This window comes from Ammospiza nelsoni, chromosome 3 (assembly GCF_027579445.1).
Source record: "Ammospiza nelsoni isolate bAmmNel1 chromosome 3, bAmmNel1.pri, whole genome shotgun sequence".
Taxonomy (NCBI): Eukaryota; Metazoa; Chordata; class Aves; order Passeriformes; family Passerellidae; genus Ammospiza; species Ammospiza nelsoni.
The window spans coordinates 330,098-402,186 of record NC_080635.1 but is presented as its reverse complement, the minus strand read 5'-3'; the positions used below and the strand labels follow the sequence as shown (position 1 = coordinate 402,186).

The following is a 72,089-nucleotide window of genomic DNA, read 5'->3' as shown; positions in this document are numbered from 1 at the left end:
AGATTTCCCCCCTCTCTTTTGACTTCTTAGAAACTTTTCCTTCTTAACACTTGGGATTTGGACTGACTGCAGATTTTCCTAGAGATGTACATGGATACAGTAGTGAAGGATTTCAGGGATGTTAGCCTTCCTTGCAAGGCAGATTTCTGCATTATATGAATACCCCACATACAGAGCCTACACTGATTTAACCTGTTCTTTTGCTCAAAACTAGTCTTCTAAATTAAAGCAAACACTCCATCACCCTTTGTTGCATTTGTGTGCACACCCTGACAATCACTGCTTCCCCAGTGGCTTTTTTTTCTCAGTGAGAAACCAAATGACCTGGAGGGACAGCACTTTGATTTGTGTGCCAGTCCATTATACCTCCATGGAGCTCCTGTTTGTAGCTTGAGTTACAGCGCTGTAAACTCTGATACCCACTTCTTGGAGGTAATGAGGGAGTGCCATAAGCACCTGACAGAAACATTTGTGTGACCTTCACTTCAAGAGGGTATCAAGAATGGAGATGCTCTATGGACTCTGAGATTTAGGTTAAACTATGTCTGATTAGTTTTCTGCAGGAATTTTTAACTGTTATAGTCTTGCAGGTTGTATGAAAACAGGCACTGTATTTTTAGATTTAACAGTGCATCACTTCACACTGGTATAAATTTAGGAATTAGTGGAAATGACTACCCAAACCTTTCACAGAGTGAACAGGCAGAGCTTCAGGCCAGCTTTGCATGACCTACCAAAAAAAAGTCTAATTGCTTATTTACTGAATGTGTGTTTCAAAATATGACACAAAAGCATGTAAGTGCCAGGCTAGCAGTTGCTTCAGTTCATGAAATGAATAATGATTGCATTAATGGGGGACTCATGCACTTGAAGGTGAGCATATGTTAAAGTACCTTGCCAAATCAGAAACAGTCATTAATTTTAGCTGCCAAACTATTTTTGCAGTTTTGGACTGCAAATTGGAATACCCAAGGAGATCAGATATCAGTATCCCATGGGAACAAATGAATACATAGGAATATCGATGTCTTCTTGGACCTAACACATGGGAAAAATATGGGCTGTGGATCCAACATCTTAGGTCACTGTAAAGGCTTTGGAATAAAAAACATGCAGGAGACATGCCTTGCCTGTAATGGTGTGAAGCTGACACCATCCTTAACACTTCTGCAACCAATCCAGTCCAATTAGTGTGGACTAATGTGGAATTTTAATATGGGGCTTGTCCCTGGAAGTGTCCAAGGCCAGCTTGGAGGGGGCATTGAGCAGCCTGGTGTGGTGGGAGGTGTCCCTGCCCACGGCAGGTGGGATGGATTGAGATGAGCTTGAAGGTCCCTTCTGCCCCAAAACACTCCCCAGGTCTGAGGTGACTCAGTTAATACTCATTTTCCTCCTGATGCATTTTCTTAGTAGTGATTAAGTCATTTGATAAAGCCTTCAGGATTGACCATCAGGTCAGGAGGGGCAGGTTTTTGCTGGAGAGGACTGGAGTGTCTGGTTTGTGCAGTTGCCTCCTGGCAGTCCATGGACTGCAGTGCCCACAGCCATTATTCACCTGGCCAACCCTAATGAATTCAGTGGATTTCCTGATGGTGAGAAATGCTCTGCACCCTCTGGAAATGTCCTGTGGCTGTGTGGGTGTGGATCTTTGGGTGCTCTTTCAGAGGCACCAGGTCAGTGATGCAGCTGACTACCTGTGGCCGGCACTTGTGTCCCTGAGAAGCCATTCTTTGGACGTTAACGCCAATATTTGTATCCAAAGTGTGCAATTTCATGTATAAACCTAGTTTCTAAGTGTGTGGTGCCACTTCCAGACTGCAGCACAAGTTTATTCAGTGTAGCTTGGCTTTGAGCTGTAATTTGATTTTTGTAAGGGTGGTTTCCAGTTGCAGTGTACAGCATTAAAGGACCACAGCATTATTCCTGAGCTGCTCAGGAACTATTTTAATATCTGCATTAGGAGGTAAAATAGCAATGTAAAGGACAACTTTAATTGGGAGGTCAAAACTCGTGGATGTTTCTTCAGTTTGCAGCAAGTAAATGCATTTTTGGGTGAGAAATGCAAAAACCTGTAAAAGTTTGGAGGAAAAACACTTGAAGCAAAAGAGAAACATAACAATAGCAAATGCTTTTAAACAAAAGATTAATGATTTCTTTGGGAGACAATCGGTCTCTTTCTGCAACGCACAGCAAAAGAAAATAAAAATACCAGTTTGAAAGCCCAATTTTCCGGCACATGGAAGTTTAGTTTTTCTAAGCAGCTGAGCAACAACTGCAAGTGCTGCTAACCCCCAGACCCTCCCAAGGCAGTTTGGGCTGGATGGCAAGTGGAGTAATTAAGGAGCAGCTACACGGGCATCCCAGCTTTGTGCAGCTGCCAAGGTGCATTGGCAGGGAGACAAACCTCTCTCCCACCCTGTTTGTGATCTCTCATCCCTTTTTCCTCAGTGATGGAGAGGTAGGGCCTGAACATCTTCCTCAGTCTTCTGTTTCAGGCCTTTTCCACCAAATCAGGCTTTTATTAGCACTTACTGTGATAGGAGAGGAGTGGTTTACCCCTAAAATGGTACCCAGGAAGGTCCTGTGCTTCTTTCTGACAGCTTTGCTGAAAATACAATCAGAATAAGAATAATGATGGTAAATTCTACTGAAAATCTAGCATTTTGATGGCAAATCAGTGTTTCCTGCAAGATTGCTTCTCCTTTACAGAGCATAATGGAGTTTATGGGCTTGGAGTGGGATTCTCAAGGTTGTTTCTCAGTACTCCTGGTGAAACTGGTTTGTAGGTAGATCTCATGTAGAATATCTTAGGGTCGGATGGCAGCTTTCCCCTGGAGCTGTGTGATAGAGTGCTGAGCAAACCCAGCACCAGGGCAGGGGCGCACAGGGACCCCGCTGCTGCCTCCCTGGTGATCCACACCAGCCAGGGGATGTGCAGAGCGCTCTGCCAGTGTTTCCCTGCAGCTCTGGGTGTGGGCACCCAGAGAGGTGGCAGGGAGCTGTGAGGGACTGCACTGATGCACACCCATGGGCAGGCACGGATCTGTGTGCTTTGTCTGACACAGGGATGAGGTGGAGCATTTGTCTGATGTAGCTGAGTTATAAGGAACACGTGAATGTAAATAGGAACGTTATTCTTCTTTCATGCCATTATTTTAATGTATAGCTAGCTAAATATGTAATAGAATACCCAATTTTGAAAGCTGTTTGTTTTCCTTTCCCCTTCATTTTTGGCTTCATCTGCTTGTGCAGCTAATTCTTTGGGAAGGATTCTCCCCCACAATAAATTTTATAGGTCATTTGATGCAGACTTGCTACATCAGAGACACATAACATGAAAAAACTTGGTGTTTTTAAACTGTTTTCTTAGAGATTTTTTTTTTTTTTTTTGCTTTGTTCTCATACAGCAGATTACAAACAGAGGTTTTATTCCTTTATATTCCAAACAGTGGCAGATCTATATTGGCATGGTCTCCATACCAATTTTCTGTCTGCTGAGCTCATCTAACTTTTCTAAATTGCCCATCAAACAATTTATCCCAAGACCAGAATATTCAATATATGCAACATTGCTTAAGATCTTTGATGCCTAATCAGCACAAGTAGCTCTAAACCATTTCTCTGATATTGCCCCCTAAGTTCCTGGTTTGTTGCAGCAATGGTTCCAATTAATCTGCAGTTATCCATTAACATGTCATGTGTCTCTGATTAAATGTGGGCTTGGCTTTTTCCCCTAAGGACTGCAGTTCATTGTCCCCTCGGTACCCTTGGTGTCATGTGGGCTGTGCAGGGGGAGCAGGAGCTGGAATGGGCTGCATTGCCAGAACCTGCCCTGGAATTCAGGGCATCAGATCAGCATTTGGTTGGGTTTTCCCCATCTCATGGACACCCAGAATCAGTGCTGGTGCCAGCTGCTGGCACAGCTGGGAGCAGAGGGACCGTCACCTGTGTCCTGCTGTCCCTCTGCTCTGTGGCACTGGTGCAAGCCACAGCACTCAGGGGCTGGAGGTGCTCCCTGGCTTCCCTCAGCCCCACGTCTGCAGCAATAAATGAGGACCAGCCTTCCCTCAGCCACTGGGGAGGAAAAATCCTCACACCAGGTCAGCCCACTGCTCCACGCGAGTCATGGCAGTGTGGATTTCCACGTGCCTTCAGCTGCTGGGACTTGGGAGTGTTCCTTTTGCAGCAAAGGTATCTTTAGTTAATTCAGATTTTCTGTCTGAGCCCTCTTCAAATACTTGGAAACAACCTTGGAATGAAACAGCAAAGTTTCTCACATCTCTACTGAACCTGCAGGTGACATGTTTGGAAGCTCATGTGGCTTTTTGGTATAACATTTCAAGTGTACTGCTCTGGATTCAGGTTTCGTGAGGATTTCCATTAATGATTTTCAGGCACTTTTTTTTTAGGATGTATTACAGAGATTCATGCTCTTCCACAGAAGCACAGAGCTACTTTAATAATTAGAGTAATAATAGCACTGTATTTCCTCCTTGCACAGAATGCCATTCAATAAAGGAAATGGCTCTCTTGCTCTGCTGGCATCAGCACTGGTCCTTTCCTCTCTTTTACTCCAGAACATCACTGTTTTTACACAAGACTTATTCTGTTGGAGCCTGACCTAAAACCTGTTACTGAACAGTGATATCTCTTTGGACAGAGGGGTTTCCAGAGAGATGGAAGTTGTTATTTGAATATTTATATTAAATGCTAGCTCCATTGCACATTACTAGATTTAGGAAAAAGGAATTCCCTTGATTCGAGTGATTCTTGGGGATTGCCCTGTAACCTTTGTGCTCCAGGCTGCTGTGATCACTGCTTTGCACTGCTCTGCCCCTGCAGCCTCTTGGGAATGCTTCAGTCCATCTTGTCTCAGCTGGGTCACCCCCAAAACATCACAGCCACCAAACTCCCCTTCCTGCAATCCCTATAGCTCTCCCTGTTCTGTGTTGTCAGGATCTTTGAGCTTCACACTTGGCATGCTGCTCTGTAGGTCTGACATCATCTCAGTTTACATTCCAGCCGTTGCCAGTTAGACAGGTGTCGTGATGGGGGCAGTTCTTCCTAGCAGGGGCACAGAGAGCAGGAGTGTGCCTCTGTGGGTGCCTGCTCTAGAGCAAAGAGGGTCCGGAGACTGAAATGCCACAGGACACTCGCAGGAGGGATGTCCAATCAATCATTACATCACATCCTGCTCCTCACACCAGCGATAATTCCTGTCTCACACCAGTGGAAATTGGAGAAGATTGAATGAGCCTTCCCAAACCATTCTGGGCACAGGTATCACACTGAATGTTCTGCTTTAAGGGTGCAAAGTTCTGCCAGAGGACCAGGCTTTGGAAGTTTGTGCTGATTTATTCCACTTCTCCTGCTATCCACTTTGCTGTAGTCAGTGCCAGGCTTTAGATTCATTGAGTCTCTCTCATACCAATGGTGGCCAACACCAAGAGAGCTCAGGTCCTTTGGATGAATAGTCTACCTAAAATAAAATTCAGATTTAATTCTCTAATAAGTGGCATCCTCTCTCAGAACAGTAGCTGGACCAAGAAACAGAGAATTATGATTTGAGTTGCTGTCTGCTTTCCAGGATCTTGCTTCATAAAAGAGGCAGTAAATGGGTTTCAATAAATGGAGGTGAACCATAAATTTCTAAACGTGATCTTCAGGGTAGCCATGTGTGTTTTATGTGAAACACAAGTGTTGTGGTAGAAAGTCCCAATGGACAGGCCATACACATAATATCCATTTGGAAGGGCATACCTGGGAACAGTACCTTGATATGTACCCTGCTGCACAGCAGCTGATTTTTGTTTGAAAGTGACTTTTTATACTGACTGGGGGTCTTTAGCTGCCTAGAAGAGTAAAACTGGTTCTTGGCTAGTTGTTTTGACATGTGGCAAAAAGGAAGACTAATGCTTTATATTCTCCCTGGAATTTGAAATCTGGTTAACTGGAAGCCCTCAGTGTTTTCAGGTCCTTGGACGGCAGCCACTGCAGTTACATAAATGCAAAATATTATTGGAATAGGTAGTAGGTGTCCTTCCTTCCTTAGGAATTGCCCCACTTAAAACCTCAGTTCCTGTCCAGTCCCAAAAGTTCTTTTTAATCTTGTTTTTTTAAGCTATGACTCAGTTCCCTTGCCTTCTCCTCTTCTAGGTTGAACCCAAGGTTGTCCAATTCTTTTCCCTACATGGTCTGGAGCGGTGGATATGATGTATTCTTGTTTACAGTATGCTAAAGCAGAATATTTCTGAGATGTTTACAGGTCCTTCCTGCCCCAGAGGAAGAATATAGGATTTCCATCCTCCCCAGCAGCAGCGCCTTGGCCTTACTGGAGCCAGGGAACTCAAGCTGTGATCTCTCCCTTCCTGTTTCTCTGACTTGACGCAACGTGGTGGAGTTGTTTGATGTCTAGAGTGAAGGATACAGAAACTCCAGCCTGCTACACTCACCACTTATTTCCTTTATGATGTTCCCTTCTAGGAAGCTGTGAGGATTAACCTTTTTTCTTTGCAACTTAAGTGAGGTCCAAGATACACTTGAGATACTTAGCAGCTTTTCTCTTTCCTATCAGGAAAGCTGGACTCTTAAGGCTGCCTGTCTTCACTTTAGGCAAGTTTAGGGGGTAGCTGAACATTTTCAAGCACTCTTGAGTATCTTCCTTCAGGGGTTTTTTTTTTTAACTCTCACAGGAGACTTGTAGGTGGAAATGGCAGCCTAAATACTTCAATACTCAGTTTGGGATTTCACCTCATATTTATTTTATGCTTAACTTCTTTGCAGAAGGAGGTTTCTGTGTCCATTATTTGTAGGAAGCTTTTTGGGCCCTTCTCAGGCTCTAAATTATTGTCTACTGTTGCTGTGTGGTGCTCTGGGTCCCTCTCTCTCTGTAGAGTTCCCCATGCTGGTAGATGTGGCACTTGAGTGATCCTGCCCCACCCATCAAATCCTGCCTCTCAGCCAAAGAGCCCAAGGATGCAAACAGCAGGATGTGGCTGTGTAAATACTGAGGCTCTGTGTCAAATTGTTCCATGCCAATGGCAAGTATTTTTGTTATCGCTGCTGTAATCACTTGCCACCTGTGGCCATCGTCATCCTTGTGGCAGCCCAGCACCACTCCTGCCTTAAAAGGAAGGTTCAACCTTCAGCTCTGAGAAGAGGATGGGTATATGGAACTGAGGACTTACTGTGGGAGTTGGCTTTTGCATTTTTAATCCCATCCTGCAGCAGTGAAGGGATCAGTCCCTGAAGTCCAAACCCATTGTTTTCCTGGTGTTTGGCATTCCTGTGCAGGTTACAGAGACCAGCACAAAGCTCCAGATTTACCCCCATGCCCCTCCCCTTGGAGCTGCAGTGCTGGTGCCTTCAGGGGCAGTACAGGGTTAATTCCTGATACAGGGGAGCATCCTGAGCAGCACCCTATTGAACCTGGCAGTACCAAATGGATCCCTGTCCCAGCCAGGTCGCAGTCTGTGGTTTTGTGTCCATTCCTACATCAGCTTTAGGAATGGGATGCCTGGACCAGCACTGCCACAACAAATACTGCAGCTCCATGGGTTGTGGCTGTGTGGTACAGAAACAGTGTATGTAACTCCACTCTCTGGAGGAAGGGCTGGTTTGCTGCCCCCCTGCAAGGTGGTGCTTGCATGACACATCAACTTATTTTATTGCAAGAATAATACATTAAACTGACTTGTTCCTTTGAGTGACTGCCTTAGCCATGTGGCGAATTTGGGTCAAATCTTTGATAGTGTTTCCATTGTAGTTAAGGAGTCCAAATAGGGCCCGAAACCTTGTTCTGCTTGTTTTCTGATTGTTTTTTTCTTATCTCAAGTGTAAAATAGATTGCTTTGACATTTCCAGCAACTCTTTCTAAAGCCAGACAGAAAAATAATAGAGAATATTTGATTCTGGTTTTTTGGACAGAGATCTAAATGTGTGAGCTTCAATACTTATATGGATGTGATTTTGGTTCAGATTCTTTTGGCACTTATGCTGAAATATTTGGATTGTTCTAGTTAGAACATTCTAAAGGATGCATCCTTTTCTTCAAGTCTGAGTGCTTAATGCCTTGTTTTGTTTTCACGGATCTGGCCTTCTATCCAAGCTAGCTCATGTTCCTTCTGGATACTGAAGGAGGCATTTGAGCACATTTGGAGGCTACTAGGAAGCACTTGATGGTGATTCTATCTGATGTAAAGAAAATAGCAAGGCCTTTAGCTTGCTGCCTGTAGCCCTGTATTGGTTTTCCTTTACTGCATGGCTCTGGACTCCATACTGTAGGTTGTTCAACCCGCTTCCAGATTTTATTTCCTTCAACTTTCCCAATGGCTTGCCTGGTGTTTGCATAGGGGTGTCAGGATGATGGATAACTTGGAAGCTTTTTTTTCTGACTGAGCCTTAAATCAGGACGTAACAAAACATCCTGGTAGGCACGGGCTGAGGTCCTGAGAGTTTGCTGCTGTTGGAGAAGGGTCTGTCAGCAAACTCCTCAGTGCTTCAGTTGGTAGAATTCAGCTGAATTGTGCAACAGCACTTCAGTGAATCCTGGTGTTCTGTTTGGACTTACCTGTGACACGTTTTCCATTCTGGAAACCTGGAGGAAAATACACTATTGACAGAGTAGAAGCCTTGGCATGGGTCATGCATTGTAAGAGGGGAAGGATCCAAAGGAAATCCCACTTGAGGGGGCTTTCCAGTGAAAGGAAAAGGAAGGTCTATTTCAGAGTCTAAGGGGAACTGCAGGATCCTTTCTGAGTGTTTCAGTGTAGTGTAGGTGGGATGGCCCTCAGAGCAGCATGGTGTCTTGTACAAATGCACAGAGAGCCTCAAATGCTCCTAAGTCTTCTGGGTCTGTGCTGAGGGCCTGCGGGCAAGAATTTTGGTGTTTCTGCTGAAAACAGAGTCAGCCCAGCTTAGGTGAAGAGCCATAGCCACAATGAGAGAGCTTTACGTGTTAGCAGAAAATGCTGGCTTTTCTGGCTTTGCTCCTCATCACCACTGGGATGGTTTGGCTCAGGGACACTCAGCACCACTGCAGCAGAGCTGGTCCATGGCTGGAGATGTCTGAGACAGGAGAGGAGGAGGAGGCAGTGCAAACAGCCTCTGTGCAGGGGGGGCTTGGGATGCAATGAGACAGGACAGGTTTCTGTAATAGGCAAATTAAACGTGATCTAAATAACCAAATGCCTGCAACAGTGTTTGCTTGATACAACAGCAACAAATGTATTATCTCCCTTACCTGGTAGATATTATCTCTGTTTTCACATCCTTTGTGGTTAGAAAGCACTTCAGGATGGCTTCTGTGGCAAGATTTCATTGCTGCAGCAATGGCCAAAAAGTTAGCTTTCCATCACTTAATTGCAAAATACATCACAAAAATCTTTAGTTCTTCAATTAAAATTGGAGACTTTTTATGCTGTTGTTCCCATTAGTTCTCTGCAAAGGGGGTGAAGTCTTGGCAATGTAATTCTCCATCTGTTTCTTACATGTGAATGCAGTGGTTTCAAAGTCCATAACATGTGGGACCTGCTTTACATTCTGCTCACAAATGCCTGAGTAGTGCTATAAAAATGATGTGGAAAAAACAAGCTTCTTTTCATGCTGATGCACTGTAAGTCAAACATTTGGATAGATTCTGAGGTCAGAAAGGATCATTATGGTTATGCTGCCAGACCTACAGGCCACAGCATTTCACCTAGTGATTTCCATATGGAGCCAAAGAACAAGGAAATACTTATTTAAAGGAAAATTCACCCCAGTCTGGAGATGTACCAATGCAGTTCCTCTCAGAGGGATTTCTTGAGTGCGTTTTTATAAAAAACGTACAAACTGGGAGCTTTTCATGTGAATCTAACAATATCAAATTTAATAAATCACTGTTAGGTGTATTTCATGCTATGTAATAAGATGGTGACAAAAAAACAGGACAGAAAAATAAGCTTTAAAATCAGAAAGCTCCAAGCATCAAAATATTGATATAAATCCACATCACAACCAACTTGAAATAAGGATTAAGGGTGACTGGGAGTGATCAGCACCTCCTTTGTCAAGGTAGAAATGGCTCTGAGGTAATGAGAGAGCTGACATAGGATTAAAAATTGAGAGAGATTCAAGCCCTTTTAAAGTAACATAATCAGGATTCAGATGGGTGTATATTTTCAGAAACGTTATCTCCTGTCCAGTGCCAATACTCTCAAGTGTGATCAGTGATTTTCAAGCATGATTTTTCAAGACTTTCAGATTCTATGGCTCATAAATGTAAAGATGAATTCCCAATCTGTTAAAATTCACCAGCAGCTTTGTCCTGAAGTGAGGCTCTTATCACAGTTAGCTGTATTTGAAGACTAAGGCTCAAATTTTGTACTGCCTGGAGGGATTTCTGTGGTTCCCTGGCTTGATGGCTGATACTGAACATGGAAAGACACAAATGCAGTTGCAATGTGTCACAGATGTCCAGATTTTTTTTTTTTTTTTCACATGTTTGAGACCTTCTGGAATAATAGGTCTGTCATTTAGAATTTATTTAATTAACAAAGAGTGGATTGGAAATTAGTGTTAGTAGAAGCTCAGAGCAAGAGGTATATTCTAATCCAAAATGCTAATGATGATAGAGCTCCATGTTTCCTACAAAATTCAGCTGAAGAGGTGACAAAGTACAAATTGCTTCCTAATGACACCCCCTAAAAACATCCAGCTTTTCTCCCTTGGATGATGTACACATTTCAGAAGAAACTTGGGCAGAGTTCGACTTTGTACAATCTCTCCTGATCCATGAAAGGTGCAATGAGGCTTTTGGATGGAGGAGCACTCCAACTTCTGTTTGGATTTCTGTGTGGCAGATGATGTTGTCTCCACTGAAGTGACTCCAGAGTTACTCTGCAAGCACTTTACCTCGAAGTTCTATGGCCAAATGTACCCAGGTTCTACCTTTCTGCAATCTGGCACTCCTGGGAAAGCTCGGAGAGCCCAGGTGGGATAACTCCTGCTGCCTTGGGCAGAGCAATCTGAGTACAGGTCATGGCTCTTCTCTGTTTATTCCATCCTTACCCATCTGGGACAAAAGCAGGGACCGGCCTTTCCCTGGGCTACTTCTGACTAACAGAACCTCTGAAAGAGGTGCCAGGAGACCGCACCATGCCAGTGGTTTTATTGGTGTGCAACATTTGGGAGAGGCTTTTTGGGCTGTTGTCACTCAGCCACACAGGGCTGGTCACTGCACGGGGTGACACTGAATGAGTCCTGCAGGAACTTTCCATCTTCTCTGGCTTCTGCCAAACAAATTGTCCCTCTTCTGCCCTGGAGGACATGGCCCTCTCTTTGGGGACAGCTATGAATCTTATTAAGCTCGTTGCTGTAATCATTTCTGGTGGAGCCCACAGGCTAAATATAAGGTGCCTAAATATATGTTGTGTAATTACACCTTGTGATAAGAAAGACAGAAAGGAATAAGACTTGTTTTCTCCCCTTCCTGTTTTAAATGCTTAAACGTGAAATGTTGTGATGTCTCTTTGGATTTCCTAAGAATTTGTTGGATTGGGGTTTTTTCCCCTCTTTGCTTAGAGAGCTCCCTTATGTCCTAGGGCAGGTTTTGGAGTCTAGATGTCTTTTTATTAATAAAGAGGCTTCCCCCTCTTAGGCTTCCTGGGAATTGCAAGGCATTTTCTCATGAATTTTTGTGCCATGACATCTGACAACATTTTAAAAAATATGCATATATATAAAAAACAGCTATGTGTTCCTTGGCTTCACCCACCATGGCTGGTTGCCATATTTGTTTGTTGGCCTGAAGAGCTGCTTGAAGAACATGACAAGATCATAGAAATCCCCTTTCTGTCATGCTTCCTCTGGGAACAAGTTCTTTCCAGGCTAAAGCCCTCAGAATAATCCAGGAGGAATAATTAATAATAATTAATTAGAATTAATTATAATAATAACAATTAATAATAATTCCAGAGGAATTCTTTTAGAGATCTACCCTTTTAATGGAGCTCACTGTCTTTTCTTGGGAAGGACAAGTGACAGTCCCCCACTATCTCCATCATTGCCAATACCTGTGACACAAGCCTTTTCTCATAGCTGGACTAACCCTGTCACTGCTTTATACTCTCCCTCCTCTACTTGCCAGGAGCCCTTTCACAGCTCTGCTCGAGTCAAGCACTGGGGTTTTCCCAAGCAGAGCTGTGCCAAGGCATTCAGACCCTGATTCCCCCCACGTTACGCAAGTGTTAATTGGGAAAGATCAGCAGCAGGCAGCTCGCTGTGGGACATTCAATCCCCGCTTGTAGCAGCACGTATAAGCTTGGGGAGATGGTTCAGGGGCTCTCTGCTCACGAGGCTTGGCAGCTGCTGGGCTGGGAAGAAGTCTTGCTGATTGTCAACCTCAAGGGTTTAAGCAAATATGCCTGAAACATCTATTTGTGGAAAGAAAAACTCCCGGCATTCCCGCAGCACCCAGTCCTGGGAACGAGCAGGAGTTCAGAGATCTCTACCAGCAGGACCTTGTGCATCACAGGGTGTTTCTGCAGCTTGTGTCAGGCAGAAACGCTGAATCTGTGGCTTTTGTGTACTACAGGCACCCAGGCACCAAAATGTCCTTGTGGGGGTCACTGTGGCTGTAGGAGTGAAAGAGCCAGAAGGATAATCTGAGAGAAACAGAGAGCTGAGAGGGGATCTCCTCAGTGCCTGTCAGTGTCTGCAGGGAGGGCCGGGGGATGGAGCCAGGCTCTGCCCCGAGCTGCCAGGCTGCAGGACAAGGGCAGCGGGCCCATACTGAGGCACAGGGGGGAAAAACCGCTTTAGTGTGCAGAGACACGTCACCCAGAGTGGAGGGGACTTCCCTCTCTGGGGACATTCCTGAGCCCTCTGCACACCCATGTGCCCTGGCGTGACCCAGCTTGAGCAGGGGGCTGGGACCAGAGCACCCACCCTGTGATTCCCTCCAAACTGACCTTCTCTGTGCCAGAGAATTCCTGACTGGAAGCTGCAGGGACAGCAGGTTATGCTGGTGCTACAGATGTAGGGGAAAAGGAAACAGAACAAGTCCAGCAAAGCCAATGTTCCCAGTGAATCAGGTTTGATAGGTCTCTGTTTGATCTAGGCTAGTGTAAAATGAAGCTTGGTCATTCTGCAGCCAAGTGACCCCACAGTGTCCTCAGATAGATCCTGGCTCCAGGTGTCCCTCTGTGACTCAGAGTAATCTTCAGCTTTGTGGATGGCTGGATCAGTAGGTTACTGGAATAATGGGGAATGTGTGAAATGATAAATCTTCCAGAAAATGTGCATGTGTTTGGGGATGAATTCTCTCCCAGTTTTGCTTCAACTCTCCAGGTTAACAGGTCTATCAGCACCCATTCCTACATTCCCTTCTGTGACGGTCCTTTCAGAGTTTTTGCAGTATTGCTTTCAGAGTCTTTGCAGTATTGTCACAGCAGCTGGTAGTAATAGTAGTGTGAAACCTCCTCAGAGCAACCCCTGCACAGCCCTCATGCTCCTGTTCTCACTGTGGGGATCATCTACATGATTCCATCCATGGCAGAGTGGAACCAGGCTCCTTAATGTGCATGCAGTCCTAAATATCTTTATTTTACTTTCCCTTTATTTACCAGTGATGTAAAATATAAATGGGAATCAGGTCTGTGGTAACCACCTGAAAGTTAGGAAAAAAGTTATTTTTCTGAATTGTGGTCTTATGTCTTGCTGCAAAAGGAAGTCTTTGAGGGCTGGTTAATGTCTATTTAATTACTTGCCTCCAAGATTCAAATAACTAAGTGGAGTCAACCAAAAAAAGAAGGAAAATTAATAATAATAAAAAAAAAAAATCTTTCCATGTCTTGCTAACTGAAAAGAAAAAAAGCCCCAAGGAGTGGTGGCCTGAGGGATCCAGCTCCAAAACCAGTTTCTGATGTGACACAACCCTTCCTAAGCACATTTAGCTCTGCTGCTGCTAATAGCATCAAAACCATTAGACTTGATTTCAGGGCATAAACTGTTGCTGCTACAGAAATAGCAGTAAGCAAGTAATTAAAATGCACAACTTTCTTAGGGGAATGGAAAGCATTGCAGATACAGATGTAAGTCATTCTTCCCAAGTGCAATAGTCCGTGTTTAAAACAGATTTTGGACTTAAAATTCATCAATCTTCTGTAATAAAATGAGAGTGGGCTTTGGTACTGAGAGCCTGAACTATTCTTTAGGCTTCACTGACAGAAACCAAATGAAAAGCAGGCACAAACTCCTGGGTGAAAGTGAGTCCATCTGGGGCTGGGAGGTAACAGGAACAGTCCCCATCGTGGGGAAAGCTGAAGGGCAGCCAGGACACCAACAGGTAGATCATGTTCCCACAGCAGATTTTGAGTCATCAAACCCTTTCTTCTCCCAGGGGGAGGATTGGACAGCAGCATGGCCACTTGCTGCTCTTTGGCCATGAGCCCTGGGGACCGACAGATCTGATGGACAGGAGGGAAGTCTGTGCATATCAGCATCAGCCTGCTTCCACCTCATTATTGCCTCAGAATGGCTGTTTCCAGCCAGGCATTCCTTGAGATCTTCTGGCTGAAATGTGGGCACACAGGTCTTTCCTCCCAAGCTTAGGTTACATTTCCAGGGCACTCTTTATTACCATGGTCTGGAATTTGTTATCAATATGTGCAGGATAAAATTGTGCAAAATTGAGGATTTTTAAACATTGACCTTGATCTTTTTTCTCTCTGTTACCCTTGATTCCCTGTTGGTTGTCTTCCATTATTCTTGTTGAAATGACAGAAGAAGAGGGAGCAGCTATTAACATTGATGTGTGAAGTAAGGGTCAGGTTGCAGAGGAGGTGGGGGGGAGGCAATGGTGTTGGGAGGCAGCAAAAATCACATTATTTTGGTACAATGCATAATCCATTTGTGCCTCTGGTCTCCCTCAGACTTATGAGGCCTGAAATTTGTTAGGACTCCATCTCTAAGGCTAATGAGATTGTTCACAACTGAAAACTCAGGAATGAAAGAAAATCATGTTTATAAAGGCAGGGTGGAAGCCAAATGGTTTTTGGGGCAGTATAGAGTGGAATGTGGCTCCCTCTCAGCATTTTTTTAAGTTTTTCTCCCTCCTCTGGAATATCTTGCACATTCCTCTGAAGGGCTTGTGTTGGTGGTGGTGTGATGGTGCCAGACACATCACTGGTCCAGTCGGGGTTCCTGTAACTGTCTATTTATTTAGGGCTTGGTTTCAGTTGCACTGATTTGGACCAGAGCTGTTATTTTGGTTTCAGAATTAAAGATTCTGAATAAATTAATTTGATCTGTCTGCTTGACTTAATCTGTTGGACTGCCCATAGCCAGGCAGTCTGGAGAGCAGAGAAATGGCAATATCCACACTGCTCTCTTCCCACTGGGAACCTCACACCCGGAAGGCCAATTGATCAAGGAAAGGAGAGGATTCTGGTTCTCTGTCACACACAGAGCTCACTTTACTGCTTGCACAGCCTACACCCTTCCAGGAAACCATTGTGGAACCTGGAACTGTCCTAAGCAAACCAGGAGACCTGGTCACATTGGACTAATACTGAATTTTTCCACTGTAACTCAATTCCACTCTGACTTGCCAAAAGTTTCAATCACTGGTTTCTTGTTGTCATGCTTTTATTCTGTAGTGCTCTTGACCGTAGTAAAGAGTAATTTTAAAAAATATGAATATAAAAGAGCAGAGCATCATAAAGCAGGGTAATATTTGTTCAAAATTGCATAATATGTCGAGGGATTTGAAACCATTTTGCAGCCATTAGTGAACTCTGCCTGACAATGAATTGATAGGGTGGGAAATCATTATTTTGAAGATCTACTGCAGTGGTTAGCTGCTGGGTGAAAATAAATAGCCCTTCATTTCTTGGTAAAGGCAGATGAATAAATCTATTACACGTATGGGGTATGTTAAAATCTCCCTGCCTGGAAGCCGGTGAGAGGTCACAATCAGGTTTCCTATCTGCTAGTGCTTGGTCAGAGAAGTGCACAGGGTGTTAATTTAGCTCAAAGATGTCTGGGTAAATCTGTAGGAAGGAAGTTTGCAGACAGGAAGGAGGGGTGTGGATGGGAAAGGCTTGCCCTGTGCAGGGCTGCATTGAATGCAGTCTCAAATCACAGCACATGGATAAGAAAGAATTTAGAAATTAATGTGCAGTCTTAAGAATTAAATTCTCTATCGAGCGACCTTAGAGTCTGGCAGCTGTTGTGGAGCTGATAAGGAGGGGACTGGCTGGAAGGTTCCCATGGAAGGCTCTGGTCCCTGGCTGGCATTGCAGAGCATGAATCAGAGTCTAATTCTGTCAGCAGTGATAGGGCTGCGAGGCGCTGGCCTGTGCCTCAGCTGCACAATGTGCTCCTTGACTTATGGGAATCGCACAGTCCCTTCTGCCTTTTTCCTATTTTTTTTTTCCCTTTCCCCCCCTTCAGGCTGTTTTTCCCACACTGTCACTGCAGAGCATGTGGAGTGCGAGTGGCTGTGTGCATTAGGTGATGTGTGTGGTGTATCAGGGTGCATTGGCTGGTGTGTGTGGCACCTCAGGGTGCTTCTGGCCGTGGCTGAGCACAGCCCTGGTGTGGCTCCCCTGGGTGGGAGCAGCCCCGTGTCACAGCACACACTGACTGCTCCTGGCAGCCAGGGCAACAGCACCACGTGTCCTGCTTTGGGCTGGCGAACTTTCAAAAGCCCCCTTTGCACAGGCAGTGAGTTGGAGTGGAACTCCCCTTCTCCCTGTCTTTCCAGGAGCAGTGTCTGTGGGCCAGCCAGGCTTTCCTGGCAGGTGACAGAGCAACACCAGTGCAGTGACAGCCACTGACAATGCTGGGGGAGAAACCCCTGGGTTCACTGTAACCTCACAGAAATTGCACTGTGTGAAACTGAAAGTGTTCCATTTACTCTGCCCGAAGCCAAATGCCAGAGCCACATTAGAACATCTGTTTGCGTTTATAACCTGATTGACTTCGCCAATGATAAAATGCATTTTAATACAATAATTTGGGTGCCCTGAGAAGTGGCATTAAATAGTTTGCTATTTTTGCCCCGGGTCACTAATAATCTGAGTTTTAATCCAAGGCTCCCTGAAGTCAAAGAGTATTTTCTTGCTGTCAGGCTTTGGGTGAAGTACATTTCTTCCCGAGGGCCATATAATTGTGCTCGAACACATCAGTGTTAGCACAGCAGTTCTGCTGGGTAAGGATTCATGCTGAGTGGAATTTCTGGTGAGGTTTCAATGTTTCTGACTTCCTCTCTTTTAAAGGAATCAAAACACACAAAGCAGAAACCATGGTATGTTATCTTACTTTACATAAAAACACTGAATCGGGTTTGAAATGTGACTGAATTTAAATGTAACTGAAACATTTTAGTTGACTTCAAAGTTGGATGAAGGTCAGCAATCAACTCATAATCAATTATCTAATCCTCTTTCAGTAAGAAGCCAGGCTGAAAATCCCATCAAAAAGGCCTTTCTCCAAATATGCTTGTTTCAATCTGTTATTCTCTTCTGGATCAAAGATGAATGAATTGTACCTCATCTTGGGCCTAGTTCTGAAGGTGTTTTGGATTAGCAGTGGAGCCTCATAATGGAATGGAAATAGAGGCTTAATGTGAGGTTCTTCAGACAGGTTTTTGCTTAGTGGTGTCTTACACAGGTGCTGTTCAATCAGGGTAACCTGATACCCAAATGCTGCACCCTAAAAAACCCCACTTCTCCTCACCAGAGCCATCTGCAAATGGTGATCCCCAAATGCTGGTAGGGAAGGTTGAGTATGTGTGATGCTGGGTTTGCAGCCTTGCAGGGCAGAGTTCCACAGGTACTTGGCTGGTTTTCCTTGGCAGGGTGTGTCTGCTCAGGATGTGGGATTGATACGGGCTGTATCTTCCATCCAAAGGTGGCATTATTCAAAGGTTCATGAGTTGGAATGGCATGGGGGAGATTTGGGACTACTCTCATCTGAACTCTGAGCACAAGGCAGAGACTGAGTTCTGATGGTTTAGGACAGGGCTGTCACTTCAGCTCGAGCTAAAATGTCAGAAAGGCATGAAACTTTCTGTTCAGGAGGCAACTTGGAGGGTCTCTAGGCAGGTTATTGCTCTCTAGTAGCACTCTGTGTGTAAACTCTGCCTTTCATCTTCTCTTGTTCAGGACCAGGTTAAGTTTTTGTAGCAGATGCTGTTAGCTAATGGTGTTGATGAAAGTTTTTGATTAATGCGTTAAATAAACTTCTTACACTCTTTAGATCATTCATCAACAGAATTAATATGAATGGGAATTTCATGCATGACTATTTGCCAAGTAGTTCAGAGGATTTATTTTCAACAAAGGATTTATTTGCAACCCACGCATTTTGATTCTGATGTATGATTTTAATAGGCTAAGATCTTCTATTTTTTAATACTTTCTAAATAGTTACTCTCTGCTATAAAATGAAATAGAAAAATGAATAATTGTCACTCTGAAAAGAAAAACGAGTATTGATCTGAGTAAGTAGTTTAGGATGGCTCATTATTTGTGACGTACGTAAACACAGAGAATGCCTTTAAAACAAGATAATGTAAAGCCAGAGGAAATCAAGGCAAGTCAGGTAACTGAATCAGTTCTCCAGCAAAAATATATAATGATTAATAATATGCCATTGAAAAATCTGGTCAATTCAGTGTCCTAGCTAGCCAACATGTTTGCATGCTCACGAGTTAGCCCTCCCAGCCAACGTCTGTGTCACTTTTAGCACATGAGCTGGGATCACGTGTCCCTGCAGCCCAGCTCCCAGGCCCTTCTCTGGCCGAGCTTTCCTCCTGGCTGCAGCCTGCCAGCGAGGCCTCCAGCCCTGCCTTAGCAGAACTGGTGCCACGCATTTTGGGTGCTGTGAGCGTGAATGGATCCTTACAGGACCCAAGCTGGGGAAACCCCACACAGGCTCTGCAGCAAACCCCATGGAAATCAGATTTTGATCAGGCTAAGACTTTAAAAGGAACCAATCTGGACACAAATAGTTTTCATTTTCCCCCCTTTCTAACATGAGGCATCCCCTCTCTTTTTGCCTGCACAATCTGGGGAAATGTCTCAGTAAGCAGTGACAGGATTTTCTGCAGCGAGCAGGGATCTCACAGAGTGATGTTTCTCATCTGGCATGTCTTTGTTGCTCTCATTGTGGGCCGTGGTGCTGAATAGAAGGCAGACATTACTCAAAATGGGAGCAGACTGTCTGTTTCTGCATGCTGAGGCTTTATTTGCAGTGTGTGCCTTGCCAGGGGAGCCTGCCTGTGCCTCTGCGATGCTGCAGCCCCAGCCCCTGAGATGGGTGCTGCAGGGCTGGGCCACTGCACGGGTGCTTTGCCTTCCAACAGGCACGGACATTGCACTTTTACTGAGTACACCATGAACGAGGGAAGGAGGGAATCACTGAAACTCAATCAGCTTACCTGCTGCTCCTGCAGAGCACAAAATTGGGGTTTCTGCCAAACATTTGGCAGAACAAGAGGTACACTTTCTTTTTTTGAACTGAAGCGGTTCTTGTTCCAATAGAAAATACACAAATGAAAAATGTGTAGCTAAATAAACCTTGAAACACTTTCAGAGCACTTAGACACATGTCAGTCTGCGTGGACCCTGGCCTCAGCTGCACAGCTGGGTTAGCATGAACCATGCTCACATTGGGGATTCTGAGTGGTAAAGGGTGGATTGTGCGACAGAAATAGCCAAAACCAGAGAATCCAAGAGTTCTTGCTCTCTCTTGTCACCTGAGTTCATTCACACCTGGTGTTGTTCTTTCCATCTTTGGCCATGGTAATGTGCCATTCATGAAAATGGCTGGCTTCACAGAATATAGCCAGGATGTGCTACAGACAGAAATTGGGCTTTGGTGCCCTTGCTTGCTGGGACAGCCTGCCAATACAAAACAGCCTCAAAGAGGAGAGAACCTGCCATGGTGGCCAAAGTTAGAAAATACGGGGATGGAAGGGTTCAGTTCCACCTCCCTTTCTTTGTCTTTTTCCCATTAAAATTCTTATTTAAGGCAATTTTAAAATAGACTCCCAGTACAAAGCACAGATAACCCTGGAACTTGTTTAAATCAAATTTGTGCAGGCTGAGCTATGCTCTTATTTTTACGAAAGAGTTCCTCTGCATCCAATATTTATTTGCAGCAAGAATACGTGCAGCTCATCAGAGGGTGTGCATAGCAAAAGAGAAAATACATAGAAATTGGCAGTTGTCAGAGCTAGCATGAAGCCAAATTCATGAAGCTGAAGCTCTGTCAGTGACCCAGGAGTGGGTGCAGCACACCCAGAGGGGATGTGTGTCCCCAGCTGCCCCACACTGTGCTGATCTGCTGAGCTGAGCTGAGGCACTGCTGTGAGCAGCAGCAATTCCTGTGACAGTAATGGCACTGGAGTCTGCATTTAGTGCTTGGACTCTTCTCAGAAGTAGTGGACAATGGAGTGAATCATGCTCTTGAAATAAGTGTATTTTTTCTTTTGTGCCTTATTGAAACCATGGGTTCATTTTACTCTGGTCAGTGAATGGTGTCATATTTTTACAAATCAATTTAGGATAAACCTGAAGAGTTGCATCAATTACAGCATTTAGAAGGCAGTTGTCATTCAGACATCTCCGAGCTGCCCGTATCTTTTTCAGAATCCCTGAGTTTGATCAACCATTTGGCCTGGTTTCTATTTCTCAGATAAGTCACTTCATCAGTGTGACTGATTTTGCTTGTGTGGAGGTGTTGAACATAAACGTTTTTCATAAAATGCTCAGAGACTTTTCAAAGGCTATCCAGGAGAAACGCATTACCTTAGGCAGCTTGAAAACCCAAAGCTGAATTCACCGTGGAGAGGATACATCTAGTTCTTGGAGAGGCAATGCCTAATAAAAATCCCAAGAACAGGACTTGGATTTAGCTCAGGCTACAGTGATTCATGGTTTAAAGTTCCTGGCTCAGTCCCTGTGCTAGGCATGGTGAGAGACATCCTGCTGCTCAATAATCCTACAACTGAGCTGGATTTTGCTTGGCAAAATACAAGGTGTTGCAGATGATCTCATGTGCCCACCTTGCTGCTAAGTAAACAGATAAAGTATAGGTTAAAGGTTATTTAAAAGGATATTTGAGAATGTCAGTGTCACAGATGCAATGCAATGCTCGTGGAGAGGCTTAGCCTGTATTTGTTAACTCTGAGGTGGAAGGAGCTGTGTTTGACACTGAGCTGGAGAGTTTGAAGGACTAGCAGGAAGTGATGGCTGCAGGATACAAAGGGGCGGGGGAAGCCATAGAGTTTTATTGCTGTTCAGTAAAAATGATCACATTACTCCCAAATGGCAGAGCTGCATATGTAGAATAGTTTTCTTCTAGCAAGCAGCCTAGAAACAGAAAATGCCATACCTGACTCTGCATGATACGTGTTTTGCATCTGTGGTACCTCAGTGCCTTCTCTTTTCTTTGCCTTTTCCCCTTTTCCTTTATTATGCAGGCATTATTACTGGATGAGTATGGTTATCGCTGCATGAATTCAATTTATTTTAAGGTTTCTTTGCTAGAGATATTTATGCGCTGACTATTCTCATATTGCATGTTCTTTTTGTTAGAGATGGGGCTGAATTCAGCTTATGAAGTTAGTATTTCTGAGCTTTACATATTTTAGTTCCGCGATTTCATTTCTGGAGTTGCTTGTGTGTGTCCCATCCTAAGAGCATAAAAAGCCCACCAAATTGCTTTTCTTGTGAAGCCAGCTGCAGTTGGGCCAGGTTTGCCCAGGATCCCCTTTGCCAGGCAGGCAGTGTGATCAGGGCTGAGCAAAGCCCGTGCAGTTTGGGATCACAGGATCAACATTGGCATTAGCACAGCCTGGGAAGCCCAGCAGAGCAGTCCCCCTCAGGCTTTCTGTGCTTTTTCCTGCTGCTCAGCCGCTCCTTTGCCAGAAAGTCAGCTTTCCTCAGCCTTCCCTGTGACCCAGGTCCTTCCCTGTGGAGAGGGCTCTGGAAAACCCAGCCTGCTCTGCTCCAGCACCGTGGCTCTCCTGCACTGGTGGAACACACGGACTTCATTTGGGCTGCTGGAAAACTTGACTTAGTTTCATTTTGGTTTGGCTGAAAGCTTCCCCTCCTCCAATTAATGAACATGAGATTTTTCCTGAGATGTTTCCCTCCCATCTCAGGAGGGGAGAGGTGTCTGGGGTCTGTTGTTAGTCACTGGTGTAGGAGAGGGGAAAGCTGTGCAATGCAATTCTCTTTCCATTACAGACTGGAAGGGTGTGATTTGTTCCCTCTTTCTCTTTTGGAAACTGGAGAGTTCATCTCTGCTTTTCCTTGGGGAAAGTGTCTTATGGTGAATATTTTAGAGCTGTTTCAGTGTTTCATGTTCAAACTTGGATAGATTAGAGCTTTTTGGGTTTCTTAGCCGTGCTTGACATCACTTTGGCAGTGAGAACTGCTTGGGCCAGCCTGTGAGAGAGTCTGTAGAGAATTCCTGCTGGAATGTTGTGCTACTCTGCTCTCTGCTTTGTGATTCTTCCCGGCAAGATGTGCATTAGGAAAAATGTATTCCAGTTTCTTTATAACTAGCAGTTTTATTATGTCTCATAAAAAAAAAAAAAAGGAAAAAGTAAAAGCAGAAAAAATCTTCTCTACTTTTATTGACACTGCTGTATTTCCTATACCTCAATTTCCTTAACCTAGCAAGTGCTACTTTAACCAAAGAATCTCAGTTGTAGAGAAAAGTTTTATATCTAAGAAGGTAGAATACAGAAGGGGAATAAGAAAGTGTTAAACATGTATTCACTGAGAGGTTTTGAGGCTTGACTTTTTGGGGCTTTCAAGGCCAGGAGCACTAGCACAGCTTAAAAGAACTCATTTCAGTAAGGTCCATGAAGCATAGATTTAATGCTGCTTACATCTCTGACAGTTTTCTAGCTTATATCCCCAATCAGCAACCATTTTCAGAAGTTTATAGGTAAAATAGTGTTGAAATCAAGCCAGGAAGTTACAGACTTGGGCTGTTTGGGCAGGAGAAGGGAGACATTTTACTGGCTGGTGGTCCATTGATAACGCATTTTGCCAATAATCACCTTTTATTGGTTTGAGTACAGAGCTGAACTTCAGTCCCACATGAGTCGTGGTCTCTAACACAGACAGTTTTCAGCTCAGATTCAACTTCTGATATTTAAACTTGAGTGCAAACTTTGTCGGAACATTGCAAAGATGAACGTGTTTTGCAAATTGAGGGTTGCAGCTATTAATTTTACAGCCATACCATTTTGGGTAGCATTTAAAAAGTCTAAAAGCTTAAAAGCAATGCATCAAAGAATGTTGTTGTGGAAATTTCAGAGAACAGGAAGTTTTTGCAAGAATACTGATAAAGTTATTCTGTGTCCTTTTAATCCTTTTTCATGATTCATTTGGATTACTTGGGTAGAATAAATTGTATCCATTTGGTGAATTGGAAGAATTTATTCTCTTGGGGGGGGGAAATAGATTTTCTGGCACAGTTGTCAAGATGCTGATTGCAGATAGTGGTGTGCCAAGTCAGGTTCTAGCATAGTGATGATCACTGCCTGTCTCCAGGGAATTTTTTCTCAGGCTGACCTTCCAAGGCAGTTAGCTACTTGGGCTTGAGCAGGAATTCTAATGCTCAGAGCCTGAGCTCTACTGGAAATCAGTAGGAGCTCTGCCTGGCTTTGGATGCCTGTAGGAGCCTGAGCTGGTTCTTTGGTGTGCTTCAGACACCTTTGTTAATCCATCCATTTGCTGCTCCAAAGTGCCCAGAAGTGTCAGGGTGCTGCCCCAAAACAGACACAGTGTTTTAGCCAGGAGACTGCTCCGTTTCCGTGGTGGGAGAAGGGGTGCTTAGACAAACAGTCTGTCCATTTGTTAAGCACGAGGGATCCATAAAAATGGAAGTTGTTACTATTGCAGCAGGAATTTTCCCACAGCAGGAACAAAGCAGAACTGCCTTTGATCCATGGAAACATTGCCCGTGCAGCCCTGGTTCGCCCCTCACCTCTGCTAGCCTGCTTCATGTAAGCTGCCCTCCTTCCCAGGGCTCAGCACAGAGCACGGGCGTGCTGGTCCCTGCATGCACAGAGAATTCCATGAGCTAAACGCGAGTTGCGCCGCTGGCACGGTGCTCTGCCCTGCCAACACCCTGCTCCAGCTTGGCTCGGCAGCACCGAGCAGGGGCGGAGGAAGGAAGGAACAGCTGGGAGGCGGCGATGGCTTCCTGATGCCCTGCCCCACCCACCGCGGCACAGGTTAGCTCAGCGCCGAGCCCAGGCAGCTGGCAGCGTCCCCAGGGACTCTCCATTCATCCTGCTCCATCTCCACCCAGTACCTGGCACACAGCCCCTGCTGCTGCTGCTGCAGGAATTGCCTTTCCCTGTTCCATCCTCCCTTCTTCAGCTCTTTCTCTCTTTGCGATGTTGCTTGGAAGAAGAACAGACTCAGTTCTGCTCTTTAGATTTCGGGACAAGTTTGATTTTTAATAGGACTTGTGTGCATGGAGTTTTATCTGGAAGCCCAGGGGGCCCCAGCTGATTTATTCTAGTTATTTGAAGGGTATGTTTCTGGAACTAATTCTGGTTAAAATGTTGAGGTCCAAGAGGAGCAGAAAACTATTCATTGAGGAGGGAGAGAAAATGTGCTGGGAGAAGCAGAACGAAATTTCCACAGAACACTGTCAACCTCTGTCCTGTTGGAAAGTTCACCTTCCCCAACACAGAGGTTATCTTGAGCACTGAATGACAGATAAAGTTCGTGCCAGTTAAAATATTCCTTGTATTATCTGCCAATAATACACCCTGCCACAAATTTGTCAGCCATTTACAAGGCCAAATTCAGAATCAGACAATTTAGCCATCTGTAATATCCCTTTGGCTGATAAATAAAGTGTTTCAATACCAACAAAGTGGTGAGACCAGTTCCACAGACTGATGGTGGACCATTTTACCTAGCAGAAAGCAGAGTGAATTCTGGATCTAAGGCTGACCAGTGCTGCATCCAGGACTCTAAGCTGCAGTTATCTGATGTCCTGGTGAAGGGCGAGCCACAAACACAGCTATTGGCTGACACCCCTGGAAAGCAGTAGCAATAATAAACATCTGGAGGGTTTGACACACTCATGGTTGCCAGTAAAGAATCCCTGGCTCCCAAGCAATTCCTTTGGAGAAGCAGTTTGAGATATGGAGAATCTAAAAAGTAATTGTGTGATGGAATGATGGACAATATCATGATAAATCAGGACTGCTTGTGTGTTGGCATAGATAATGAGCAGGGTCATAGGGAAAGGGGGAAAAAGGGATCAGGCTCTGGCATTCAGTGATAGGAGGCAGCCATGGAGGGAGGGAGGGAGAAGAGGTACCAAGAGGCAGCTCATCCCTCTGGAGCACCTACAAATGCAGCCTTTCATTCCTCACAGGGACCAACAGCAAAACCAGCTGAGGGGGCTTGCGCAGCCAGGAAGGGAAATGTTTGTGTCCACTGAGGATTTAATGCAGATTTGATTGAGTTCAGTCTAAATCCCCCAGTAACTGCTGAGAGACTGGGGTCTGGCCTGCCCAGTTGCCTGTTTGCTCCCAGCCTGCAAACACAAGCCCAGGTGCCCAGAGCAGCACTCCACACCTGGGTGTTTGCTCCCAGCCATTCTCAGACAGATTGCTTTTGATGAGCACCCCAGTTATTTGCTTGCTGCAGCTTTTGTCTCCTTTCCTGTGGCTGTCTTGTCTACTGGATGTCATGAGCACACTGGTAGTGCTGCTGCCATGTGCTGGGGACACCTTGGGCTGGTTTTCTCCTCTTTTCCCCTGCAGCCCCATTTGAGGCTACCAGGCCCTATGTGCCAAGTCAGTCTCATGCCCCCACACAAGCATTATTCTCTTCCAACCTCACAGCTCAATTGTCTCCCAGGCTCATCCCCAAGGTATTCATAAGGTGATGGAGGCTGCTGGGAGCGCTGCTGCACAAGCCCAGGGGCCGGGGCTGCTTCCCTTGGGGTGAGCCCTGCTGCCAGGCAGAGGCTGCTGCTTGTAGAGGCAGGTTCCTGCCCAGTGCACATAGTGCTGCGGATGCATCATCAGATTAGTCAAATGTCTAACGTGGAAAGCAGCCTGTCTCCGGGGTTCCAGCTGCTCCATGCCTCCTTTGATGCTCCTGGGCTTGCACAAGGAGCTGACCGGGCTGGCATTACGCACGGCTGGCTCACAGGGAGCTCGTTGTCTGTGTCCTTATCCCAGCAAAGCACCAAGGTGTGGGGCTGGAGCGCAGGCGTGGGATGTGCTTCCCGTCCCAACGATAAATCCAGAGATACTGCAGCTAAAAGGCAGCCAATATCAGTAACCTGGGAAGAGAGCTTTTACTGAAAGGAAAAAACTGCTCTAGCCAGTGTTTGGGCACAGGTTGTACAATTTAGAGCTGGAGGGCCACTAGTGCAGGTCATTACAGCCATAGGGGTTTCCTGTAAGGAATCCTGGGTGAATGCATGCCCAAGAATTCATTAAGTGTTGTGTAAGAATAATAAAAAACCAAAACAAAACAAAAATGGTTTGATGACACCAATGGTGTTTTATGCACTCACAAAAAAGGGCCACAGAGAGATTCCAAGGTGTCCTCATCATTGCAAACAGAACTTGCATTCACACAATCCACTGCCTGGGCTTGTTTAAGGGGCCTTTTCTTTTTTTTTTTCCTTGTAATATTTCATTCTAAATGGTATTGATAAAATTTAATGCTCGTGCTGCATTTAGTACCATATGTCTATATCACACTCTAAGTAACATTATATTTAGAATTTAATGTTTTAAAGACAACTCTTGAGGAAACCTTCATACTGAAAAAAAGTTTTATTTTTTCCAAGTCAGAGCAGAAAACATGTTTTGGAACACTGGAGTTTCCCACGGGGCAGAGATCGTGTTTTCCAATCAGCTCTGGGATATGGACTATGAAAACTCCTTCTGATTTGCCCAAAGAGCACTTGGCTCATGATCCCTTCTGAGGTTTATTCAAGGGCAAAAGATGGGGTGATTATTGTGAAGAAATCTCATTTTGGTTCATTCCCAGAAGACCAAAGCAAAAGCCAGCAAAGAGCTTGATGCTGTCTCACCCACCAGCTGTCATCTCCAACCCAGATGCTCCTCATCCCTCGCCAGCTTCTTGCTGGGGGAATGCGAGGAGGAAGGCAGGCCTCAAAAACAAAATATTTTAAAGAAGAAGGAAAGTTGAATATTGTTTGCACAAACGACAATTTGATGCAAAGTGAAACATAAATAAATACTCCTTGGTAGCCCCAGGAGTTGTGTATTCCCAACCCTGTGACAAACTGTGTCAGCTTTGACATTAATGGAAGTGTTTAATGGTAAATCCCTTCTGGTTTATGGCTTTGGGGATCTCTCCATTTGGTGGCATTTCCATGGGTAGATACAGATGTCATTCCCATCCCTCCATGGACCAGGCACAGACCAACAGAGCTGTCCTTGCAGCACCTGGGTGGTAAAATCTCACCTCCACTTCATGGGTGCAAACCCAGAGACACTGGGATTTTTAAAGGCCTCATCCACAGCCTGTAGACATTTTTGTGGGAGTCTTTTCCTTGATTTCAGTGGTCATGGATCATGTCCTTAGTAACTTGTCTGAGGAAACTGCTGTGATGACTCAGTCAAACTGCTCGTTGAGTATTTAATCTTTTTTTTTTTTTTTGTCTAGCAACAAAATCTGAGTATTTGTTTTCTACAGTATCTATAAAACTATGTTTTAAACTCATAGCTTTGCTCTTAGTGCATTTCATCTCAATAGGAACAGAGCAGAACAATAGTTCAGGTCATTGTCTTTCATACTTTGCCAGTTATATACAGTGCCTAAAAATACTGAAATATTTCAAAAATTACTAGTCCTGGCTGGCCTCAAAGCCTGGATGTGTAAGGACAGCTCACAGTTAAGATAAAAGTCACTGTGCTTTGTCTTTTTTTCTGTATATCGTAGAGTCTGGATACTTTTTCAAAACAATTAGTAGGTTTACTATAAATACTTGATCAAGGAATTTCTATTAAGATTATGCAAAAAGACAAATATTTGTTCTCCCCAGCACTGGAAATGCCAATTAGTTGCTTTATAAAACACTGAACTACCAGTACAGCTTGCATTCAATCTTTAACAGAAGTCTAAAATGTGGTTCCTTGATGAAAGCTGGAGCAATCCTGATCTTTCCCTGGCCTTTGAGCCGCGCTGTGTTCAGATGTTGTCAGCCCCTGTGTGAGCGTGAGGTGATGCACAGCCAGCTGCCCACGAGCCGTAACTGAGTGCAAAGGCTCCGGGCTGAACGCATTTCACCTGACACAGAGGAGTCTTAATTAGAGCTAATGGGGTAAAACTGAGAAAAAGCCACATCCAGGCTGGATGTCAGGAAAACATTCCTGGTGGTGAAAGCTATTATGGTATGCTCTCCCAAGGGAAGCAGGAGTAGCAGTCTGTGGAAGTTAAATCACAGAAAAATGGATTGCAAAGATGGAACTATTTTTGGGCTGATGAGGACTGGTTGATTAGACTGCAAGGCTCGTTGCTAAGCTTTTTCCTCCTCAGAGTCCCACAATTCATTTTACTTTCCTGAGTGTACCACAGAATTATAACCTGGTTTGGGACAATAAACCAAAATTGATAGGACTGGGGAAAAAAATTATTTACCTGCTCCATCATTCCGCGTTTATAATGTTTGTTTAGGTAACTGAAAAAGAAAAATCCCATACAAACTTTTTTGTGGTTATTTCAATTGTTCATGTGTATTAATTCACAAAAAATAACAAAGTCCTCTGTGACACTGAGACCTTGTAGCACGTGTGCTTAATGTTACAGACTTGACCAAAGAGAAAGATTGTGTTTCTTCATCTCCATTGGAGCTGTGGTAGAGCCCCCTCCAAATGCTGAGCTCAGCCCTAAACCAGGCACTTGCAGAGGGGTTCTGCTCCCGTGGGCCACAATGCAGCAGCAGTGGCCAAGCAGGGCTTGTAGTGCCCACCGGGCTCCTTGTTCTGTGCCCCCGATGCCAGAGGAGTGGTACAGCCGTGGCTCTGACTGTGACAAATGGTGGCTGTCCCTACAGGGTGCAAAATAAAGTGGTGCTGCTTTGTGAGGCTGCTTTGTGAGCCCTTGGCTGAGACCGTGACAGAAATGATCCCAGAGAAAAGAAATGCTAAAGATGTCTTCATTAACTATGCAGATGAGTGAGTTTCCTTTTGAAAATGGAGAATCCCTGCTTGATTTCTCTCACCATGGAAGTTAGGGACCAGTTGTTCAGCTGGAGTTACGAGACACTTTTAGTGGGGACATATATTTATACAATGCACAGTGCCGTGACACTTGGAGTGGAGCATTTGGGAGCTATGGAGAACAAATTATGTGCAGGAATAATGATTTATCTGTGTGGCATTTCAGTGTCACATCATAAACCTTTCTTCAAAATCACGCACTGAAAATTGTGTTTGTCATTCTACATTTCTAACAGGAAATATGTGATAGAAAGTAAACCCTGTTCCTTTGGAATGTCATATAATGAACTTGTTCTACCTACCCCAACTTTTATGCCATTAGTCTTATGCTTTCCATTACTATTTTCAGCCTTATTTTTCCCTTAGGTAGCACATCCCCTCTTTGTCCTCTTCAGCAAATAGCAGAAATTCAGTAATTTTGATACCAGGACTATAAAAGACAGTATTTTAATTTGAGAAGTCACAAAGCTGCTCATGTTGTACATCAAGCATTGAGCCTTTTTGGGCATGGCATTAGGATGTTCTGTTCTTCTCTATTCTACCACAACCACCTCATGGAGCTTTTCTGTCTCATGGAATTGAAAAAAAGAAAAAAAGGAGGGAACCTCTGAAATGTGGGATTCTGTTTGCATTTGCCCAGATTTGCTGAGGCATATGGGAACATACATTGACTGTACAAGTACTGAATGTCCTTGTGCCTCTGTCCCTGGGGGACCGTGGTGAGACTCTGGTAACACTGCAAATCAGAATCTATGGAACAAAATTCTGGATTTTGTCTTAGCACTATTAAAAGAAATAACATTTTAATGATATGTGCTATTGGCGTAATCCTTCCAAAATGGACAATGATTTATATATTTCATGTGAGGACAGGATTCCTTAGGGGATGACTCATTGTTTTAGTCTGGAATAATTCCAGTGGGAACCTTTTTCAGAACTGGTTGATACATACCTTACATGGTCTTAGCTTGGGATTTTTTTTTGTCCTTCATATTGTCTGATATGTGTGCTTGGCCTATTAAAATTAAACTGTCTCTTTCCCTTCCGAGTCAAATCCAGTTTGTATTTACCAAGACCTTATATGGAGAGGGGAGTGTGTGTATATATATATATATATATAAAAGAAACGCATGTATACATAAACGTATTTATGTATGTATGTATGTATACAGGGTAGAAAAAAGAGCTGGATCTATGGCAAAGGCAGTGTTTATTTTTTAGTAAAGGAGTGAATTTTGCTTTAAGCACATCTTTTCACATCTCAGTTTGACCCAAAGACAACAATTGCTAGCATAACTGCTTCCATTTATAGCAATAATTCCATACTGTAGATTGTGGGACTGCACGGATGCTGTGGCCTCTGAGCACTGAATTAACAGCCAGCGCAAGTGGGACAGACTTGGATCCTCTGCTCTGGGAACAGACTGTGTTCACTCACACTCCTGCTCCTGGTGGCACGTTTTGTCCCTTTTTGAGTTGATGCTGCCACTGTTATGGACCAGTGCAGCCAAGAGACTTCTGTAGCTTGGCCAGTAAGGAGCTGGGAAGCTCCCAGAGCTCCCCTGGGGAGTCCTCTGAAGTGTTCCAGTAAAGGGCCTGCTGCATCCAGGATTTGAGGTCATCTCCATTAGTTGCTCTTTCTGAAAAAGGGTCAAATCTTTGCCTTTCTTCAGTCACCGGGGACCTGCCTTTGTCTCCTTAACCTTCCATCAATGATAGGAGAGTGTCCCTGCCATGCCACCAGTGGTCCTGCACTCTTGCCTCCACCCCTTCTGGGAGCATGGGGACCTCACTTCTTAAGCGATCCCTGACTTTGCTTTGTCTGCTTAGAGCTTCTTCTGCCCTTGAGCCATGTTTGGGCTGGATAGACCAAAAAGGCTGGGTAGACCTTGCTGGTGAAACCTGAGCCACAGAAAGCATGGTGTGCCTCAGCCTTACCCTGGTGGGCTGCTGTAAAGCTCACCCACCCCTTCTGACAGCAGAACCACTTCCTTTTCTTCCTTCTCCTGCTGGAGTGATTCTAGAAGTTCTTGTAGTTTTTAACACACCAGTTTGGACTCTCTGATTTTGCTAAAAGCGTCCTTTTGTGCCTGATAAATGTTTGTGTTTGTCCTTTGCAGCCTGTCCTTCCTCTACCATCTGTGTATGGTTTTTGCACTGGAGCTGTGTCAGGATTTCCCAGTTTAGCCAAGCTGCTCTGCTGATAGGTAGAGCACAGGGGTGGGGCTTTCTTGTTCCGAGAAGAACACAGCCCTGGAGACATCCTCAGCCTTTCAGAGCCCGTGGGATGCCATCCACCAGTTCTCTACAGCAGCATCATCTGCTTTCCTGAAATTCAGGGTCTGTGCTCTGCTCCTTGCCTTCCTCCTGTTCCTCAGGATCTTGTTCTGACGGATATTAGAGAAAGCCAAAGGTGATTCTTTTGCATGAGTGCCAAAATGGTTAAAGTTCAATTGAAACATTTTTAATATCAGTTGGAAATGTCAGATTTTGTACAAAGTTCTTCCTGTGCATCACATTACACTGGTACTGTGCTGGGTTAATGGTAGGACTTGATCTTAAAGGTCTCTTCCAACCTTGGGGATTCTAAGATCATGGAAAACAGCAAATGAGGAAGGGAAATTTGAAGAATCCATTCCAAAAGACATGTCTAAAACTGTAGTGTCAGTCAACCAGTCCTAACCAAGAGAAGATTTCCAGTCTTGGGGACCAAAGTCTCCAGAACAGCAGGGTATGAGATTTCATGCTATGTGATTCAAGTTCAGAAGGTTTCATCATCATCAGCTCTCTATGAGAACCCCAGCCCGGGTTTGGTCATGAAACCAAACCCCAAACGACGGGCTAAACCTAATTTAGATCTGGATCTGAGCACCCACTTCCTTTTCTTCATTTCCAATCAAAACAGGTTTCAGTTTTGGTTGGTTTGAATTCTTGGTGAAATCTCTTGTTGGTTATTGTTGACTTTTTCTCCCATCACTGTCTGTGATCTCAAAAAAACCCCAAACAAACAAACAAACAAAAATATCACACTCAAAAACAATCCCCCCTCCTCTTCACAGGACACATGTTTCAATTAACCAAAACCACTGTCAACAAATGAAAGTATGACAAAACAGTGGTGGTTTCCTAGCCCTTGTTTTTATAGTTATTAATTATATTTGGTTTTGGTCCTAAAATGGGATGTAAATATTTCAGAAATCAGGTGAATTTGTTGCTTTTATAATCACATTTTATTGGATAAATGGCAGAGTATATTTAAGTGGGCATAAATTCTACCCAAATATTTTAAGTGGTTGTGTTAGCAGTCTGCTGCAGATGTGTTTATTAAATCTGGCACACAGATGAGGATTAAAAACTTGTTCTTCCCTCCAAATACTATGCCTTAAAAAGCAAATCTTGGGACAGCTAACACACATCTGACTTAAGGCTCAGTTTTGAGTATAAATCCTAATGACTTCATTTAAATGAGTAAGAGAATTGGACAGTCAATAGAGAAATAGATTTATTGATCTTGTTCAGGTTTGTATACCCTCATGGAAATCTCAGATGCTTTTACAGCAGATTAATTATAAGAGTTGAAAGCCAAGTCCTGCTTGGATTCTGTCTCTGATCTTCTTGCTGCCAAGCACCTTTGTTTTCAGACATTTCTATCTGTCTCAAATGAGCACCTGTCATGAACTTCTTAGGAAAAAAGCATGTGTTTTATGTGGTCATGCAAACAAATAGAATAATTGGCAACTAAAAATGTCTGTTTTGTTTTATAGTGGTGTTCCCCTTGGAAACAGTGAAAGGGATGCTCTAGAGGTAGTCAGCCCCTCAGACTGACATCTCTGGAACGCCCACAAGGTGCTCCATTGGAACACATTTTTAAAGCATTAGTAGTGCATTAGTGAGGAACAAAATCTATCCTGAACTGAAGATGTAGGTAGGTAAGATAAGTGATGTAACACACTAGAGGAAAACATGTGGAAACCCACAGTGTCCATCTGTTTAAGGGATTAGATGGATTTGGAACCTGTCTCTTCCCAAAACAAGGGAAAGAAGCTGGCAAGATGTGGCCCAAGTTTTTTCTTATTCACTGTGGGGACAGACGGACTTTGGGCTGGACAGCAGTAGAGAGTGAGTCTGTGGTGTGAGGGTATCTCAGTGACTGCAGGTGGAGAGGGGAACCTGGAACTCCACTGGTGGTTCCCAGTGGGGTGCAGCTTAACCACCTCCGTTTACTTCCAACACACCATTTAACCCTGACACAGCAGTCTTGGCATGAAATGCTAACATTTTATTGCTTGGGGCAGAGGAAGCAGCTGTTCTTCTAGGCTCTGTGCTGATTTGTGCTTTGAGGGAGCCATCCTTTAGCCTGGTGGAATTTGGTGAGCAAAGCCAGAGCCCACGCAGGGCTGCCAGGAGCTGCTGCCCAGATGGAGGCACCAAAACCAGGGAGCCCTGGTTTGTCTGACGCGACCCATTCACCAGCTCGAGAAAGCATTCTATAAATCGCTGGTTTTTAGGGGTCAGGCAGTGTTTACATACACAATTCTGGTCTGTGTGCAGACAGAGGCTGGCACCATGCCAGCTGCCTGCAAATTCAGCCCCCCATGCTCAGCTGGTGCACATCACTGCAGCCCCAGTGACTGCAATGGACTGGCGCCAGTTTGCATTAACCGAGGAGCTGCTGCATTATGTGCAACCATTCCTTCTACCCCCCTTTCCTTTTTTTTTTTTTATTATTAAAAACATGGACATGTCATTCTTGGTAGCTCACAGGACCCCTTATTTGGGAGACCTTTCTCTTCTCCTTTGATATTCTTTCTTTTCTCTTTAGATTATTTCTATTTCTACCAAATTTAATATATATTCCCACTGGTTTTCTCAAGGTAGTCTGTTGGGGTGCCTTATACTTCTTGACCTACCTCTGAGGGGCTCACATAGAATTTTGGAAGTTGAAATGTCAGCACTCTAGGGTAAAAATTCCTTAGCTTTTGATTAAAATATGCATTATATCACTGAAATGGTATCCCTTTCACATTGCTGTGACACATAAGCATGTCCCACAAAAGAGCAATCAGAGGAATATTTTTGGCATTTCCCAGGAGCTCATGGAAGCAGTGGCTGAAAGGAGACTGCTGACCAAAAGCAGCCAAAAAAGATCCTTCTCCTAAATTTAAACTCTCTCAAGGCAATATATAATAAAATGAAAGCTGGCTCAGGCTGTGATGCTGTTGGGTGAAATGGGCAATGAAGTCTTTAATCAGCTTTGTCACAAGGTGCTTTGGTCCAGGAAATGTGCATTTATGAGCATTCCACACCTGTCCTTTCATGTAAGTCCAACCTGTGTAAATATTTCCTCTGCACAAACACATGTTCACATGTCCATTCAGTGTCCAGTGGGTCTCTGAAAAGTGAGAATCTTTCCTTTCCTGAACTGATTGAAGTGTTCTCATCTAGTAAATGGTGTGTAATTGCTTAAAGGATGTTTCATATTGCTTTTGAATTTCTTTTTAAAAGCTTCTTTGAACTCTAAGGATCCTTTCCCATAAGTTTTTCTTCCTTAATCTTCATGTTGTTGTCTCTTATCCTTGAGAAGATGAATGCTTTGGAAACCTTCTCTGTTCTATGTAAAAATTCTGCCTTATCTTCATCTTTGGACATTCTCCAATTTTAAATGAACTTGTAGTAAGCAATGAGTGTTTGAAGAAGGACTTCATGTCTAATATTGAATGAGTGTCTGAGTTTTTCCTCCTAATCTTTTGTTGCTCTCTTACCTACCCTGTATTTTCTCATGCAGTCATCTTGAATCACATACCCACAGTCTGGCCAGATGTTCAGAGGAGCTCTGCTTCTATTCTGGCATTTCAATAAGTGGCCAGATTTTGTAAAGTCCCTGCTGTGTGTCTGAAACCAGAGTTTCTGGGCAATGTAAACTCTTGAATATCAATGTTGCATGCATAAATTGGAGAGAGTTTTTTTGAAAAGCAGGCTGAGATTCTGATTTTCAAAATCTATATCAGGTAATTTCCCTATTATAACTTGTCAACTTGAGGTGTCAGTGGCCTTCTCACAAGTGTTGTGTTGTCCTTAAAACTCAAGGGCATGGAACGAAATTCCTAGATATAGGAAGGCGTGGAAAAAAAGCAACTGTTGACAACACAACAATTCATTCATTTCCTACCATCACAGGTCACGTACGGTATTTGAAGTGAAACAATAAGGCCATTGTTCACACGGGGAAACAAGCACCGTTTATGGAAAGGTTAAAGGACTGGAAAGGTTAAAGGCTGGCTTGTTTTTGGCAAGCTGTGGTTTGTCCTCTCAGGTGAAATGGGAGGTTTGATGCTCTGGCAGCTTGCAGAGGAGAGGGGAGGCAGCTGATACTCCTGGCCAATCTCACCTCACTGTCTCCTTGTGCTGTGTCCAGCCCTGCTGTGAGCTCTGCAGGGAAGGGACCCTCACCTGTTTGTTTGGTTGGTGTCTGATTACATGCAAGCCAGATTCCATCCCAAAGCCTTCTTCTCTTCATGACACTTTAACAGGTACAAGGAGGTTTTCAGTGTTATAAAGGAGGTGCAAGGATCAAAATCCCTGGCATTTTGGTGAAATTGGCTGCTTCACTGCCCTTCAGAATCTCTCTTCTTGTTTTTTCCACTGACAGGCAGCTGGGGTTGGGAATTTTTATTGAGTCACTCTCTAAAGCCTGTTTCTTTAAGGAACTTTGGATCAGGACTTTTAGTTCCCCAGCCACTTGGATTTATCAGCATCTGAGAGGAATTATAAGGATCACTCCACATCAGAAATCACTTGTGTCATGACTGATAAAGTGATATTAAAAGCTGCAGCAGTTGTCATCTATCAACTCCTATCTTCTCTATCAGCTGTACTTGTCAAGTTCCAGTGTTTGTCTTTCTAGAGTAGCCAGCAAATGATGTTTTATAGCCAGGCTAAAAAAAAACCTTTCTTATTAAAAACTGACTTTGTTCTGGATTGAAATTCGAGAAAATAATTTGAAACTCCCAACTGGAAGGGAGGTGTACAAGTATTTTTTAGTCAAAGGTGTGGATGGAGAGAAGAGCTCCAATGTAATATTGATGTTCATGCTAGCAAGCACAAAAAATATTAATCTTTTAAATTGTGTGCGTATTGAAAAAAGTATAGGAAAAAGTGGAAGCCTGTAAGGTACTGGTTTTGAAATTCAGTGCTGATGTTGTTTATACAATTGTGTAAATGCTAGAATTCTGTCATTATGTTTGCAATAACAAGCACTCAAATGTTGGCAGCATGATTATTCTAAGACATTTGGGGGTCTAATTGTGCAGAGACATGGGTTTCAGCAGCTGTTTGTTCAGGCTGGCCATTACTGGCTCTGCCTTTTAGCTCCAGTGGGATCTGAGGGTGCAGGCACAGAGTTGCAGAGTCAGTGGTGATTGGGGTGGGGCTGTGCCCAATCACCCCTAACAGGGCACAGGTGAGCAGCACAGGTGAGCAGCGTTGGAGGGAACGAGTGCCAGGGGCACTGACCAACCACAGAGGGGGCACACAGGTGCAGGGCATCAGCGTCAGGGGGTGAAAGGGTGGGTACAGAGGCAGCAGGGCAGATACTGCAGCCTCCTGAGGGGATTGGTGTTACTCTGTGTGGGCAGGCTGCTGAAGCCTTCTGAAGAGGTAAGGTGTTATTCTCTTTGGGTTGGAGCTTTCTGATATTGTAGGGTGATATTCTGTGTGTTGTGGCCATCTCAGCTGTGAAAGAGAGTTCTCAGCACTTCTGAAAGTCAGCCTGCACTACTAAGGTGTCAGAACAGCTATGCAAAACTTGGGTTGCTTTCCAGGCTTGGCTGTATCCAGTGTGCTATGTTCTTGTACACAACACATTATAGGAATAAGAAAATGCATGGTTTAATAAACCTGGTTCAGGCTTGCACCCGTGCTCCTGTGGTGCAGGGAGCCATAAAATTATTTCCCTCTGTTCCAGCTGTATTTCCCACATACCACTGTCCTGTCCCACACCAGGTAAAAATAAAGTCGGGGCTTTGGAGGCTGGCCTTGCTGTGAGAGTGTGATGTGAAGTTTCAGTGCAATCCCCCTGTAGCCCTGTGTTTACACAGCCATGCTGTCCTGGGACAGAGTGGCATGGATTGCAAGCATTCTTGCTGCGAGGAATCCGGCTCTGACAGGAATAGTCGATTCCCAAAGCTCAGCTCTGTCTAGAAAACTGGCTCAGTTATCCAAGATCATGGCAGAGGGCAGACACTCCTCCAGCTTACCATAGTCACCATCAAAAGGAGCTTTCTTTCAGGGGTGTGAGTTCCCAAGCAGAGTGTGTTTTCCCAGGAATGTTTGGTTCAAAGCTGATGGCAGGGTCTCACTGTCGGTGTGAATGGTTTAGGTTGAGTCTGTTCCAAAGGCTCCCAGTGCAGCTTGCGGCAGACACACCTCACCAGAACACACCAGCTCCCTGCACTGGGAAGTAGCTGGCTGAGAACTGTTATGGATTCATCCTGGGTATGGATTCCTGCTGGGAGAGGGCTCTGGCATGTGCACTCTCAGTGCTGGCTTGGCACTGGGCAGCCTCTCCCTGCTGTGGGTCAAACCCTACATTTACAGGTACCCTCAGAGACATTTGCTTTGGGGAAATGACACCACACAAGTAACCAGAAAGCTGCTGACTTTAAATGCTATGTTTTATTGTCAAACCTCCTCTTTCAAAACAAAGACCTTTTGTGATTTCTCTGGTGGAGCGCAGTGCTTTGGTGTGTGAGGGGGGACTGCTGTACATCAGCACACTCCACATTTGGAGTGCTGCCCTTCAGCCATACCCCTGCTGGGGAGAGTTCGCTGTGCTAGAATCACAGTTCAATGAAAATACAGTTCTTCTTAGCAGATGCTCAACCCCTACATAGCAATCACTGCCTGATGTTTGTTTTGCAGTGGTTACTGAGAGCTGTTGAGTCACTGACGTCTTTGTTGAGAGTCTTGGTTTGGGTTTTTTTTTCACATAGTGCCGTTTGATGAAGCCAAAATCTGATTCTCAATGTCTGTTGTTTTTCGTGGGCTTTTAGAGAGCTCCCCTAAAAAGGCAGCATTAACTGGTTAAGGGCCAGTTAGCAAGGCCAGACAGAAACACCAGCAGGGTGTGTGAATTCTGACTGTCGTCTTCACACATGCAGAGGTCAAGAGGCTGTCACAGCATATGCAGATAGCCAGCCCTAAATATTTGCAAAAAGCATGAGTGTATTTTTAGCATGATCCTTGGTAACCCTCTGCTCGTTTTCAAAAATGACTAAGTGAATCAAGATCCTAAATTCCATTGTTTTAATGTGATGTTATGCCAAAATCCTTTGAAAAGGTGGTTTAGGATCCTAATTTGTTTTTCTGCTGCTGGACATGTTAGGCAGTGTGCCTAAGGGAAGAAGAATAGGGCTGAGTCAAGCAATCCGGGTGCAATTTTGAACTATCACAGGGACTTTGTACTGCCTTGTATAAGTCATGCAGAGATTGCTAGAGAAAAGGATGTGAATTTATGGCTGGTGCCCACACGTTCTTTATTAGATTTTTTAAAATCTCCATTTTCCTGTCAGATAAGCCTGAAAGTGCCTCTCTCTCTCTGCTGGTGAATTTTCTGGGTATCTGGCTGCTTGGCCGTCAATGTTAGCTGCAGTTTAAGAACTTGTGACTCAGCTTCCCTGCATGGACAGGGGCTCCCCTCAAAGGCAGGAGGGAGCTGGCTCTCCAAGCTCAGAGCTGGGTTTGCTGGTTTCTCTGAACATTTCTGGAGGAAAACAAACAGCCAGTAACCAGTGTAGTGGGTATGAGATGGTTACTCACAGGGTTCTTCCCATTTCCTACCCTGGAGTCCATAATGTGCATTCTTGTGTCAAGAGCTACCGTTGATGCAGCACCACAATACCACAGATTTAAAAAAGGAAGGAAAAAAATCAATTAGATGCAATTATAATTAAAGTGTACTGACTGCAAGTTTGTTCTGGCTGATTGGACAAGCTGAATGAGAAATTTCTTGATCGTGAAATTTTGTATCATACCACCACATGTACAATCCTTTGTTTACACAGAAACCCCCATATTATGCTCTGTTTATTTTAAAAATCAAGTTCTGTTTTTGCAATATAATGACATGCCAGTAAAACCAAAAGGAGCATTGGCATATTCATTCACTCACAGCCTCCTTTTGTTACCATCTTTCCCCTGGCAAACAAAATAGAAATTCATGCCTTCTAATAGGTTCATTTGTAAACTCAGCGGATGTGGGCAAATGAGGGGCAAGTGAGGCAGCTGCATGACCAGGATTCCTGACTTGTGAAAGCAGATTTTGGCAGTGGCAACCAAGTCTTTGGTTTGTTTTGGTTTGGCTGGTCTCTATTAAGGCCCCTGTTTCCTCCTTGTTCTGGCTGCTGCTGAACTGCTGATGAGTCTGAGAGGGCATCCCAGGGTCATCTGGCTGAGGCTTTGTGGGAGCTTGTGCATCCCAAAAGGGACTGGTCTCAGTGGGCTTTACCTGGTTCCCTTGGACAGGATAACCTGTGAGGCGCTGTTTCCCAGTAACTCCTAGACACTTCTGGGGACTTGCAAACGAAATCTGCTGCAAGCTTTTCCCACTGTGGTTTCCTCTGTCCTTCTGAATTCCGGTCAAGATGTGGTGTCCTTCTCAGATGGCTGCTTGGCTGAGCTGGAGGCTGTGGGGTTGGTGTTTGAGCCAGTGAAACCATATCAGAGCTCTTCCACCCTGATAGGGTTTAGGCTCCTTTGGTGCCAAGGAGGAGCGGGCTAGCAGGTGCTATTTTTAGGAATTGCTGGAGACTTGAAGCTAAGAAGTGTAAGCTCAGCACTCCGGAAAGCCTCCAGCAGGATCCTGTCAAGGGCTGGTAAGCCTGGATCCACCTCCTGTGCTTTCACAAGTGTTGCTCTGAGAAAGATAAATAGTTTTCAACAGACCTGTATTTGTGTGGTGTTGGTTGCTTTAAAGGAAAAAAAAGAAAAATAAATGGCAGAATGACTCTGTCAGACTATAGTGATTGTGTGCTTGCCCAGCTGCAGGTAGTGTGGGCCTTTGCCTTGTGGAACAACCCCACGTTTCAGAGGCTGGCACAATGTCATTGCTGTGTTCAGCAGCCCAGGCTTCTCAGAGTTGCAAAGCACCATCCATTCAAGAGTGGCAAGAGATCATGAGAAAGTTTGTGGGTGTTTACAGGAATTTGCAAATTTCCCATTCATTTGCTATGAGGTACTCACATGGGCTGGCATTTCCTGACCCAAAAAAAAAAAAAAAAACCAAAACAAAAAAAAAGGATGGGGGTGCTGGGAGGGAAGAAAAGCACTTGTCCTACACCAATCATGTGCTGATACAGCACCACTCAGGGGTGCAGGAGGTACAGAAGGGCTCTGAGAGGGTCCCTGTGGATAAAGGGTAATGGACAGATGCTGGTGTTCCTGCAGCCAGGCCAGGCTGGGATCTCAGGGTGTGCATGGACTGGATTGCTGTGCAGGAGGTGCTCTGTGGCACTGGCTGCTCTTGGATGCCCAGGCTGCATTCACAGCTCCCAAGTTCAAGCCTCAGCATGCTGCACACCCACAGATTCCCACAGCCTGGGCCTGCAAAATGTGCCCTCTGTCAGAAACCTCCCAGCCCTCGTGCGCTTTTTTTCCCACCACTGCAATGAGCAGCTTTGTTCTGAACAGAAGATGGAACATAGCTAATTTTCCCACTGTGACCTGGCCCCTCATGTGCTAAACTTGGAGTGAACAAGTATTACGTGATCCCACCCTCTTGATCCTCATTTGCAGTGGGACACTCATGGCAATGGCACCTCTAAATTTTCTGGAAATTATTTTAGCCTTTTGCCTGCCTGCCTCTGTTGTTCTTGTGAAAACAGGCACAGATTTTGCTCATTGCTCCTGGAGGAGTATCTTCACAAGAATAACTCAATTAGTACAAACAACAACAAAAATTTTACACCTATTCTCTCTTCTTTACTCACCTCTGCTAGTTTAATATTCCTGAATATAACAGAGCATGTATTTAGTGATTCGTCACAAACCACAAATCTTTAATAACTTAGTTATTTGGGAACGTCAATTAATGTTCACCAAGGTCCTTTTTAGTGAAATACAGGCCCATTGCTCTAAAGAACTGGAAACCTTTGTAAAGGGAGTAGAAAAAGGCTGGCGTGTGAAAGGGAAATAGTCAAGGAGAAGTGGCCAGAGCTGCAGAAATAATGACAGAAAACATCCAAGTGTTATTTGTGAAGCTCTGCTGCTCTGTGTCCCTTTCATGGGGCTTTGCTCACATGTTTAGCATGGTGGAGGTTGTTCTTTGCAAAGCACAGCTTCTGCTCAGCTGAAGGGCATGTACAGTCCATACAGGACACCTCTGGTGGTAACAACCAGACGTGTGTGCTGGGATTCATGAGGTATTACAGCAGCACTCAGACTTGCTCCAAATCAGGAAAGAATCCTTGGATAGTTTATCCACAGCAAATAACTCAGCAAGCCTGTCCCCGGTGCCCTCCTGCTCTGTGCAGACTTTGCACACAGCAGTTCTCTCTGTGGAAAGAGCCCACCAGTGAAGGCCCCCCATTCTTTCCCAGTGGAGACCACCAAGCCTTCTGTTGCCACGACTCCTCCAGGCCCATTGTTCCCCACTTCCTTTCTCGTATAATAATTCTGACTTCCATGACCTTTCTGTCTGCCCCTCCAACATGGATCTTAGAGCACCTACCACAGAAACAAAACTGAATCCCAATGATTATTGGTCTTCATTCCTTTCACCCTAGATGGAGTTGCATTTTCCTTTCACTCCATTTCCGTTTAGACTTTCTTTTCCAATTCCTTTAAACTGTCTGGCTCGGCTGCCCACTTTGCAAAGGCCTCTTGTGCTCTTTACTGTGTTTTTCTCACACCCTTCTGAAAGCCACAGGGTCAAAACAATGCTTCTAATCTTGTTTGAAATCCCATGTGTACTTTGTTTAGTTATGGTTTTGTGCCAGGTTTTTTTTGACTGATTTTTTTCTTGTAAGTGGGGGTTGCAGTTTCTTCTCAGGGGTTGAAATTCTGGATTCATAGAAATCAATATAAAGCTTCAGTCAGACCAGGATTATGTCGAGAATCCTGAAAGAAGGAAGATTGTTATTGCTTCTTGTTCCCACATTTCTAGAGTTCTAGTAGACTGTATAGAATTTTGAGAAATAGGAAAAGCATTCTAGGTAAGAGTATAGATAAGAGCAAAATTTCTTTTAGCCTGTTTCAGAAGCTTGGGTTTGAAATTTTTTTTCAGATGTGTTGAACCACAGTGGATTTTTTCCCTTAGCTTTAAATAGTACATTTGTTTTTTCTGCCATTCTGCCGTCCTTATTTATATTGAGTGTGTTCCAAACCCCTGTGAAGTTAGTGGAAACACTCTGACTGAACCCAGTGAACTCACCTCAGAGTTTCCCCTCCACCTGAAGTCAGAGGGAAATCAGGAAGGCTGCCTGTGCCATGGGAGACTGACGGTTTCAGGAGAGAGGGAAGCGTGCCGTTATCCTGTGCTCTTTTCCTCATCCGAGGGAATACTGCTTTATGAGGATGTAACAGGACTCTGCTTGTGCTCCAGTGCCTACACCAGCCCTCAGTCTTACACTTTGCGCTAATGGCAGGTATTAAATCCATTCTTGTAAAATAGCTAAAGGTGATAAAAGATCAAATACATTAAATTATATTCATTTTTACTCTTTTGGGCTTCAGTCACCTTTTGCTGCTTTTTTAAGCATTTTTTGCTTAAAAAGTAAATCCATCTGGAATAGGTAGGTTATAGTCATGTTTACACCTCCCTCTGAACCATGTAGGAGAAAAATTAAGAGGTGATGCTTTGAGTTCAGGCAGAGGCATGAAATGGTGGTGGGGAGCCAGCTGATTATTTTTTTCTATATACCGTGAAATTCTTATTTTGGACACTTGGCAAAAATTGTATAGTGGAAAAGTAAGCATCGCCATTGTGAGCTGTCTCTAAACATGGCCAAGAACAGGTGAGAAATTATATAATAAAAAAAGGCAGCAGTACTTTGACAAGATGATTCTTTTGCAACAGGAAACTCATTCCTAACTGGAGCTGTGCATGAGACACCAGGCACTCCAGGCTGAATTTGTGGCACTAACTGTGCCCTGGGGGGTTGCTGACCAGTGAGGAGGAGCAGCAGAACAAACAATAAAGCATTTTTATTAGCCTTGAAGTCAGACCAGTGGGAATTTTCCAGAGAAGGGCCTACCCTAGCTCTCTTTCATGAACTAACTTCCTCCAAACGATTTGATAACAAGGGAAATGACAGCAATCAGAAGGAGGGGACGGGGCAGGGGGCAGAAAACCCTACTGTCTGTTAATTACATGGATGCTCTGGAGCTGTCAAAATGTGGCATTCCTGTCAACCCGTGGCTGTCAGTGGCTGTGGGTGTCTTGTCTCCATGTCAGGAAGCTGCACTGCTCCTTGGACCTGAGCTGGATTGTGCCAATGACGTGCTGTGGAGTGTTCTGGGTTGGGAGGGACCTCAGACACTCCATGGTGCCACCTTCACCTTCCACCAGACCAGGCTGCTGAAAGCTTCATCCAGCTGGGACTGGAACACCCCAGGGATGTTCCAGTTCCATCCACAGCTTCTCTGGGCTGTTCCAGTGTCTCACAGCAGAGGATTTACTCCTAGTACCTAACTTAACCCTACTTCTGCCAGTTTAGAGCCATCCCCCCTGCCCTGCCACCTCATCACGATGATCATTGCAGCCAAAGGTCCCAGACAGGGCAAAGGCACTGTGCAAATGGCACTGAGAGACAGATCTCAACAGAGGAAATGCTCTGAGTTATTATTACTGGTGTCTGATATTCTCACTGGACTGTGTCTGCTGCTGCCAGGTCAGAGTGCTTTTGTTTGCAGCAGCATCCCAGTCATCCCAGGTGTGAGGGATGCTGCCCTCTGGTTCAAGCTCTGACTATTTTAATCTAACAGAAATAAAGATCAGGGATCTCCCAGAATGGTTCTGGCTGATACGTACCAGCACTTCTAGAAAGTTCTTTGAGTTAGGCTTTTCTTCTAGTGTCTTACTCTGGTCTGCTGTAAAAGATAAAGATTGATTTCAATGGGAAATAGATAAACACCTTCAAAGATGTGACTTCAATGAGAAATAGACACATAAGTACCTTTAAAGATTTGATTGAATGCTGGATCCATTCTGCACTGAAATAACAGCATGCTCTGAATTGATTCTGCTGAGCATACTCAGATCCTTTTAAACTAATGCTGCAGCCAAAGCTTTAGGCACTGCAGAAATGTGACTCTAAACCAGGGTTCTGAAGGTCACCTGGCTTTTATGATTGTCTTTCACTGAAGGTGAAACTACGCTTCTTTTTTGTTTCTAACCAAAGGCAAGAACTTCTCAAGTACTTAAAAGTAGCATCAATGGTTCAACAAAACTTTTACTGCAACTGCAGTAAAAGTTAATTCAGACTTGAATTTTGAGAGGTTTTCTTGTATATCAAAGCCAAGAGACTTAGCTTATGGGTACCTCTGTATAATTTCTTGACATTGGGCTTTTAGGATGACCATCAGAATTTCAAACCAGTAAAGTTAATCTAACTGTACACTATTCTCTCTTCAGTCTTTGCATGCTTAAAATAACCCAAAATTATTTCTGACTAAATATACTAGTAAAGAAACTGGAAATACCACAGCTGATGAAATGAGGACAGGTTGGGCCAACTTTTTTTTCTCTCCTTATAACTGCCAGTTATTGACTTCCTTTTTGTCAAGGTCACCAGAAAGCTATGGAAAACTTTATCCCAGAATATTGGGTTTACTGGCATTTCTTGAAGAAAAAGCGTAAAATACGTGAAGAACTTGCAGAGTCTCTGCCCTGGAGTCTCTTTACACGAAACTATTTTTGTGATTAGATGCTGGAGCAGGCTGCTCTACAATCTTTCCACTGCTATTAACTGTAAATAACTTCCAGCCTTGCATTAACCCCTTCAGCTCCTGACAAGCCAAGCTGTTCTCTATCTGCCAGGCCTAATGAGAGAAACAGATGAGCTGGGAATTTGAAGCAGGGTCTAAGGCAGGGCTCTTTTTTTCTTGGGACTGTGTTTATGAACTCTTCTGTAACTTTCTCATTCCTGACTCCCCTTAGAGAGTGCAAATATTTTTATCGGGTTGAACATTTTTGGGAAATACATCCATGGTCATGTCTGGATCTTGGTCTTGTGCCTGCTGAAGCAAATGACAACGTTCTTGCTGGCCTTTGGGAAATGGCTGTGTGCTCTGCAGGCATTGACCTGAAAAGACTTTAGGATCTCTTTGATAGGCCCAAGCTGGAAATGTAGCTCTAAACTCAGTTCCTAATTCTGTGTCGTTGTCCAAGGACCTCAGATATGAGTGGAGCCTGTAAATGCTAAAATAAAAAATGCTGATAGGAATACAAATATGAACACATGTTAAGGAGGAAGGCAGCTCTTTTGGAGCAAATCTTGAGAGGCAAATTCTCTAGCCCTGTGTATTCCCTTCTGGAATGTCCATGTGATGCCAAGATCATGTCTCAGTCCTGACTCCTAAATGCTCTGCCATGGCTTAGCTGCAGATGGAATCTGGCTGAGAATTTTCAGATGCCTTTGTGCGCACTAAAGACAATGGAAGCACAGGGGGAAAGTCCACGCTTCAGAGCTGGTGATGGCTTGGGCTCTAACATTCCAGGATTAAAGATGCTGCCATCCTATGAATCGTGTGTACCTGTCAGGCTGCAGCTGGGCTGGGCTGTGCTGTAAATGCTCCAGTCACTCATACAAAGCTGAGGAGTGACCCTGTCGTGGCTTTGGGGGATGCAGGCTTCCTTCCCTGTGCAGGGCAGGTTTCCACCTCTGCCTCTTTATCCACGGCAGTGTTATGATGTCTCCTATGAAACACAGAAATCTCACATTAAGAACTCTCATCAGAGAAATACACTATGAAGTGGATTAACTGAAGATAAATCTTATGCCACATATTATGGATGAGGAAAGTTTTATACTTACTCTCACTTTGCCACAAAAGAGGGGGAAAGACCATTAAAAAATTCTTGCACTGAAAACATTCCCAGGCACTCATGAGTTGTTTTTTTTTTTCCTCTTTTAATGGGAATTATGCCACAGAGGCACTGGCTTATGAAGTTCATTAGGTTTTAAAAATATGTTTCAGCCTCTTGGTCAGAGAAAATTAAAAATTGGCAGGAGGTCACGTGGGAAAATTCTGGCAGAGCTGAGAAGTGGCTCCAGTCTCCCCATGGTCCTTGGAAAAGGATTCTGGCTTTTCTCTTTCCTTCTGGGTGTTGGACAAAGTCCTCCAATCCAGCATCTGCCAGCAGAATATCACCACCGGCTTGAATGAAAATTAGGTTGTGTATCAAAATGATGAGTGGATGTGTTATCACAAATTATCTAACGGTACACAACTGCCCTGGCTGGAATTCTGGTCCTTACAGTTTTCCACAGCACTTTTTATTCTCATTCAGGCCATGAGCCTCTGTAGTGAGCATTCTTCTCGATTTTGCAACCCAGGAGCAGCCTTGGCTTTGTGGTTTTTCTTTCCAAAACCAAACCTGTCAGCTTTCTGTCTCAACCACGAGGGGAGAACTGAGGCCTCTCAAGGCCGTGCTCTGTGCTTCTGCCAGTTACTCCCCTCCCATGGTGTTCCTACCCTCAAAAATCATCATGATGTCCAAAATAACTTGTCTTCATCAAAAGCTGTGATCAAAAAGAAATATTACTAAATCTATATTTTTACTGCTTGACTTTTTTTCAGGACTCCACTCCATGGGCTTCAGATCACTACCTGGGAAACTGCTATGGTTAGAGCTACAATAGGCTGATGGATAAATAAATCTTCTTTCCCATCTTCTTTGCTTAATCTGGGATTCCCAAAGGCATTCACACATCAGAGAAGGTAAGAGCAAAGCTTTTTCTATTTTTCCATTCTGTGTTTTCATCCCAGAGCTTGGCTGTGCTGCTTCTAAGGATGAGCCTGTATTGTTTTGGGACCCAGTCAGACTGGGGGTTCTGAAATGGAAATTGTTGTTTGTGCTGAGCCCCACACAGCAGAGCAGATCCCATTACAGGTTTGGGGCTGGGTCACAGGGAAAACAACAGGTGCTTGAAATGTGCAGAAAGAGGGGGGAGATCAAAGGAGAAGAACTGGGAAAGGTTTAGGCTGGGCAGAGCAGGGGAGGCTCAGCCTGGCCATCTGGTCCAATGCAGATGTGATGTTTTGCCTGTCTGTCTTCTGTGGAGGCATAGAAAGGAACAAACAGTGAGAAAAAAAATAATTAAAAGTGTGGTGATGGTGGCTTTCAGATTGAGAACTACAAGGTTGTATTATTGGTGCAGAAACTTTGGCTATGTATGGAGCCCAGAACTGTTGTAATTTTGCTCTCATAAGCAAGGCATCCGTGTATCCAAATGAAGTGTCTAGGAGAAAATCTTTTCCAGATTAAGCTAGAAGACTAACATTTGGTGCTGGAAACATACACTTCTCTGCTATGGTTTCTTCCTGATGAGTTTGCAAATCTCCCCTGGATTGTTAATTCACCCTTTCCATTTAAAATTTGAAAGGCAAAATGTTTTCTTTTACCATTTTGTTGATGTGTGCATGTCAGGGTGAAAAAGGGGGAAGGAGGAAGCAAGGGATGGAGATGGGCTCTTGTGCCTTGCTTTAAGGTCGTGTGTTAAGCATAATCCCTTCGAATTCATCTGTAGAAACTGTGTCAGCATCCACAGGGGGCTGCGGTGTCTGAACAAGACTGCTCAATTTGTTTTTGATTAAGCGCAATTATTTATTGTGAGACATGCAGTACAGGTAATGCCATCTGAGTCTGGCAGGGAAGGTGTGTGTTATGATTTGGGTCTGCTGTTTCTCTCTGTCTTGTCTTAAAGTTATCTCCATCACCCAGTTTTTTTGACAAAAAAGGAATGTGTTTTTGGGATGCAACTTAAAAAGCATTATTTATCCTGATCCAAAGAACAGCAAAAAGAGCAACCTTGAAAGGTTTCTATAATGGAAATGAAACAATCAACACAGAAATATGAGGAAGAAATTACACCCATTAAATACATCTAGACTGATGAATGATATGATGGCTGCCTATTCAAGTTGGAAATTTTACACATGATTGAAGCTTTATTTAGTCTAATGAAATGTGCTTCCTGAATGCTGCATCTGAGTGACGGCGTGACCTAGAGCACAAAAGAAAGTATTATGTGATTAGACTGAGATCATTCTCATTTAAAGTCATTGTGATATAATTTTACGTTTTTAATCAGCAGCATATACTTTTGTGTCCATGGCCTCTTTTATTGCAAATACCTTCTCAGGTCTTGTCCTTCCACAGGCTTGTTTGAAGCCCAGCACAGATTAACAGCAAAGGGGTTTGGAGTTCATTGATCCTTTTTGGGCTTTTTTAATCCCCCCAAAGTAGTGAATGGTGGGAGGGGAGGAAGCTGATCTTTCAGAATAGGCTCATCTTGTGCTGAATTTTTCCTGAGTTCCATAGGACACTTTTTGCATTTTAGCTTGAAATCCATCTTAAATACCTTGTTTGGCCCATGAAAATATTGATGGTGTTGTCCTTTAAATCAGTGAAATTACAGTTATTGGTGGAGCAGCTGATGCTAGAGAGATTCCCCTCAACATCTTGGCTCTGGCAGCTGGCATTTCACGAGGGCTATGCCATTTTACTGATTTACATCTCTGGAAGTTTGGACCTACATCCTCTACAGCACACATTTCTGACCCCACCTCACCTTTATGAGCTGGGTCTTCACTTTGAAGCTGTTTTGTGTACCAGGCTGGAAGGCAACTCCTCACACAGAAATCCAGTGTTTGGATTAAAAGCTATTAAGTCACGTTGGACTCGAGCAAAACTTAACGTGGTTCATAATACAATTTTATGAGCTATTGAGATTTCTGGCACCATAAAATGAGTTTGTTAATGGGTTTCAGCAGTTGTTACTTAAAGCGATGTTAAAAAGTAATGAAGGGGGAAAGTGAATGTGAAGGGTGAAGCTCTTCTCAAGCCTGCAGTTCTGTCCTTTTCCTGAGCATTAGCAGGGGTAAGCAGGCATTAAACAGGTTCAGAGTGCTGCCTTTGTGTGCAAGAGCTCACTGCAGACCCCATATTTTCAGATGAATATGAACTTGCTGACCACAATCCTGACTTTTAGCTTGTTAGTGAGGTTGACTGATGAACACCCAGGACCAGACAGATAAGCCAGGCCCTTAATCTACCTACTGTATGTGTTCAGTCAGACTAAAGCTTTATCAATCATTTCCAACTGCATTTCTAGGGCATATTGTATAGCTTCCCATTACCATAAATCACTGAATTTGGAGCCAGTAGCAATTTAACCATCTCATTGGTGAGGCATCTGAAGGTGCCCACGTACCTGTAAGTACCTTAATTTGTGCCTGTATGGAAAATTCATAATTCCCTAGCACATTTTCTGGTTTTATTGCAGCCTGTAGTTGAAATTTGGGAGGGCAAAAGAAAAAAGTCAGGAACAGCCTTTCAATAACAGTTTTTAAAAGATTTCAATTTGAAATTTGGTATAATTTTCTTAGATCACTTTTTAACTCACTGCATAGATATCTTCTTGATCTGGCTTGCATTTCCTGCTTCAGTGAAAAGGATAAAGTTTAAAAAGGGTATTATAAATGCATGTGCCAATTGCAGAATAATATCTAATGCTGAGAGAAAAAAATATATTTTCCCAAAGGAGACTTCCCCATTTTTTGCCTGTCATATTATTTTTTAATTCTGTTTTTACACATATAGTTGTGTAGGCTAATCGTGTATTTCATGAAAGTAAGGCAGCCTTCTACAGGTAGGGAGGGCCACCTTGCCTGATCATTTTTTGGTCTATTTACAGAATTTAGGCTTCAGATGTGCTCAGATCATTTTTGTTCTGTTTCAGTTATTGTCTGGCTTAAAATTCAAGGCATGAGGTCCAACATTCCAAAATCTCATGTTAGCATTCCAAATCTCATGTTAGCACTCTGGATTATGACAAACTCAGGTACTTCCAGCCATGAGAGATTTGACTCCTTTTGGAGCCTTGCTAAGATGGTCACAACTGCAGGCATAGACAAACTGTCCAGCCACTGTTTCCCAGGAATAAATTGAATATCATGGCTTAATTTCTAGAAGCCTTCATATTTGTCATCAGAATTTAGTTTTTGTTGTTTGTAGCTATTTTTGTACCTTTTTCTCCTTGGTGGCCCTGGTGAGTGTACATTGGTTTGGAATGTGAGAAGCTGGTGCAGCCTATTTGAAGTCATGCAACAATCGCTTAAGTTAGAGCTTATCAAACCCAAGGTTTTTTCATTTTTTCCCCCTCAAATTACATTGTGTGGTCTATTAAGCATCATTTTCTGATAACTGATGAGGCCTGAGTGCATTCCCTGCCGTATAGGGCTGGCCTAGGTTTGGGTCAGGCTTTGTGCATTATAAACCTGTCAACAGATCCTGTTTTCAGCTGCGGTGCAGCGCTGAAGGGCAGCAAGGAGGAGACATGATAAAGTCTTTGGGACAAATTACACATCACAAATTAATTATATGTAATGCTTGGCATAACAGACACGAATTTGGGGCAGGACCATAATGCTTGTTTTTACTGCCAGCAATTATCATGTGCTTTAAGTCATGTCTTGGATGAGGAGCGGCTCTCGTGGCGTTACGGTAAATGCGCTCAGCGTGAGCGAGCACACACCTACGGGTTTGGCTCTGCCTGAGGCCATGGAGTGCTTGACTGTGGACACACTTCAGGTGCCTTCAGAGAAACCTGGTTCCCATGCTGACTGCAGGAACGAGGGGAGCTGTTTCCCTGGGTTTCCATGAGCTTCTGGGCTGGGGCCCAGAGCCTGATCTCATCTTTGCCTCAAGGAGATTTCTGACAACATGCAGGCTTGGGCATCCCAGGGATGCCAGCGTGCTTGTAAAGGGCCACAGCCAGGCCCTTTATTTACAACTAAATGACTTCCCCAACGTGTTCTGGGGAGCTTTAGGCAGCTAGCGGTTTGTTTCACCTACTTAACATCACACTGACAAGAGCAGAGTCCCCGTCCTTTGACAGACAACAGATCAGCTGGTTACAAGTGTTGATCAGCTGGATAAAAGCACAGGGTGAGACTACGCTAGGACTGAAGTCTGGGGTTTGTGGACTGTGGGAAAATTAGTTTTACAGACTTTTGGGTCTCCTCTGCTGAAATGCAGCTCCTGATCACTGTAATTTTGGATGATGCTTAAATGGTTTCTCGGACTATGCAAACCACAGGCTGTCCCAAGCTTTGCCAAAGAGTGAAGAGCGGCTGAGAGGCTATGCTTCTGCACAGCATGTTTCTGAGATTTGTCAGCTCTGTCACACTCCTCAGACCTGGGGGAAGGAAGGCAAAGGGGTTTCCAGAGATATTCTGTTCATAATTATGAGGAAACTCACAGCCACACCACATAAAAACCTTCTAATGGTTCTTGCACTGGCACACGAATGGTAGTGAGGAGGATGTAGTTTAAAAATACAACACAGACTTTTTTTCTTATAAAACATTTCAGGAAATCCTGCATTTTAGTGGGAATCTCTCACCTCTGAAGAATGCTGCATTTGAAGAATTTATAATGCTCTATTATCTCTGGGCCTAATTTGCAATATACTCATGTAAAGTGAAATTCAGTCTGCAAAGATACTTCTTTCTGAGCCTTCTTATTGCATACCTATGTAAATAATCTTATGCAAGTACAGACAATAATTACGGCTTAAGGCTATATATATAACAAGCAGGGAATTCCTCATACATTTAAATACATATTTTAGAAGCAAACATGGATCTGGTTTCAAAATCCAGAGTGGATTGACACCAGTTTACATCATCAGTATCTGGCCTTTCAAAATTCAGAGAACCCATTAAAAATAAGACTTGTGGTGGGGGGAGGCTGGAGTTGTATCATATAGCAAGCGAACACAGGAATGGCTGGCAGGAGAACACTATGCTGCAGATGAGCTGGATGGGGGACAGATTTGCACTGTTGTAAAACACATGGGAAAAGTCCCTTCTGTTTATTTCTTTTTTTCACCTCCTTATTAATTTACCGCAACCACAAGCCATGTGTTCCAGTTCCTGTCTGGGAAAGAGGCTGGGGAGGCTGTGCTGTGACTTGGGCCAAGCAGGGATCTGAGAGCAGCCAGAAAACCCCAAGAAAGCCTGAACTGCTCATAAAAGAGCCGAGCAGAATTGCTTGTAAGGCCCTCAGCACTGGGACGAGGCCACTCTGGTCGTGCTGTGCTCCCTGTTCCGTGTTTGCAGCTGTAAGGAAGGACACCAGCTACAGGTCACCTGCACAAAATGCCTTCAGTGAAAGCTTATGCCTTGGAATTGATTCATGGTGCACCCAAAAGTCTGTTTGGTGCTAGCAGAGCTGTGGCTTGTGTGAAATATCCCAACATACTTTGGAAGGAGTTGTTGTGCTTCGTGTAGGTAATATTGAAAACAGGAGAACTCCTGCTTTAGCTCCTCCTTTCCTTTCTTGCTCTCCAGGTGAGGGAAGCGTGTTGCTGTTTTTTATGCAGCACAGATTATTTCCTCTGACACATAAAGGATCTGTGACAGGCTTGAGGCTCCCTCAGGTTCTTCCTCTTTACAGCCACTCCTGTAAGATCAAGCCTCTCACCTGCCCTCAAATGAAACCTTGCAGTATCCTAGACAGGCATGGAGATATGTTTATGGTCTGGATATTATAGAGTAAAATCTATAAACTATCGGTTTAGCAGGCTTAAAATCAATATATTGCTTTTTATGTGGCTTACCTGTGATAAAGATGTGATGAGTAAAGTTCAGTCCTCACCTGAGCACTCTCCCTGTGGCTGTAGAAGGCTGAGCATGATAAATGTTAGAACAGAGCCAGGTAAGGGGAAATGTATCTGGGAATTAGTGTAATCTTACCTATTGCTGCTGGTGAGACAGCAATGAAATTACTTCTCACTGATAAGATTGATAAGAGTTGTTGATGCATGGCTTTAAACTTCTGTTGTAAGTTAAAATATCTACTTTTTATCCCGTGTTTACGTTAAACTTCAGTATTTTTATCTTCCTTTTTTTAATTAACTCTAGCCTTTTTTATCCTTTTTTTTTCTTTTGAGTGCCTATTTCTATTTTGCTACCAGTTGTGAATTTAAAAGAAATGTTTGCCTTTTGGATTTTTCTATCCCAAGCTTAATCCTTCCCAGAGACTCAAATGAGATCAAGGTCAGGTTTTGTCATTAAAGACGGAGAGGGCAAATTTCTTTCATAGAATGCCTCAGCCACAGACATCTTATGTGGTTTGGTGAGTGTGAAAGGCTGGAGGGATTTAGTAGTTCAGGTATAAAGGAGGAACCCATATTTCATCGTTTTTCCCTTAAATTTGAAAGAGCTAACACATTTAGACTAGAGAGTAATTTATGTATATTGCAAAGACAGACCAGTCAACAAAGAGCCTTAATATTTACTCTTGGCACTAATGTACTGCTTGTCAAAGAAAATTCTGAACCTTTGCTGAAATATACTTAAATTTGAATTGTGTATACAGTATGTGATTACATCCATAATGACTATATCACCTATGTGTGCACACTATTCTGTAGTGTTATTTTTGCTCACATCTGGGGCTGAGACTAAAAACAGTTTCAAATTCAATGACTTTGATAACAAAAGTGACAGAAATTTTTACTTTTTAACACCAATATGGAATTTTGTTAAGGCATTTCCTCAAGGGGGAGATTCTGATTTTGGAGAAGGTTATTGTGCTGTGCACAGTGCTCCTGGTTTAGGCAACTGGTTAAGCTGGTATAAATAGGGATCTGGACGTGTATATATCCTACCTCTTTCTTTTTTTGTGAAGAAATTAGTTTTCAGAGGTGTTATTGCTCCTCTTTCTCACACAGACTCAAATCTGTACAGTCCACATGCTGCTAAGTTAGAAAATGTGTTTGGGTGCTGTTTGCTAAGCAAGTGTTGCCCATATTTACTTCTGTCTGTGCCATTCTTCATGGGAATGTTCCCAAGCATGAGAAGTTGCCTTGATTGGAGCACTCTGTATGTGGAGATGCTGCAGTTCAGAACCCTCCAGGTGTGCCAGCCCCTGTTTGTCACCTGTGTAGGTGACACAGCTGATGGCCAGAGCTGGGCTCTGCATGTTCCACGTGGTGTTCAGCCCACAGTGAACAGCCCAAGGCTACTGGGGCTCATGGGAAAGGCTCCTCTGGTGCAAAAATAGGAGGAACAGCCTTCTGACAAGAGCTGGCACCTTCCTGACAGCCACATCCTTTCACACCGTGGTGTAATGCAGCTCAGCCTGCTTTAAAGGCCCAATTTGGTGGTGGTCCTGCCTAATCTCTCAGTAGATACTGATCCTTATCACAGAGTCATAACAAACTGTTTGGTGGAGTTGGAGGGGGTCAGAGAAGCCTTTGGCTTGGTTTAGAGCAAGTCTGACGTGAGCGTGGAGATGTTCTGTACTCTGAGCAACCAGCGTTTTTTGTGTCAAATTTGAAGCAGTTGGTAAAATTCAGTGCAGCAGTTGGTAAAAATGTTAAACCTGTCCCATTTACCCTACCAGGAAAGGAAAGAGCTTTGTTTCAATGAGACACTCAAAATGTCAGGCTTACAATTCTTGTACTCGAGGGCATTCTGTTTAGTGCTGTTGTGCCTGCATCTGAAGGATAGGAAATGGTGCTCTGGTGTAATTTCTCAGGCAAATGCAAGGTTGTCTTAGTGACTTGTGACCCCCTGACTCGGAGCCCGAGGAGAGAAAAGGCGAAGCTGTTCAGCGATTGGAGGGAAGCGGGGCGCAGTGTTATCTCAGAGCTGTGATATTTGGCTTCCAGCGGCCGCAGAAGTTGACACACATCAAAGGTCAGAGCAGCTGATAGCAGACAGGAAGGATTAGCGTTGACACGGCAGAGCTGACCCTGCCAGCGGCGAGGCCGGGCTCTGGGATCAGCGCGGGCGTGCGAGCTGGAGGTGAAGGTACAGGGAACACGGGACATTCTCCTGCTCATTGGGCTGACAGCTCAGTCTGCATGCACGACAGTGTTTATTTACTCATTGTTGTGTGATGAGCAAACAGAAAGATATGCCTGCTTCAGCCCATGCTGATATGGGTGCTAACGCTGTCTGGCTCCAGCTGCCGCGAGCCAGGACAATACAGCACAAAAACTTCCTATTCACCATCACTTCTGAGTCTGTCCTGGCACAGATATGCAATGACCTCAGACCACAGTTGGGTCTAATAAGGAATTTATCTTCATGGAAATGTGACCTCCTGCTACCAGAGGGCTACAAAAATACGAGTAACAATGGGTAAATGAAGATAAAGGTTTATCCTGGCCAACTGTTGCATTTTCAAAACAGTTCAACCCTGCCATGAAAAAAACTACTGTTTGACATAGGACGCTGTCTGAAACTCTTAAAAAAGTTATCCAGGTCACTGTGGAAAGAACATGCTCTTGTTATTTGTTTTTATAAGTGAAAACTACTGGATTGATTATTTTTTTCTTTTGAATGATGCAGACACTCAATAGCAGTTTTCAATTCCCAGAATCCACTTTGGGTACAGGAAAAGAGATTTCAGGAAATTCAGTTTTTCACCAAGGAATTAGGCTTTTTCCTCTCTTAACCTCCACCCTCCAGACTAGGAGTTCACAGTCTGTATGTGCTTTTAATCTTGACTTCAATATATTTTACTGTGGCCAGCTTTTAGTTACAGTTTAATAACTTCAGCTTTATTTCGCCCCAGGCCATATTATAATGAATAAAAAGCTTTTTCTATGATTTTGCTGAATTTATGCGGCTGCCCTTGAAACAGCTGCATAACTCTTCCTACTGACTAGGAAGGGTAGCAGTTTACTCAGCACAGACTGATCAGCTGAATTCTACTTCCAAACTCAGTTTCCCCAAAAAAATCACATGAAAAAGAATGCAGATCCACGACCACGCTTCCTGATACCTTGTGAAATATTGATCTTTCTCAAATTAAAATTATCTTCACCCCCCAAAAGCAATTTGGACTGAATAAGGACTGTATTTTTGTCTGGTTCTGTGTAGTACCTTCTGCAATGAAACCTTTAATCTGATGAGGGTCTCTGATAGACTCAAAGCAGCTGCTTCCCAGTTTGCAGTCTTGTGCAGGAAATGTGATTGAACATGTGCAGAAGCTAGCACCAGCCATTGGTTATCTTACACTTGACCACTCCTAGGTTGGTTCTTCCTGTGGGCACAGCTGACAAGCAGGTCTGATCCTTCATGGCTGCATCCAAATCTGCAGAGAGATGTCAGAGTAAACTGCAGGGCCTGTGCAGTGGTACTGGCAGCAATGATAGGCCCAGCTCAGAACAGGCATCCAGCCTTTCACCTTGTTCATTCTGCATCTTAAACCTGGCACCTGGGAAGGCTCCAGATCCAGGAGGCCCTGTGGATTCCAGCCGAGCAGACAGTGGGCAGGCTGGGCGGATAATGCACACCCTGTTGTGTGGATAATGCACACCCTGTTGTGTGGACAATGCACACCCTGTGGGAACCTGCCGACAAATTGCAGGGTGGCAGGCAGGATGGAGGAGCCAAGGGGTCAGTAGTATGCAGCTTAGGGAGCACGTGGTTTGAATGCAGCTGTGAAACCCAAGACACCTCATCAATTTGTGAGGCTTCTTTAATAAGGGCCCAGCTTCATCTTTATGCAGGGAATCCCCTCCAGGATTCCAGACACATGAAAGACATTAACTCTTAATGCCTAGCAGTCTCCTGAGTACCTGCTAATAATTATGGCTGGCCTTTTTGGCCTTAGAAGCTTTTGTTACCTGGTGTTGAACCTTTTAGGGTAAACTGGAAACCAGTACAGGATGCTGAATGTGAAAAGGTGTATTTGTGAATGCTTCTGTGCACTGACAAATCTGAACCAAGGGTATGGCTCTTGCGCGCTCAGGATTAGCAAATACTGCATTGAAATGAAGAACAACTATTTACATGTACTTAAAACAGCAGGCTTAAAAGAAATCTTGGAAAGGAAAGAAAAAAGAGAGCAGCAATAAACTCTAGTCTGAGATCATACTATTAAACAGAAATATTATTAAAAGAACGGTTTTTAGAAGAATAAGAATGATCAGTTTGCCCAGCTTTTCTAGTAGCAAGGAAAATGTTAATTAAAAAATAAGAGAATTCTGCACACATACTATTCACCTCAGTATAAAAAGGGCAAGCAAAGAAAGCAAGGCAGATTAAATCCTGGTGTAGACTGCATGTTCTAAACTTAAAAAGATTATAAGATGTAATAAAGATAAAGCACCTCCCCCCCAAAGAGTGAGAACACATTGAGTCATGCAATGAACCTTTTATTCATTACAGCTCTGAAAAATTTGGGGTCAGTTCTCCATTCCTTTATAAAGGAGACTTAAATGTAGTGTTTCTGTAATATATGTTCAGTTAAAAGCCCTCCTCCCAGCTTTTCACTGCCAGAATGAGGTAAAGAATCTGGAGATTTTCGAGCTAACAAGCCAAGCAGTAAAACGGTGCACATTTGTGTGGAGCCTGATGAGGGATGGGAATGCACCCAGGGAAGGCTTGGCTGCTTCGGCCCACGGGCGGACACACCAGGACTCCCTTCCATGAATCAACCTTGGCAAATTCCATCCACGAAAACTCAGAGAGGGGAAAGAGGCACGAACAGCCTGACTGGGGCTGTAACAAACTGCACAGGATGGAAGCTGCACAAGCCATCCACCTGCAAGCCAACCACTCAGCCCTAGGAAACTAGGAAAGAGGAGCTGAGGCAATCCTAGGGAACAGTGTTGGAGCACCTGGATGTCCTTGACTCTGACTGATGTGGGAGAAGGAAAATTGGAAAATCCACTTTTTCTGGGAAGGAAAGAGCATGTAATTACAGAACAATGCCATACTGCACTGAACAGAAAAGCTCAGTAAGACAACTGCTAGCAAACGTTCCAGCGCTGACTTCTTTAGAGCCTCTCGGAGATGAGAGGTGAGGCAGGCATTCCACACCCCATCCTGTGCTGCAGTGCAGCCCTTTCCACAGCACTGGGGTGTGCTGTGGGATCAGATGGATTGGAAAATTATTCCTTCAGATGCAAAGGTATTAGCCCCCTCACAACTCCCCTATGCTTCGTTAGTGAAAAGACTTTGATAATAACAAACTTCATTCAGACAGCTCAACGCTGTCTTTAAACATACTGCACAAGAAACATTTAAAGTAATAAGGCAGGGAATAAAAGAAAATTCTTGCATTCTTAATGTGATTGAAAGTATAGTCTTTCCTTACAGATTTAATTCTTCCTGTGAATGTCCACACTGTGTTTGCAATACTTAAAAAAAAAAAAAAACTGGATAGAATCGCACTGGAGTGACTGTTTGTGAAGTTAATAGAAAATTCTGGGCCTTCAACTCTGATAAATGTAACTCTAGAGTCCTATGAAAAATTTCATTTTCAAGGAAGCCTTGCCTCTTTATGGGAACTTTTTCCAGCTGAAAAATTTTTACTGGCTCTACTCCTCATTCCCAGTTATGGACCCGCTTTGGAAATACCTGTGAAAAGCAATATACTGGTTTCAAGGAAATGCATGGATGAAAGCATTGTAATTGAGGACATCCAGATCTGTTCTTACAGAAACACTTTTTTACGTGGTCCATTACTTACACGTTCTGAAGAGCATTGCAAGCATAGAAAACTCCAGAAGAGTGAAAGTTAGCCAAGAAAACCAGCTGTGCATCACTTTGAGTCCTATCCCAAACACTTGGAACACATCTGCATGGCTCATCAATACCTCTGTATTGCTCTACTTGCAATGTGACTGGTTTGGTCCTAGAACTACTGAGACACAGCAGTGGGGGTATGTAAAACCAGGGCAGTCACGGAAAAAGGAAATTTCAGTGGTTTTGTGCACAAAATTTTGTGTTCAGAATCAGCACGATGGGTTACAGATGTATGTCAGAGAAACAAGGCAATTCACTTTGACTTTTACAGAGCATTCTCTTAAAAATTCTTTGCAAGACGTTACAAAGATGGAGGGGGGTGAGAAGGAAATATATGTAAATATATATATTCCTGAGAGTGACTGCAATCCTCAAGGCCACGCAAATAATTTGTACCTTTAATCATTAGGGTATCCTAGGCCTGATGAGAAGTTAGGCTAGGAAAAACACAGTGCAGGAAGTTGAGAGATTTGAGTTCAATTCCAACTTCAGGGCAGAATTCCCATGCAATTGTGGGCCTCTCATTTGCGGCCATGTTTTCCTACACCAGGGAAACCCAGACTGTTTCACCCAAACTGCTGCTGAAACATTGCTCTGAAATAAAAATGGACTGAGCCACTCTGGAGTGCAGACCTACCTCCTCTGGCTGGGAAAGCTGCGGGCATTCTGCTTTTTCCTATACAAGGAGTAACACAGGGCTTGTTATAAGTGAGGAATAACACCTCCTCCCTCTTCCTGCAGTTTTGCTAGGTGGATTGCAATCCCAGTTTCTGAGTCTGGCTTGGTGTAGTAAGTATTAGATTTTAGCTTTACATTAAACACCATTGACTATGTTATGTTTACATTAAATCCCTGTGAGCTTTGTGTAAAGAGACTGTAGGTTCTACATCATTGTAGTGCCCTGACTGGGTATCCTAGGCCTGGGTCCATCCCATCCACCCTCAGGCCCTCGTTGCTGTGCCAGATTCAGGACCTTTATTACACAGCTGGGCTGGTGGAGTGACCTCCTGTGAGTGCAGTACCCCGTGCTCTCTGGACCATGGGCACAGCCAGCTCTCCCACTGAAAGGCCCTAGTTAGCAATGGTCCAGGAGAGCTCTTCCAGGATATCCTTGGCTTCGTTTAAGTTACTTCCCCAATGACAACAATAATCTGAAAAAGAGAGGTAGAATAAGTGTTTACATATGTGCAGCACAACCCAATCCCCTTTTTCCTTGTACTTTCTTTGCAGTTCTGTGGCATATTTTTAGGGGAGCAGGCATTTGAACACTGGCTGGAGTGGGCTACAGTGCAAGTCTGAAGGAGGTTAGAAGGGAATCTGCACAGTGACTAATTACACATCCTACCTTTACATAACTTTTTTTGTATTCCAGTCTGTTGTAATTGATTCAGTCTTTAACAGAGTTTGTTGGATTAAATCTGGCACAAAAGTTGCCAATTCTGAGTTTGCTAAACCTTGAAATATAGATCCATTTGGGGCCTCTTCAAACAGCAGTTGCTCAGCTTTACTGGAGCCGCTGGTTGGAGTCACCATCAGATTTCCATTCCGTGGAAAAAGCACTTGTTATATAAATCTCAAATAGTCAGTAATTGATCGCAGCCTGGAATTGTAAAACTCCATCTCAGTGCCTGAAATAGCACATGTTTGTGGTGTGGTATGTGGTCTCAGTCCCTGTCGAGAAGAGGAGACCTTGGAGAATGCGAGAGCCTTAAGGAGCTTTCCACTAATAGCAGGGTCAAGGGACAGCACTGTCAAAGCATCCCTGGTTAAAGCTGTGTGGGGAAGCAAACTGCTCTCGACCTCCAGCATGCCAGCTGTCACTCACGGGAGATGAGCTCTCCTTTTGTTCAGATCCCTGAGAAAATCCCCCGGTTCTCCTCCCTTCTCTGCCCCCACGCTGGCTCCCGTGCCGGTGTCCTTCTGAGGCCTTGCTGCCAGGGCTATCAGCCACAACCCAGCCCTGCCAGCCTGGCTGAACTGCCCCAAAGCTCCAGGCTGAAGAGACAAAAACCAGCACAGCTTCCCCTCCGAACCCTCACGAGAGATCCGAGGAGCTGCAGGCTTCTCACGGGAGCTGTGGTATGGCAGCTGCTGTGTGAGAGAGAGCTGCGGTAAAACTGAGAGGGCTTGGGCATGGGAGGAACTGAATATTGACACAAGAACTTAAATTTAGTTCTGTGGCTCTGAAAGAGCCCAACCAAGCAATCAAGCAAAAAGGAAACAACAGTTTGGTCTCTGGTTTTGTTTTTAACAAGTTTTCAATGAGATCACTGTGTCTTTTAATTTATTCTAAACATAATTTTTTTTTTTTTTATGTTGAGATCTCCTTCAATTTAGTCAATAGGACAGTTTGGGATCACTGATACCTGAAGCTTTCACAATTTTATATGGATAAAATATTTTTGAGTCATTTACCACTATTTTTTAATAAAGGAAAAGTAAGACTTCTCAATCATGTTGAACCAACAAGAAATCTTCAGAAGTTGCCTGATAGGGGGACTTTACAAATTTCCATGTCCTGAGAGTGAGTGCAAAGGGATTCTCTGCTCTTGAACCACTGCAGATTTGTTCACATTTTCTTTCTATACATTTATTAGCAAAAACATTTTTACTTAATATATATTTTGTAATAACAATTTTAAAGGATTAGTCAATCCTAATATTAAAACTTTACTGCCTTTGTACTGGATTAGCCTTTGTAGCCAGCTAGATTCTAGAAGGTGTTGCAGAAGTAAAGCAGTAGCAGGATGCCACAAGTCCTTTTAAATCAAGTACCCCACTCCTTGCTCGGGGCAAGTCTCTGTTCTTTGGGGAGAGGCCTTCAGGTGGAGCATTCCAGATATGCATGGCAGAGTTTATGTAGCTTGTTTAGGGCTTTAAAAAAAAAAAAAAAAAAAAAAAAAAACTGTTTTAAATACCAATGGTCCTTAATACTTTTGAGAATGAAAAATTAAATGTGCTGGAAAAAAAAAAGGGTATTGTGGCATACGGATTAGCAATCAGCTATAAACTGAAGTTTCAGTTAAATAACCCAATCCCCTTTTCCTTGTGCTTTCTTTGCAGTTCTGTGGCACATTTTCAGGGGAACAGGCATTTAAACCCTGACTGGATTGGACTCCAGTGCCAGTCTGGAGGAGGTTAGGAGGCACATATTGATCTTCACTGGCAGGCTGCTTAGCACACTTCAAACAGGGTGCATCACTACAGCAATTACGTCCTGAAAATGTGTTTATTTAGTGAGGCTGTATTTAGAGCTCTCCTGCCTTAAAGGGCTTCTAGTAAACTCTCCTCCTCCTCCTCAGTGATGAGGGTGACCCTTCCTCAGCTCAGCAAATGGTCAGACTTTCAAACCTGAAAAAACTCAAGTTTCAAGAAGTCACCATGGCTCTCCTCTGCTGGTTGTTTTTCCAGCTGCTGAGGAATAAAGAATACATTTCTCAGCTGAAGGGCTGGCAGGCAAGCAAGCAAGGCCTTGCAAGCTGGTGGTGGCCCTGGTACCCAGCCTGGTGCAGCTGCCTGCCAGGCAGATGAGGAGGAGGAGGGTGGTCGAGGTGAGCTAAAGGCGAGCAGGGTGACATCTATGACTGGCTCCAGCCTGAAGCTTGTCGGGGGGGAGGAGGTGTTGTTGTCATTGGTGATGCCAATTAGGACAAACCTCTTTCTTGGCAGTGAGCAGTGGAGGGTGCCTACAGAGAAATCCAGCTGCTGGAATGCCACCAAGTATCTGGTGAGAACTGCATTCCAGATGTGCAGCTCTGTGCCCCTCCATCTGCTGAGCACCCCATATGCTGGTACTGGCTCGGGAGAGGATACTGACAGTTGTGGTTTTCTCACTGATAATTACACATCCCAGCATTTTAACCCTACAGGCAAAACCTAAAGCAGTCCTGAATCCCTCTGGATTCGGTCCATTAATAAAATTCTTCTCACAAGGAAAGGAGGGTCAGGCAGTGGTAAATCAGGAATAAATCCATGAGGTCACACCATCCAGGAGCAGTGGGTACATTTAGTCAGGCCTTATTTTGAGGACCAGCATGGTTCTGACGTCACAATGTTCTGCTTGCAGGATTTGATGTCCTTTAGGCAGAAAGTTGCTCTTTTTTCCTGTTCAGTTTTCCCTGTGGTACTGGAGGAGCCTGGGTATGACCAGAGAGTAAAATGACAATTATGTGCTATGGATGCTCATGATTCCAGTGCTTGAACTCCCCTCTAGAGCCTTGTTTGTTTATCTGAGTAAAGACATAGCCAGGGTGGTACAGAAGGGGCTTCTGCTCTAGAGCTGCCTCCTTGCCCAGGAGTCTGCAGCAGGGCAGCATGCTTTGCTTTTCCTAGGAAGCCCTTTTCCCTCTCATGCTTTTCCCAGGGAGCCCTTTTCCCTCTCATGGGGTTTCTCAGGTGAGGACCTGTTTGTACGTTCCCAGTGCCTGAATGGAGCCCAGGTATAACCGTGTTTACTATGTGTTCTGCACATTTCATTATGAAGCATGGGAGCGGGATATAAAGCTTTATTCACGTGGAAGCTCACTTTAGCCTCGTCTCTGTGCTGTCTTTTCATCTCTTGTTTCTCCAGGGTTGTTCTGGCTGCTGTGCTGCCATTTTTGTGAGACACTGGGTGATCTCACTAAAGGAAATCCCATAATGGCTGTTGTTAATCTAGGATGCCAAACACCAAAGGGCTTTGTCCTTTAACTTTTCCTTTGACACGTTGAAACTGGTCACTACATGACTAGCTAGGAAAGGGATGGTGTTTTTCAGGGAATAGGGATTGATTGAGCATGAGCTGCGTAGGAAACTATGGCTGTCATAAGCTTTAGTGAAATCTGAAGGAAAATTGCCATGATTCATCCACAGTTGTTAATATGACAAAGCCCAGATCCATACAAAGGAACACCTGGCCTGCTAGTGAACCTATCTCTGGAGAGCAGCATTTGCCCACATGTTTGTTGCTCTAGCAACAAGCCTGAATGTGGATCACTATTTTTTGAAACACCACAAGAAAGAACAGATTCCACTATGGGAAATTTTCTGTCATAAAGAAAATTCTATTTGCTCTACAAACACTGAGTTCTCCCACTTTACAAGGACTGACTGCCACTCTCTGAATCACTAAAAAACACAGAGGCCCATTTCTCGACTCTTGAGAATCTAAAGATGTGCCAAAGCATACATGGATTTCATATTTTCCAGTAGCTGCAAATCAGACCCATTCTCTCAAGAAGATCTCAGTTTAGAACAGTCTCCTAGGTCACTTTACAAGCTCAAAGTGTACCAACTTTAGAAAGTACAATAATTTCCTTATAGGGTGAATTTTCCCCCTCTGCTCAAAGCTTTTTCATCACCTTTCCTTTCTGGGTAGGTTTCAGAGGATGACTTGCACCCTCTCCTCTGCTTTCATGCAAAATGCCCCTGCAGATGAACAAGTGTGAGTGTTAATGTGGTGACACATGAACTGCCTTTGATTTTAGTGGCTCTGGCTCCCACTCCTCCAATTTTTAAAAGCTTGTAGCTGCATTTGTATCTATATATGTGTACATATACATATGTGCACATGCATATATGTGTGTATATGAACACATAAAGCAAGGCTGAGAGGAACTGGGGTGCCATGTGAAACACCTGTGTTACAAGATGTTTCATAATCTATTCCAATGTTCTTCTGTTTCTGCTGCCTGGGTTCCTACTCTGTAGACAGACCAGCTTTGTTAATTTTCCCTGTTTGTCTTCTGATTCCTGGTTTTACATTTCTTCCCCTGGTAATGCTCTGCCAGTACAATAAGGATTTCTTTTTTTTTTTTTTTTTTTTTTTTTTTTTGTTTTGTTTTGGTTTTTTTTGTTTTTTTTTGTTAAAGCTGGACAACAGGGAGAATAAAAATGGAGAGGGAGAGATACTCTGAATCCCAGAGGTTACTAGTTTCTGTCTGAACTGAATAAATGGCCGCATATAAATGTGTTTCTTCTTTCAAAAAAAGGTCTGCTTTTTTCGGCTGACCCTGGGTGAGTCTGGAGTTACCTGAAACTGTTTGTAGCTGTTCAGAAACCGCAAGCTTTCCCACCTGAATCCCTCCCCTGTCAGCTGGAGGGGGCTTTCAGGTGGGTGTTTGTTTCCTTGTCCTCAAAGGGATCCGTTCCTGTGCTGAAAGACAAGCCCAGGACAATGTTTTACAGAGCAGAAGATATTGTGAGGCACCAATTATCACGTAAGTGGTTCTCACGGCTTGGGCTGGTACTGTGTGCCAGGTTGCACATTAACTTCTTTCACTGCTTTTTACCCAGTTTACTCAACATTCTCAAGTGGTGGCTTTGTCAATTGTTCCTCCTGCTGATATTTTGACAGATGATAGCCCCCTGATGCCAGCCTAGCCCAGCTAGTAAGAAATAGGCCAGCGTGAAACTCTAGACCAAGAGACTGCTCTCATGGTATGGAGGAGCTGTAAGGTTGGTTTTGGTTTGGAATTGTTATTAATTTCCATCTGAAAAATACATCTCCCAACCCTGCCCTTGCAATGCACTCTCTATGTGCTCCATTAAAAAAAAACAAAATACGTGGAGAGTTTATTATATTTTTTTTCCTCTGCCACACCATGTTTAAGTATCCTCTAATGAGTGTCAGGGTACACTTGGGGAGTATGTCTGAATCATATGAGCACAAATATATTCAAAGATTTATAGTGTTTCATTGATTCCAAAGGAATGTATAATGACCAGGCAATTTTCAGGGTAGTTTTCCAATATAAATATTACCAAAATTGCTGAAACTGTGTTATTAACACTTGGGGCTGGTGTTGCTGCAAAGTGAAGAGATTTATGGGGAGGATAAAGCAGAGATCTTTAGAAAGTGGGGTTTGCTAATTCATCTGGCTGTTCATTAGCTTAAGAGCTTTCTGTAGTTTGTGTATTTCACTGACTTCTTGGTTCTTTCTTCTTATGGTTAGAGATACTATATAAGAAAAAGATAATTATTTTTTTCCTAGTAGTTAGGGCTGAATTTTAACTATATTCTTCTTTAAGTCCTTTCCTTAGTTTTATCCTGTTAGGTACTGAATGCTTTCAATGGTTTCAAATTAATGTAAGAGCTGAACTCAGGCAGGCCTTATTGTTGTCAGACCTTTCTCTTCCATCCTCTAGGGGATTTTATTTTTCTGCAAGGAATGGCACAGAATAGCTGAGAAAATTATGCTTAGGACTGAAACAGTTCTTAATGCATATCATATGTAGGCATATGTAAATGTGTACCATGCGTTTGTTTCCCTGCAATATTATTAATTTTAATAGTTTTTAGACAGCAAAGATTTCAGAAAAGAAAGCTTATCTATTGTTACTTATACTGCTGTGTTCAAATTTAGCTGGGAAGATCAGTGTACGTGAAATTCAGTTTATTTTTTCCTTCCTTATCTTTGCTTAATTTCTCTTTTGAAGCTGAAGGACCACTTAATAGCATACAAAAAGCTCTGCTTTCAGAAATATTTAAGGGCTACCAATGAGAATGAGGAAGTTTTTGTTGAACTTCCATTTCTTTGGTTGCAGAAGCCAAATTCTGAAACAGACCAGAGACTGTCTGGGGAGAAGAGACAGGCTTTGATGAGGTAGTAGGAGCTTTTCTCCTCCTTTTCTTGGCATATGTTTTCATGTGTGTGTTTGTGTGTTTTGAGGTCCTCCTTACCAGGAACACTTTGTGAAGCTTTCCTGGTTAATGCACGTGGTGTGTTAAATCGCTCCAGGCAGCCGAGTGTACTCCTGCCTAAAGTTAAGCATGAGCTTAGCTGAAGCCAGGGCCCAGGAGCACTAAGCTCTGTGGGCTCAGTGTCTGTCAGATAAGGAGACTCAGAGCTGACAGAAATGTGGGCTCCCAGAGCTGCCCACTGAGCTCAGAGGGAGCTGACCCTGCTTTGTGCTGCTCGGGATCAGCCTTTGAGCGTCTCAGGGGACATCTGCAGAAGGGTCCACTTAAGGAACTATGATTTAACTTTTATTTCTTATTATGCTGGGGTCTGGAAGAATATTTTGTGCTATCTGCTTGACTGATGGGTCTGAGAGGTCCTGCTCCAGGGGGCTCTTAATTCCAACCAAAGGGAAAACATACTGGAAAAACCTCCAGCAAGCACTTTTAAAAAAATCTCTTTTCTCACATATTTAGCCTGAACTAGCAATAACAACTTCGATGCAGGGCATTTCCTGAGGATTAATGACTGTCTGGGGTCATCATCTCCTCCCAGTTAGTTATTAATCCCCAGGAAATACTCTGTGCCTTGATCATTATTGCTTAATTAGCATTGAGAATGTGGGGGGTTTAGGTTTCTTTTCATGCATCCTGTGAATTGCTGGGGTGGGGGGTTTCTTTCATTAACTTGCCCTTTTCAGCCTGGATGGAGCATGGGCTTTGCTTACAGTTTGCAGGTTTGAGAATTCAGTCCCAGGGTTAAACCTTCCCAAGCAATTTGAGTTCCATGTGAAAGCCCCAGTGGCAGCCCACATCTGCTGTGCATCAAGGGGTCCCCCAGCCCTGCTGGGAAGCACTGGGTGCCAGGGGGCAGAGTCTGGGAGCTGGGGATGCTGAAAAGGGCAGGGGAGGTTGGGGGCTGGAGGAGGCAGAAAAAAGGGAAAAGAGGGAAGCTCCGAGGAGAGGAGAAGTTAGGACTGCCAATCTCAACAAACAATTTTATCAGCCACCAAAAAAGTTCTCGTGCCATATGAAATTTTGGGAAAATTTTGGAGTCCAAGCAGCCTTCAAGGCAACTCTGCCTGATTCAAATGGCCCTGACGGCAGCAAGCCAAATCTATTTAGTTAGCAGAGCAGGGAGAATAAATTCAGACCTTATCCCTGGAGGAGAGGAAGATGATGGACCAAGTCCTTTATCGAGCACTGTGTGGTGGGAGCAAGCTCAGGAGGGCTGTTTCCACCAACCGTCCCATTGCTCCATCATTGTTCCCTGTCAGACTGGGAGATCCCCACTTGATGGTGTGTTTAGGGTTGTTGGTGGGATGTGTGACTCCCAGCACACCATTCCAGGAGTGATGGACAGAGCTTGACCCCAGGGATGCGGGCACTGCGAGTGCAGGTGCCCCCAGGCACGATGGGGGTCCATCTGTTGATCTGTTTGTTATGGATGTAGTCTTAAGTATATTTTGAAAAGAAAATTAATTTTACAAAAGGAAATATCAGGTTTTCTGCTCCAAACAAAGCCATAATAGGATTTTTTCCAAGACTGTTTCAAAAACATTTTTGCAGAATTCCAGTGGGGAGGCAGTTGGAGATGTTTAGTGACATTTTCCTAGACAGCTGTTCCTCACATCCCATTGCGCTCTTCTGCTGTGGGAACCTCTCCCCAAGCCTCCTTGAAGGTCTTTTGGGTCCTGCATGTTTAAGTGAATATTTCAGCAATTTGGCCTTTATGTTTGGAACCAGAGGTGCAAATCAGTTTCATGTCTCACAGGAAAATCCCTTATCCTGAACAAATATCTGGCCTCACAAATATTTCTATGGCTGTGGTGAAAATATGCAAACTTTCCCCTAGTGCAAGGTTGTTTTTTTTTACTTTCCTACCTAAATATTTGTATTTTGGGGGACAATGTACTTCTTTTAGTGTTGGGAAAACCATTTGTTTGAGCAAAGGTAAAAGGAATACCTGATTAGCTGTTAGTTTGAAGAATTTGTTAATTTGAAGAAATTTGGAACAAAAATGTATTTTCTTTTTTTGATATCAACTATCTGAGTATTTCTGACCTTTAAATTTTTGCCTGAAAAACTCCAGATAGATACATATAATGCCATGTAAGATTAATGCAAATAGTTACTTCCAGTTATTTTGAAAATAGCTTTAGAGAGGCATTGGACCCCTTGAAACTGAAATAACTCCACCTAACCACATAGTATTTATAATTAATTCAATAGATATAAAGAGATATGACTGGTTTTGACCTTAACCCCGATCAACATTAAATCTAATCCTCATTTCAACTCTGTTCCTAAGTATGGAAAAAGGCTTTTGACAGAGTCAGTGGCCGCTGTATATTTCAGTTCTCCATGGTGTGTCCTGCAGTGTTCTCATCCAAATCTTGTTCTTGCAACCGACCTCTGACAGTCAATGTATGGTCAATGTCAAACCATAAAAGGCATAAGAAGGGGAGAGGGAATAGAAAATGGTCATTATGCAGATGATATATAAATGCCCATTAATGAGACATTCCCTTGTACTTTGAACTCATAGCAGAGTTTGACATTGAATAGGTCTCAGGGGTTTTAAGGCTTCATCACACATGTTTTTGCATGGCCTTATTCTTACCACAGAACAAAAAGAAGAGACCTTGGTAAAGTGAGGAGTCTATAGCCCTAGATAAGATCAAAATAAAATGTATGGGAAGAAATTTCTGTGTGTGCTTGGGAGACAAAGCAGCACCATAAATATTGGGGGGCAGTAATCTGATGTAACAAGGCCAGTCTGGGTGCATATGGTTTGAAGAAGAAGCTGAGCTCCCATTTTTGCACCCTTGGATTGCAGTGATATTAAGCTAGAGGGTGGAAAGCACTGTGTGAAATTGTGTACTCTCCGAGGTCAGGGGAAGGCTTGCATTGCCTGCAGTGAGGGCAGGGTTTTATTCTCCATCAAACATAACAGTTTATATAATTTTTAATCCGCTCGCCTCAGGAGAAAAGTTTCATTCCATTCTTGAGATAAGGACGTGTTACTTTTCTCTGGCTGCCTCTGCGCTCACCTCGAAGGGGTCTGCTCAGACAGCTGGATGGGAAGTGCAGGGCTGTTTGATCAGCTTAGGGAAAGGCAGCAATGCACAGAGGATCACCTCAATCAGGGCTTCTGGGGTTTGTGGGCGTTATGCTCTGATGGTGGCAAGCCAGGTCTGCACCAAACCTGCGAGATCCATTTCCTGTAACTCTGCTTCTCTGCCCCCTGTTTCCTCATCTTGCTTGTAATAGAGGCATGAAGTGCCACAGTGTGTGTGTGTTCTGTCTGAATTCACCCATTTTAGGGAAACACCGAATTCCTAGATCCACATTAAATGTACTGGTTGAGAAAAAAAGTGGGATAGGAATGGTGAAGCCCTTGTCTTTGAAAATCTGCCCCTGCTTATTCAGTAGTGCTCAAAAAGCCAGATTTGCTATTATTCTCTTTTTTTTTGATTTTTTTTCCATTTTCTACTTGTTTTGGAAGGCAAAAAAGTTATCTTTCTGATCTGTACATGGTCTGAAACCCAGATATTATCATCACTTGGTTGTAGCTCTGCTGGTACAGCATGTTTTGCTTATTAAAGCAAAGACATGGTTGAAATTAGATCTGTGTGATACATGTCATCAGGCTTTATGTATTTGCAAATAATAAACAGTGTGCAAAGTGTGGCTTGAGCTTGAGGGTTGTAGCTTACTGTCACTCCAGTAGAGCTTTCAGAACACTGCTGGCAGTGTAGGGCCTGTGTCTGAGCTGGAAAGAACCCCTGAAAAAGAAAGAAAGGCACATTTCACCCACGGCTCTCTTTGTCAGGAAAGATGGACTCTGTCTCGTGGCAGCCGTAGTTTAAGTAAACATAAACTCTGGCCCAAATCTCCCAACCATCATTTCCTCAAAGCTAGCAGCACTAAACCAAGCAGCAGCTGGATTTGGCTAACCCCAGAGTAGGATGTGGTTGCCAGCCCCTGGAGCCACATGATCAGGTTTCCAGCAGACGCCACCAGAACCGTGCTGCTGTCATGGGCAGGAAGGTCCTGGGCGTGTGAGTCCCAGCACCGTCATTGTGTCACAAATAAATGTAATAAACACACTAATAAATGTAACCATAACAACAGGCACGCTCCAATTAAAGCCTGCCTGCTCCTCATCCTGCCCAGGGACAGCCCAGGAGTGCCACAGCACTGCTGGGCTCAGCAGGGAAAGGCGTTAGAAAGGGAGGATTGCCAAGGGAAAAGGCCAGGTCATGAGGGGGGACCTCATTGCCCTGTACAACCACCTGGAAGGAGATTGCAATGAGGTATTGGGCTCTTCTGCAGCAACAAGTGACAGAACTAGAGGGAATAGCCCCAACTTTTTGCCATGGAATCTTTAGGTTGGGTATTAGGAAATATTTCTTCACCCAGAGCGGGGGGGGTTCAACCATTGGAACAGGTTGTGGTAGTGTCACCATCCCTGGAAGTCCTCAAAACCATGTGGAAGGGGCACTTGGAAACACAGTTTAGTGGTGAGCATGGAACTGCCCTGTTAATGATTGGACCCAATCATCTTAGAGATCTTTTCCAACCTAAGTGATCCTATGATCCTGAACAGACTTCCCACTCTGCCATAAGCCCAGGTCTGTGCACGGTCTGCCACACCTGGAGGACGAGCCCAGGACAGCTGCTGTCTGCAGGACTTTGCCAGAGCCCAGGCAGAAAGTTCCCTTTCCCAAATAGGAAGGTCAAAACATAAAAACTGCAGGCATGTGGCTGCAGGGTGCCAAGTCTCTCTCTTTTGCTGCACATGCAGAGCATCCTTGTTCAGATCAGCCTCCTGCCCACTGACTTCCACTGGTGATGGGCAAGAGCTTCAGGGCAGTGCCAAGCCAAAGGCCAGATCCCTCTGGCACAAGGGGCTGCTGCTTCGTTGCCCGAGGTGGAAATAAGCTGATTTTGTCTCACTAGGAACAAGGCTCCTCGGGTTCTTCTGTTCTCACTTTCTCCCCACCCACTCAGCTTTTCCTTTTCTATTGCAAACACCTCGGTGAGCTGAAGGGATGAACAGATGATGGAGTCAGTGCCCCTAGTTAATGACCAGCACTATATTCACAACCTCGTTGGGTTTTGTTCCTGTGCGCTGCTTCAATGGTGCCGATGAGAAGGAATTAATTTTATTGAGGACAACTCAGTGAATTAAATGAAAAACTGCTCACTTGGCTGGAAAGGCTTTGACAGACGGCACAGCAGCCGGCCAGATTTGAAACCCTTTACATCTCCTGGACATGGGGAGAGAGGCAGGCAAGAGAAAGGAGGGGAGGGAAGGTCACTGCAGATAAGCTGCAAGGCGACTATTTCAAGGCCTCTGAAAAACAACAGAGCAAGCTGCAGTCTCTTATTTTGATTCATGGGTCT

The 72,089-nt window shown here is 43.9% G+C and overlaps 1 long non-coding RNA gene across 1 annotated transcript; it reads left to right on the top strand.

Moving 5' to 3' along the window:
* Positions 1-36,849: 36,849 nt before the first annotated feature.
* On the top strand, positions 36,850-65,518 carry LOC132070468 (uncharacterized). Its single transcript, XR_009418004.1, has 4 exons — positions 36,850-36,901; positions 47,042-47,182; positions 65,139-65,217; positions 65,355-65,518. It is a non-coding gene; the product is annotated as an uncharacterized LOC132070468 (long non-coding RNA).
* Positions 65,519-72,089: the final 6,571 nt, after the last annotated feature.